General features: G+C 41.2%; 1 protein-coding gene across 3 annotated transcripts; it reads left to right on the top strand.

The window, feature by feature from the left end:
- The first annotated feature begins 23237 nt into the window (after nt 1–23237).
- Nucleotides 23238–69931, top strand: LOC127341398 (serine/threonine-protein kinase ATM). 3 transcript variants are annotated; one of them, XM_071827912.1, is made up of 78 exons: nt 23238–23419; nt 23516–23624; nt 23706–23849; nt 24367–24528; nt 24610–24808; nt 24938–25094; nt 25179–25309; nt 25383–25470; nt 25569–25672; nt 26486–26584; nt 27327–27383; nt 27518–27593; nt 28231–28314; nt 28722–28763; nt 28883–28953; nt 29788–29836; nt 30335–30406; nt 31320–31457; nt 31530–31622; nt 32430–32617; nt 32959–33562; nt 33655–33723; nt 33838–34002; nt 35223–35348; nt 35429–35556; nt 35736–35892; nt 36694–36740; nt 36826–36889; nt 37024–37098; nt 38590–38712; nt 39087–39272; nt 40471–40595; nt 40683–40752; nt 42875–43002; nt 43521–43662; nt 43741–43881; nt 44004–44102; nt 44185–44231; nt 44379–44577; nt 44671–44889; nt 45794–45865; nt 45962–46031; nt 48734–48842; nt 48920–49043; nt 49112–49243; nt 49799–49864; nt 50466–50513; nt 51732–51836; nt 51947–52033; nt 52365–52667; nt 52745–52857; nt 53582–53648; nt 53733–53807; nt 53893–54015; nt 54139–54303; nt 54390–54491; nt 61833–61984; nt 62094–62295; nt 62371–62418; nt 62508–62591; nt 62966–63049; nt 63470–63550; nt 63636–63725; nt 63807–63869; nt 65983–66123; nt 66223–66279; nt 66369–66434; nt 66704–66798; nt 66893–67001; nt 67793–67882; nt 67977–68056; nt 68153–68231; nt 68316–68362; nt 68482–68581; nt 68667–68798; nt 68932–69066; nt 69157–69222; nt 69501–69931. In XM_071827912.1, the coding sequence occupies exons 1-78, from the start codon at nt 23351–23353 to the stop codon at nt 69717–69719; spliced, it is 9027 nt and encodes a 3008-aa protein (XP_071684013.1). In that variant the 5' UTR covers nt 23238–23350; the 3' UTR covers nt 69720–69931. The 3 variants fall into 3 exon arrangements, with proteins under 3 accessions (XP_071684013.1, XP_071684014.1, XP_051223192.1); XM_071827913.1 differs by lacking the exon at nt 33655–33723; XM_051367232.1 differs by lacking the exons at nt 23238–23419; nt 23516–23624; nt 23706–23849; ... (12 more) ...; nt 29788–29836; nt 30335–30406 and adding an exon at nt 31115–31204.
- The last annotated feature ends 2158 nt before the right edge of the window (nt 69932–72089 follow it).

Below are 72089 nucleotides of genomic sequence, written 5' to 3'. Positions count from 1 at the left end.
ATTTCGTTACTAGGATTTCTGAAACCAAAAACAGTAGAAAACAGCAACTGGCACTTCGGCATCTTGTTAATAGGTTAGTTCCAGAAAATGCACGAATATGACATAAAGTGTGCATAAAACATGTAGATAACATCAATAATGTGGCATGGAACATAAGAAATTATCGATACGTCGGAGACGTATCAATTGGTATTAGACTTTCTGGTCTAATGCTGTAGCTAGTGCATTAAACACCTCTTTCCTATAATGAACTTGTTGAGTACGCTCGTACTCATCCCACTCTTAAATCCCCTGCTTAGATATGGAGGCATCGAAGGAGGATCTACAGTGCAACTCGAAGGCCGAGGAGTCAACAACTACTTCAAGAGACAGGACCCTATCAGAGGAGTCAGATACCAGTTCCAACAAGGAGAAAACCTAGTTTAGCCATAGAAGGGAACTAGCTTCCTAAACCTAGCTCCTACTTAGCTAGAATCTACTCTTAGCCTCTATAGATAGTCAAATACTCTACAAATAGAGTCCGTGATTGGATTAGACTACGAGTCGTTCTTCTGGAGTTTATTTGCTGATTTACCTCATTGTAAAGTAGGAGGCTGTGATGATCTTATGTAACAGAGTCAATGTTGTAATTCTATAGACATGCCTTGGACCCGCATATGTTTCTGCTGTACCACTCTGAGCGATATAATACTAGTGGAACGGTGTTTCATTGGTGTTATATCAGACTTGCATACTACACCATGCAGTGGTATGCCGGGTCACCACAGGATGCCCAAGGCATCCCCTTCTTCATCGACAACATTATCAGGTTCCTCTAGTGAAACTATATTTTTATTCCATCACATCTTATGTACTTTGCTTGGAGCGTCTGTTTGTTTTTGTTTTTGTTTTGTTTGAATAAAATGGATCCTAGCATTCATTGTGTGGGAGAGAGACACGCTCCGCTGTTGCATATGGACAAATATGTCCTTAAGCTTTACTCATAATATTCATGGCGAAGGTTGAATCTTCTTCGCTAAATTGTTATATGGTTGGAAACGGGAAATGCTACATGTAGTAATTGGTAAAATGTCTTGGATAATGTGATAATTGGCAATTGTTGTGCTCATGTTTAAGCTCTTGCATCATATACTTTGCACCTATTAATGAAGAAATACATACAGCTTGCAAAAATTTGGTTTGCATAATTGGTCTCTCTAAGGTCTAGATAACTTCTAGTAAGGGTCGAACAACAAGGAAGATCCATGGTGGAAGTTTCAGTTTTGGACAAATATCCTCAATCTCATATGAGAAAATTAATTGTTGTTAAATGCTTAAGCATTAAAGAGGAGTCCATTATCTGTTGTCTATGTTGTCCCGGTATGGATGTCTAAGTTGAGAATAATCAAAAGCGAGAAATCCAATGCGAGCTTTCTCCTTAGACCTTTGTACAGGCGGCATAGAGGTACCCCTTTGTGACACTTGGTTAAAACATATGTATTGCAGTGATAATCCAGGTAATCCGAGCTAATTAGGACAAGGTGCGGGCACTATTAGTATACTATGCATGAGGCTTGCAACTTGTAGGATATAATTTACCCGATGTATGTGCTTTATTACTACCGTTGACAAAATTGTTTCTTGTTTTCAAAACCAAAGCTCTAGCAAAAATATAGCAATCGATGCTTCCCTCTGCGAAGGGCCTTTCTTTTACTTTTATGTTGAGTCAGTTCACCTATTTCTCTCCATCTCAAGAAGCAAACACTTGTGTGAACTGTGCATTGATTCCTACATACTTGCATATTGCACTTGTTATATTACTTTACATTGACAATATCCATGAGATATACATGTTATAAGTTGAAAGCAACCGCTGAAACTTAATCTTCCTTTGTGTTGCTTCAATGCCTTTACTTTGAAACTATTGTTTTATGAGTTAACTCTTATGCAAGACTTATTGATGCTTGTCTTGAAAGTACTATTCATGAAAAGTTTTTGCTATATGATTCAATTGTTTACTCATTACATTTACCATTGCTTTGATCGCTGCATTCATTACATGTGCTTACAATAGTATGATCAAGATTATGATGGCATGTCACTTCAGAAATTATCTTTGTTATCGTTTACCTACTCGGGGCGAGCAGGAACTAAGCTTGGGGATGCTGATACGTCTCCAACGTATCGATAATTTCTTATGTTCCATGCTACTTTATTGATGATACCGACATGTTTTATGCATACTTTATGTCATATTTATGCACTTTCTGGCACTACCTATTAACGAGATGCCGAAGAGCCAGTTGCTGTTTTCTGCTGTTTTTGGTTTCAGAAATCCTAGTACGGAAATATTCTCGGAATTGGACGAAATCAACGCCCAGGAGCTTATTTTTCCACGAAGCTTCCAGAACACCAGAGAGGAAACGAAGTGGGGCGACGAGGCGGCGCGGCCCGCCACGATATGGAAAACCTTCCAGAGACACCGCCGCCGCCAATCCCATCTCGGGGGATTCAGGAGATCGCCTCCGGCACCCTGCCGGAGAGGGGAATCATCTCCCGGAGGACTCTTCACCGCCATGGTCGCCTCCGGAGTGATGAGTGAGTAGTTCACCCCTGGACTATGGGTCCATAGCAGTAGCTAGATGGTCGTCTTCTCCTAATTGTGCTTCATTGTTGGATCTTGTGAGCTGCCTAACATGATCAAGATCATCTATCTGTAATGCTACATGTTGTGTTTGTTGGGATCCGATGAATAGAGAATGCTATGTTATGTTGATTATCAATCTATTATCTATGTGTTATTTATGATCTTGCATGCTCTTCGTTACTAGTAGAGGCTCTGGCCAAGTTTTTGCTTGTAACTCCAAGAGGGAGTATTTATGCTCGATAGTGGGTTCATGCCTCCATTAAATCTGGGACAGTGACAGAAAGTTCTAAGGTTGTGGATGTGCTGTTGCCACTAGGGATAAAACATCGATGCTATGTCTAAGGATGTATGTGTTGATTACATTACGCACCATACTTAATGCAATTGTCTGTTGTTTGCAACTTAATACTGGAAGGGGTTCGGATGATAACCTGAAGGTGGACTTTTTAGGCATAGATGCATGCTGGATAGCGGTCTATGTACTTTGTCGTAATGCCCAATTAAATCTCACAATACTCATCATATCATGTATGTCCATGATCATGCCCTCTTTATTTGTCAATTGCCCAACTGTAATTTGTTCACCCAACATGCTTATTCTTATGGGAGAGACACCACTAGTGAACTGTGGACCCCGGTCCATTCTTTACATCGAATACAATCTACTGCACTACTTGTTCTATTATTTTCTGCAAACAATCATCATCCACACTATACATCTAATTCTTTGTTACAGCAAACCGGTGAGATTGACAACCTCACTGTTACGTTGGGACAAAGTACTTTGGTTGTGTTGTGCAGGTTCCACGTTGGTGCCGGAATCCCTGGTGTTGCGCCGCACTACACTTCGCCGCCATCAACCTTCAACGTGCTTCTTGACTCCTACTGGTTCGATAAACCTTGGTTTCTTACTGAGGGAAACTTACTGCTGTACGCATCACACCTTCCACTTGGGGTTCCCAACGGTCGCGTGCTGTACGCGTGTCAAGCTAAATTTCTGGCGTCGTTGCCGGGGAGATCAAGACACGCTGCAAGGGGAGTCTCCACCTCCAATCTCTTTACTTTGTTTTTGTCTTGCTTTGTTTTATTTACTACTTTGTTTCCTGCACTAAAACAAAACACAAAAAATTAGTTGGTAGTTTTACTTTATTTGCTATCTTCTTTGCCATATTAAAAACACAAAAAAATTAGTTACTTGCATTTACTTTATCTAGTTTGCTTTATCTACTCTTGCTAAAATGGGTACTCCTGAAAAAAATAAGTTGTGTGACTTCACAACCACAAATAATAATGATTTCTTATGCACACCTATTGCTCCACCTGCTACTACAGCAGAATTCTTTGAAATTAAACCTGCTTTACTGAATCTTGTTATGAGAGAGCAATTTTCTGGTGTTAGTTCTGATGATGCTGCTGCCCATCTTAATAATTTTGTTGAACTATATGAAATGCAAAAGTATAAGGATGTAGATGGTGACATTATAAAATTAAAATTGTTTCCTTTCTCATTAAGAGGAAGAGCTAAAGATTGGTTGCTATCTCTACCTAAGAATAGTATTGATTCATGGACTAAATGCAAGGATGCTTTTATTGGTAGATATTATCCTCCTGCTAAAATTATATCTTTGAGAAGTAGCATAATGAATTTTAAACAATTGGGTAATGAGCTTGTTGCACAAGCATGGGAAAGAATGAAATCTTTGGTTAAAAACTGCCCAACCCATGGACTGACTACTTGGATGATCATCCAAACCTTTTATGCAGGACTGAATTTTTCTTCGCGGAACCTATTGGATTCAGCTGCTGGAAGTACCTTTATGTCCATCACTCTAGGCGACGCAACAAAGCTTCTTGATAACATGATGATTAATTACTCTGAATGGCACACGGAAAGAGCTCCACAAGGTAAGAAGGTAAATTCTGTCGAAGAAACCTCCTCCTTGAGTGATAAGATTGATGCTATTATGTCTATGCTTGTGAATGGTAGGACTAATGTTGATCCTAATAATGTTCCGTTAGCTCCATTGGTTGCTCAAGAAGAACATGTTGATGTGAACTTCATTAAAAATAACAATTACAATAACTCTAGGCCATATCCTGCTAATGGTAATTCTTATGGTAGACATGTTTCACCTAATGAGGAAAAGATGTTAGAAATTGAAAGATCTACTAAGAGCTTTATGCAATCCCAATATGAGCAAAATAAATTGTTTACTAAAAATATGAATGAACAATCTACCTTGTTGAAAAATATAGGAAATCAACTTGAAAATCTGAATATGGAGATCTCTGGGTTGCAAACTAAACTTGCAAATGCTGAAAACCGAATCTCATACATGTCTGCGTCACAATCTTCCTTAATTAATAAAATGGCTGCTAACTTGAGGATATTGATAATAAAATTGTTACTACAGCAAATGCCATCCAAGTTAGAATTAATGAGAATATAAGATTGATGGCCGAATTGCGTGCTAGGTGGGAAAAAGAAGAAAATGCTAAAGAAGATAATATAGCTAAAGTTTGGACTATTACCACCACTAGTAATGCTAATGCTCCACATGTTGCTGCACCTCCTACTATCAATGGTAAAATAATTGGTGTTGGCAATGTTTCCACTTCTAATGCAAAGCGTGAAAAACTGCACAAATCGCTAAAAGCTATTTGAAATCGCACTGTGATAAAACTGCTGAATTTTTTTCCAACATTGGGGACAACGATCCCATTGCTTTAGATTATAATGGTTTGGATTTTGATGATTGCCACATCTCTGAAGTTATAAAGTTCTTACAAAAACTTGCTAAGAGTCCTAATGCTAGTGCTATAAATTTGGCTTTCACAAAACATATTACAAATGCTCTCATAAAAGCTAGAGAAGAGAAATTAAATCGCGAAGCTTCTATTCCTAGGAAGTTAGAGGATGGTTGGGAGCCCATCATTAAGATGAAGGTCAATGACTTTGATTGTAATGCTTTATGTGATCTTGGTGCAAGTATTTCTGTTATGCCTAAGAAAATCTATAATATGCTTGACTTGCCACCATTGAAAAATTGTTATTTGGATGTTAATCTTGCTGATAACACTACAAAGAAACCTTTGGGGAGAGTTGATAATGTTCGTATTACCGTTAACAATAACCTTGTCCCCGTTGATTTTGTTGTCTTGGATATTGAATGCAATGCATCTTGTCCCATTATATTGGGAAGACCTTTTCTTCGAACTGTTGGTGTTATTATTGATATGAAGGAAGGTAATATTAAATATCAATTTCCTCTCAAGAAAGGTATGGAACACTTGCCTAGAAAGAGAATGAAGTTACCTTTTGATTCTATCATTAGAACAAATTATGATGTTGATGCTTCATCTCTTGATAATACTTGATACACACTTTCTGCGCCTAGCTGAAAGGCGTTAAAGAAAAGCGCTTATGGGAGACAACCCATGATTTTACTACTGCACTTTTGTTTTATATTTGAGTCTTGGAATTTGTTACTACTGTAGCAACCTCTCCTTATCTTAGTTTTGTTGCATTGTTGTGCCAAGTAAAGTCTTTGATAGTAAGGTTCATACTAGATTTGGATTACTGCGCAGAAACAGATTTCTTTGCTGTCACGAATCTGGGCCTAATTCTCTGTAGGTAACTCAGAAAATTATGCCAATTTACGTGAGTAATCCTCAGATATGTACGCAACTTTCATTGAATTTGAGCATTTTCATTTGAGCAAGTCTGGTGCCTCTTAGAAATTCATCTTTACGAACTGTTCTGTTTTGACAGATTCTGCCTTTTATTTCGCATTGCCTGTTTTGCTATGCTTGATGGATTTTTCTATTCCATTAACTTTCAGTAGCTTTGTGCAATGTCCAGAAGTGTTAAGAATGATTATGTCACCTCTGAACATGTGAATTTTAATTGTGCACTAACCCTCTAATGAGTTGTTTTGAGTTTCGTGTGGAGGAAGTTTTCAAGGATCAAGAGAGGGAGATGATACAATATGATCAAGGAGAGTGAAAGCTCTAAGCTTGGGGATGCCCCGGTGGTTCACCCCTGCATATTTCAAGAAGACTCAAGCGTCTAAGCTTGGGGATGCCCAAGGCATCCCCTTCTTCATCGACAACATTATCAGGTTCCTCTAGTGAAACTATATTTTTATTCCATCACATCTTATGTACTTTGCTTGGAGCGTCTGTTTGTTTTTGTTTTTGTTTTGTTTGAATAAAATGGATCCTAGCATTCATTGTGTGGGAGAGAGACACGCTCCGCTGTTGCATATGGACAAATATGTCCTTAGGCTTTACTCATAATATTCATGGCGAAAGTTGAATCTTCTTCGTTAAATTGTTATATGGTTGGAAACGGGAAATGCTACATGTAGTAATTGGTAAAATGTCTTGGATAATGTGATACTTGGAAATTGTTGTGCTCATGTTTAAGCTCTTGCATCATATACTTTGCACCTATTAATGAAGAAATACATAGAGCTTGCTAAAATTTGGTTTGCATAATTGGTCTCTCTACGGTCTAGATAACTTCTAGTAAGGGTCGAACAACAAGTAAGACGGTGTAGAGTCTTATAATGTTTACAATATGTCTTTTATGTGAGTTTTGCTGCACCGGTTCATACTTGTGTTTGTTTCAAATAACCTTGCTAGCCTAAACCTTGTATCGAGAGGGAATACTTCTCGTGCATCCAAAATCCTTGAGCCAAACACTATGCCATTTGTGTCCACCATACCTACCTACTACATGGTATTTCTCCGCCATTCCAAAGTAAATTGCTTGAGTGCTACCTTTAAATTTCTATCCTCTACCTTTGCAATATATAGCTCATGGGACAAATAGCCTAAAAACTATTGTGGTATTGAATATGTACTTATGCACTTTATCTCTTATTAAGTTGCTTGTTGTGTGATAACCATGTTCCTGGGGACGCCATCAACTACTCTTTGTTGAATATCATGTGAGTTGCTATGCATGTTCGTCTTGTCTGAAGTAAGGACGATTTACCATGAGTTGAATGGTTTGAGCATGCATACTGTTAGAGAAGAACATTGGGCCGCTAACTAAAGCCATGATCCATGGTGGAAGTTTCAGTTTTGGACAAATATCCTCAATCTCATATGAGAAAATTAATTGTTGTTAAATGCTTAAGCATTAAAGAGGAGTCCATTATCTGTTGTCTATGTTGTCCCGGTATGGATGTCTAAGTTGAGAATAATCAAAAGCGAGAAATCCAATGCGAGCTTTCTCCTTAGACCTTTGTACAGGCGGCATAGAGGTACCCCTTTGTGACACTTGGTGCGGGCACTATTAGTATACTATTAGTATACTATGCATGAGGCTTGCAACTTGTAGGATATAATTTACCCGATGCATGTGCTTTATTACTACCGTTGACAAAATTGTTTCTTGTTTTCAAAACCAAAGCTCTAGCAAAAATATAGCAATCGATGCTTCCCTCTGCGAAGGGACTTTCTTTTACTTTTATGTTGAGTCAGTTCACCTATTTCTCTCCATCTCAAGAAGCAAACACTTGTGTGAACTGTGCATTGATTCCTACATACTTGCATATTGCACTTGTTATATTACTTTACATTGACAATATCCATGAGATATACATGTTATAAGTTGAAAGCAACCGCTGAAACTTAATCTTCCTTTGTGTTGCTTCAATGCCTTTACTTTGAAACTATTGCTTTATGAGTTAACTCTTATGCAAGACTTATTGATGCTTGTCTTGAAAGTACTATTCATGAAAAGTCTTTGCTATATGATTCAATTGTTTACTCATTACATTTACCATTGCTTTGATCGCTGCATTCATTACATGTGCTTACAATAGTATGATCAAGATTATGATGGCATGTCACTTCAGAAATTATCTTTGTTATCGTTTACCTACTCGGGATGAGCAGGAACTAAGCTTGGGGATGCTGATACGTCTCCAACGTATCGATAATTTCTTATGTTCCATGCTACTTTATTGATGATACCTACATGTTTTATGCATACTTTATGTCATATTTATGCATTTTCCGGCACTAACCTATTAACGAGATGCCGAAGAGCCAGTTGATGTTTTCTGCTGTTTTTGGTTTCAGAAATCCTAGTACGGAAATATTCTCGGAATTGGACGAAATCAACGCCCAGGATCTTATTTTTCCACGAAGCTTCCAGAACACCGGAGAGGAAACGAAGTGGGGCGACGAGGCGGCGACACACCAGGGCGGCGATATGGAAAACCTTCCAGAGACACCGCCGCCGCCAATCCCATCTCGGGGGATTCAGGAGATCGCCTCCGGCACCCTGCCGGAGAGGGGAATCATCTCCCGGAGGACTCTTCACCGCCATGGTCGCCTCCGGAGTGATGAGTGAGTAGTTTACCCCTGGACTATGGGTCCATAGCAGTAGCTAGATGGTCGTCTTCTCCTAATTGTGCTTCATTGTTGGATCTTGTGAGCTGCCTAACATGATCAAGATCATCTATCTGTAATGCTACATGTTGTGTTTGTTGGGATCCGATGAATAGAGAATGCTATGTTATGTTGATTATCAATCTATTATCTATGTGTTGTTTATGATCTTGCATGCTCTCCGTTACTAGTAGAGGCTCTGGCCAAGTTTTCGCTTGTAACTCCAAGAGGGAGTATTTATGCTCGATAGTGGGTTCATGGCTCCATTAAATCTGGGACAATGACAGAAAGTTCTAAGGTTGTGGATGTGCTGTTGCCACTAGGGATAAAACATCGATGCTATGTCTAAGGATGTATGTGTTGATTACATTACGCACCATACTTAATGCAATTGTCTGTTGTTTGCAACTTAATACTGGAAGGGGTTCGGATGATAACCTGAAGGTGGACTTTTTAGGCATAGATGCATGCTGGATAGCGGTCCATGTACTTTATCGTAATGCCCAATTAAATCTCACAATACTCATCATATCATGTATGTCCATGGTCATGCCCTCTTTATTTGTCAATTGCCCAACTGTAATTTGTTCACCCAACATGCTTATTCTTATGGGAGAGACACCACTAGTGAACTGTGGACCCCGGTCCATTCTTTACATTGAATACAATCTACTGCAATACTTGTTCTACTGTTTTCTGCAAATAATCATCATCCACACTATACATCTAATCCTTTGTTACAGCAAACCGGTGAGATTGACAACCTCACTGTTACGTTGGGACAAAGTACTTTGGTTGTGTTGTGCAGGTTCCACGTTGGCGCCGGAATCTCTGGTGTTGCGCCGCACTACACTTCGCCGCCATCAACCTTCAACGTGCTTCTTGACTCCTACTGGTTCGATAAACCTTGGTTTCTTACTGAGGGAAAATTACTGCTGTACGCATCACACCTTCCACTTGGGGTTTCCAACGGTCGCGTGCTGTACGCGTGTCAGCTGCTAAAAAAAATCTTCAGTATGCTCGAACTAATTGGCACTTTATAGTTTTCCGCTCGATTTGTCCTCGATCAATTTGTTCATTTGCGTGGGCATATAGAGTCAGTTCTGCACTCGATCCGTTAATTTGCTGAAATGCCATGACAGAGTTTTGTACACGATCTGTTTGCTAAAATGTCGATGGGCAATTTTTGCTTTGTACTCGACATGATTTCTGAAATGCATAATCATGTACTAGTATAGTTTTGTACTCGATGGATATACATTTCCTACTTCGCCTTAAATTAATCACCAACCATTGTATCTCATAATTAAACAGATGGACAGAACTTGGATACTGCATGGACACTTATGTTCCCCTTCATATATAAATGGTGTTCAACCCTTTATGGGGTTTATTAGAGCTCATGAAGGTCACAACCTGGACGTGTATTGCCCGCGCTGCACATGTATAAATGGTGAGAAGAGGCCTCACCATGTAGTGGAAGATCATTTACACATTTTTGGGATGGACCGCACATATGTTAGGTGGGTTTATCATGGTGAACCATATAATGATCCTTCAGCGGGAGAAGCAGATCTTTCTCACACTGTATGTGTGCTGGCATATGTAGTTACTTATTTATATTGATGCTGCCGCTGTTTCGATCAATAGTTTGCACTGTGCAAGGTTCTGTACTCAAATTTAACTTGTTGCAGATGGATGGACGGGAAGGAGAGAAAAAGCGCTTGCTTCAGGAAACGGGTTTCAGCTCTGGGACATGTGTTGTGCCAGATGAGAAGGTAAATATGTAAAACGACATTTGTTCAGGTTGCATCCCTTAGATGTTTGTCTAATCTGTTGATGTACTAATTGCAGAAGCATAGAGTTGAAGAGGTCTCTCAGTTTGATGGGAGATTTGAAGATGAATCTCAGTTTGATGCACCTGTGGATGGTACTGATGACAAGACTTTCATAGATGAAGGTCCTGCACCTGAGATTATCCAGCCTACAGAAGGAGGCCGTGGACCGAGTACACAGCTTTGCGTTGAAGTGGATGCACGCCCAGAGATCATCAGGGGCGTCCTTGTAGTCTCAAGACCACCCAGCCCTGATGCACCTGTGGATGGTACTGATGACGAGCCTTTCATAGATGAAGGTCATGCACCTGAGATTATCCAGCCTACAGAAGGAGGCCGTCGACCGAGTACAGAGCTTTGCGTTGAAGTGGATGCACGCCCGGAGATCATCAGGGGCGTCCCGGTAGTCTCAGGACCACCCAGCCCTGATGCAAAATGTTGACCTACTTTATGATTCATACTCTTATGTTCTGGTGCTGTAGTATGTACTATCTTTGTTATGATTTGTACCCCTTTGGCGCTAGAACTATAATTAAGCATTCAGTGGATGATCGCGTTGCAAAATTTGACACCCACACAATCAGTTCATCGTCTGAGTAGTAGCACAATTACTTCTACAGCCAGTCCTGCCAGCGCATTAATTGGTAGCATGAAACACTTTTAGGCACTCCCCTCTGATTCATATTAATTGACTCAATTTTGTCTAGATATGGATGTATCTAGATGCATTTGTTAACTAGACTAACAAACTTGAGTCAGTTAATATGAATCGGTGTAAACCGCCCAAGTCCTCGAGCAGCTAGTTTATTGACTCTGGAGTCCAAGCCTCTCGTGGCAAGCCATCGACGAAGCTTTGACCAGATCTTGGCCCGCTTTTTTTTGCGAATAGCAAAGCTTTGACCAGTTCCTCTCGGGATACAGCACGCCGGTGAGCTTGCATGGTTGCCATGAGCACTTTCCGGCGGAACTTCCTCTGCAGCGCCCTCAAGCCGCCGCTGCGAGACAGCATGCAGTGCCTCGAGGTGGACGGAACGGACGAACTCGGGATCTCAGGGCGGGGGGTCCACCTCATCCGGGAACGATCTCCAGCGGGTTAACGAGGACATGCATGGCGGCCAGGGGATTTGGTTTTTTTTGTTGTTATTTGAGCTTGGGATTTGGGGTTTTTTCGGATAGGGGAGGAGGAACCGAGGAAGAGGAAGGAACAGCCCGCGTGCTTGGCGCGTGGCAGTGTGCTTGAATTTCGAATTTTTGTGAAATGTTTCATTTCCCCGCTACAATTCGGGGGTTTTCTTGACGCGCCAATGCGTCCCGCGGGCAGGTTCAAGTGAATTTGGGGTGCCACACTATGGGCCCCAGTTTCAGTGAGACATGTAATGACTAGTCACATCAGTAAGTTCACTGTGTAATAAAATTTGTTACCCCTCCCCTTTATGTAGCCCCCCATATCTCTCCCGATCGAGTGCCGACAGCCGACGGATGCAAGCCGCTAGCTCGATCCCCTCCTTTCGCCTCCACCGTCCAGGCATCCAGCTTGGAGGGGCAAGCTGCATCTAGACCAAGCGGATTAGGTAGTACTAGTAATGTTCTTTCCTTTCTCGAGATCGGTTCTTTGGTCCTCACCTCGAGATAGTGCGCAGCTATTTCCTATTCGGGCGAAGGGGTGTCTTTACGGTCACCCTCGCCGGGAGTGATTGATGGGGATGGGGGCGAGGGCTACCTTTGCTTGGATTGGGGTGTTCTTCCTTTATTTGTCGACATTTGCAACCTTTGTAGTTTTTGTGATCCTCACCGTATCTTTTGTCAGCTTGTACAGAAAGGGAAGACCACGGTGGTGGTGGTGGGGGCAATGGAGCGTAAGGCCACCACGCATGTGGGCAGTTGGCTGAGCCTGAGCTGCGTCCCCAAAGACCGGAAAGCAGTACTCCGTTTGCTTATCCACTCTGTCTGTCTCGCATCCTCAATCTGTTCTCGTTCCAAAATGCTTAAAGTAGCACATGTCTTCACTGTTTGTGCGTAAAGCCTCCGTGACACCATGCTCTATATTCTCCGTATCGGGTTGGTACCTCCGGGTTCCGTCGAGGCTATGGGGAACGATAGCGCCCACCTGCCGCAAGAGCATGGCCGGATGTGCAACACAAGAAGCGAAATGCCATCGCCGAGTCAAGGTGGACCGCCCAGGTAATTTTTTTAACCAACTTACCATGATGTAGTCTCGAATCGATACTCCTCGGATCCAAATTAATTGACTCAACTATCTGTAGATACGGATGTATCTAGACGTGTTTTAGCTCTAGATACTACTACCTCCATCCCAAAGCTTAGGGCTTATATTATTTTTAGAAAGTCAAACTATACCATATTTGACTAAGCTTTTTCCAAAAATCATTAACATGCAAAATACAAAATTAATATCATTAAATAGGTTGTGAAATATATTTTCCTACGGTATCTACACAATATTATATTTGTTGATAGAATGTTCTAAAATTTTGGTCAAACTTTACTTGTTTTGATTTCTCAAAAATAAATAAGCCTTAAGCTTTGGGATGGAGGTATCTAGACAAAGCTGAGTCAACTAGTTTTTTTTGTCTGTCCATAGCTAGTGTTCATGGTGCAAAAAGCTAAGAGCATCCACTATATGCATCAGTCTATCTCATACAGTAATTCAATATCACTGCTGAGGTCTGCCGTTTGTTTTGATATTCATATGCAGACTCAAACTTTAGGGCCTTTACTCAAAAGGAAGATCAAAACTGCGGCTGATCAGGCTGCCAATATGTTGATGCCGCCCCCATCTTCTAAATGCCTCTACAAGCACAAGGCCACGCGTCCGCTGGGTGGTAATCTTTTAATGAATATGGTATATTTTCTTAATCCACAAAACATGCCTTGATTTTTATCTGTTTATTTCGGTTTTTTCTAATGCTTGCCAAAAGTTTACAACAACAACAACAACCAAGCCTTTCAGTCCCAAACAAGCTGAGGTAGGCTAGAGTTGAAGGCCATAAGATCTCGAAGCCAAAAGTTTAGAAACACCAAATTCGTTTGCTTACAATCATCATACAGTAATGTTCATCTACTCTCCAGTTCCCCTAACCCAACAAAAAATGATGTTAATTACGATTTTTAGATTAAAAGAGCACCTTTAGGCTCTGTTAATTACGACTTTGAGATTAAAATGTCATTTGCAATTTCTAATTACAATTTTGAGACAAATGATTAGTTTAACCTCGATCTGTTCTGCTCTCCATTTTTCCCAACCGAAAAAATGTAACCATTCCATTCCTCTGAAATGGAACCATTCCATTCCATTCCACGCTGTTTCAGAACCGAACAAACCCTTGCATTGTTGTGAACTGTTGTCCATACACAGCCATACCCTTCCACTTACATCCAGCACTATATGCATCAGTCTGTCTCAGAGTCATTCAATATCATCGCTGAGATCTGTTCCCATTCTTATGCAGGCTGAAATCGCTGCGCCTTTACTCAAGTGGATGCAAAATGAGGCTGATGAGGCTGCTGTGAGGACGATGGTGCCGGCACCATCATCCGAAAACCTCTACAAGCACGAGGCCATGGGCCAGCTGGGTGGTGACCTTTTAATGAATCTGGTATATTTTCTTAATCCACATACATGATTTTATTATTATCTGTTTAATTACTGTTGGCTTTGCCTAATGCTTAGCAAAGGTTCAGAAACACTGCGTTTGCTTACAATCATCATACACTAATTTTTCACTTTTCAGTCTGTCTTATCCAGTATATAAACTGTTGAGTTTCGTTGGCTTCTTTTGTAATCATTTGCATTGTTGTCAACTTTTGTCTATGCACAACCCTATTCTTCCACTTACATCCCGCACTACTTGCACCAGTCTATCTCATAGATTTATTAAATATCAATGATGAGTTCTGTTGCTATTCATATGCAGGATGAAGCTTCTGTGCCTCTACTCAAATGGAAAAAAATGATCCTGATGAGACTGCTGTGAAGACGATGGTGCCGCCACCATCTTTTGAAAACCTCCTCAAGCACAAGGCCACGGGCCAGCTGGGTGGTATCCTTTTCAGTAAGCAGGTATATTTTCTTAATCCTCATACATGATTTGATTTGTCTGTTTATTGCCAGCTTTGTCTAATGCTTACCAATAGTTCAGAAATACACACATCCCTATTCTTCCACTTACATCCAACACTATATGCATCAGTGTATCATAGATTCATTTTATATATCACTGCTGATGTCTGTTGCTCTTCAATTTTCATATGCAGACTGAAACTGCTAAGTCTTCATTGGTCAAAAGGATTGCAATTGCTGCTGATGAGGCATCTGCAGAGGCTGCCACCAAGTTACTGTTAGCCCCACCTTCTGGATGCTTATATAAGCTCAAGTCCAAGGACCAGCCAGGCCGTAACCATCCAAGGGTTCGGGTATATTTTCTTAAGCCACATATACATGCCATGATTTATGTCTGATATTATCACTGGCTCTGTCTAATGCTTTTTGGAATTCGGAAACGCCAAATTAGCATGCTTATATTCATCATACACTAAATTTTGACTGTTCAGTTTGTAACATAGTGTTATGCACTCGCTTGTCAACATTTGCATTGCTCTGAACTATGCATTTTACACAACCTAATTCTTCCACTTACATTCAGCGCTACGCAACAGTAGTACCTCCCATGTTTCCTTCACCATCCCGATGCCGAGCTTGCGGGAATATGGCGGGGCCATGTACATACCCCGCATATAACACCTCCTATGGCTCTATCTACCTTTCTAATAACTCCTTCACAGAGTTACAGGTATGTATTCTCAGTGGTTTAGCATGAATTGGCATATAGTAAAGTCTTGTTTTTAGTCTTCCTGCTTCTTACATTAGTATCAATTTTCACCTGCAGACTGTACCTTGTGAAATTCGTCCAATGATTAACTAGATGTGTCCGCATGAAGGGTCTTTCACTATGCATGGCAATGGCAAATTGATGAACACCTACACGGTCTATGAGGTGTATGTCTACAAGACACAGGCCATCACATATTTGTATGGACATGATTGGAGAAAGTTTGCTTTTGACTACGGTCTGAAGAAGGGCGACGAGCTGAGGATCAGAAACTCAAACGGGCAGATATACGTAACTGCTTACAGAGTTGGAGACACTTCCAAATATATAATATGTAACTTTTTTGTACTCATATCTTTTGATTACTGCATTCTGAGTAGTTGTTCTAAAGCATTCCCTCTGTTCTAGCTTGCTGGGTTTAACATGATCAAAGCTGCAGATCCCCTGATGGAACAAGAGCGGATGTCACAAAGGGCACCCACACCAGCACCGGCACCGGCTTCCCACTCTCCTGCATCAGCACCGGTTCCTGTACCAGCTCCGTTCGCATCTACCCAAGAGGCCCCTACATCGCATTGGTTCTGTCGAGGCCCCATATACTACACTCTTGCCCAGCAGGCTCCTGCATCGCATCGGTTCCTCTAGCTGCACCGTTTATCGCACCTGCCCAACAGCCTCTGCATCAGCACCGGTTCCTCTAGAGGCACCGTTTATTGCACTCGCCCAAATAGCTCCCCGCATCGACACCAGCTCGTGTACCAGCCCTTGCTCCCCGCACTGCCCCACCGGATCACCGAGGTCTCAGCTCATTGCTGTGGCCACCCGTGTGGTGACCAGGACGCATCTGAAGGCTATGTTCGTGAGTATATGACAGCATAACTGCTCTTATCTTGATGTCTTCTCTGCTCAAAGTCTCACATGGTTCAGTCTTTAGTGCATTGGTGCCATTGACTAATTTTTGGTGGTATCTCTTGCTTTGAATCAGAAATTGCCTAAAAGTATCTCCAAGGATCTCAATGTTGGCCGAAGGGGCAAGATTTCCCTCGTCATGGAGAGTGAAGGTCTCACCGTGGAGGGACGGTACTCCGTCAGTCCCACAGATGGCCGCTTGGCTGTTACTTCCAGGTGGAAAAAGTTCATTGGCGGTGCCAAATTTCGCATTGGATCAAAGTTGAAGGTCAAGATCTTTCGATGCCACTGTGACATGCTGGTCATAAAGTTTGCGGTTGTCTAGTTCTGTTGTCCCATGAGCCCTTAGCAAATGCATTTGTAGTTATACTTATATAAGGTTATCTTATTTGAACTGCTAATTAATTGTATGGGTGGTAAAACTCTGGCAAGCTTTTGCTCTTAGCAAGTATGTATGTATGATCAGCTATTATGATAACTAATGTTTGTGTTCATCTTAATTTGCATTTTCGTTTTAGAAAAAAACTTAATTTCTATTTTGGCTGACCTGTTAGAGAACTATCAGATTGAATCCACAACATGATTCAAATAGATTCATTACACCGAGCCACATGTCTTGACCTTGCTATACACTAGTTCCATTAATCAGTGCAAGAAGGCTTACCTGAGCTGCCTGAACCACGATAGATTCGAATCCACCTTAGCTATCTAGCTAGAAATACAACCTTTGCAGAAAGAGGATTTGCAGTACGGGGAGGCTGACATTGGGGACCCATGAGCCAACAACGTCGTCAACGTTTTAAAGGCGGCATGAGATCGAAACAAAAAAAAATAAGCCAAAAATCAGTTGGTAAACAAAATCCAAGAAATGAAACATTTACCTTTCTGAGAGGATGACATGCGGGACCCATGGGGCAGCAGCATCCTCAACTACTCCAAGGCGGCAGGGGATCAAAATAAAAAAAGGAAATAGCCAGAAATTAATTAGGGTCAAAAATAAATCTATCAAAGGAAACCTTTATTGTTCATAGAGGATGACATGTGGGACCGACCTGCCAGCTGCGTCATCATCGTTTCAAAGGGGGCAGGGGATCAAAAGAAAAAGGCAAATAGCCAGAAATTAGGGGTAAAAAATAAATCCAACAAAGGAAACTTTTATTGTTCATAGAGGATGACATGCGGGACCCATGAGCCAGCAGTTTCCTCAACATTTCAAACTCGGCATGGGATTGAAAGAAAAAGGCAAGTGACCAAATATCAGGAGCAAAAAATAATCCAAGAAAAGAAATTTTATTGTACATAGAGGATGACATGCGGGTCCTATTTTGCAGCAGCGGTCTCAATGTTTCCAAGGCGGTGCATGACCAAAAGAAAAATGAAGTAGCCAGAAATCAGGGGGTGAAAAAAATCCAAGAAAAGAAAGATTTCAATTGGGCTGCATCTGGACATCTAGGCCTTCGAACTATCCTGCTGGGCCTTTTGACTCGTACAATTTCAGCCCACTCCAAAACATGAAAGTTCAGATTTATCTAAAAAAAACAGGAAAGTCCTATGCTTCGCAAAAACACAAAACAAGGAGATTCAACATATAAGTTTGTTTATGTAAAAATAAATATTTAATTTATCCGTTTGCTATAGCTCAAAGCGAAATACAATGTTTATTGTATGCAAAATAATCAAGATATCACATGTTTCTTGTACGGGGAGGCTGACATCGGGGACCCATGAGCCAGCAGCGTCGTCAACGTTTTAAAGGCGGCAGAGGATGAAAAAAAAACCAAAAATCAGTTGGTAAAAAAATCGAAGAAAAGAAAACATTTATCGTTCTGAGAGGATGGCATGCGGGACCCATGAGGCAGCATCCTCACCGTTTATTGTTTATAGAGGCTGACATGTGGGACCCGTGAGCCAGCAGCCTCTCGACAACGTTTTAAAGGCGGCAGGAGATCGAAAGGAAAAATAAGACAAAAATCAGTTGGTAAAAAAAATCCAAGTAAAGAAATATTTACCGTTCTGAGAGGATGACATGCGGGACCCATGAGGCAGCAGCATCCTCAACGATTCCAAGGCGGCAGGGGATCAAAAGAAAAAAAAAGAAAATATCCAGAAATTAATTAGGGGTCAAAAATAAATCCACCAAAGAAAACTTTTATTGTTCATAGAGGATGACATGTGGGACCGACCTGCCAACAACGTCCTCATCGTTTCAAAGGGGCAGGGGATCAAAAGAAAAAGGCAAATAGCCAGAAATTAGGGGTCAAAAAATAACTCCAATAAAGGAAACTTTTATTGTTCGTAGAGGATGACATGCGGGACCCATGAGCCAGCAGCTTAGTCAATGTTTCAAAGGCGGCATGAGATCGAAAGAAAAATGCACGTGACAAAATATCAGAAGTCAAAGATAATCCAAGAAAAGAAACTTTATTGTACATAGAGAATGACATGCGGGTCCCATTTTGCAGCAGCGGTCCCAACGTTTCAAATGCGGCTTGAGATCAAAAGAAAAAAGAAAGTAGCCAGAAATTAGGGGGTAAAAAAAACTCCAAGAAAGGAAAGTTTTATCGTTCATACAGGCTGACATGTGGGACCTATGAGCCAGCAGAGTCCTCAATGTTTCAAAGGCGGCAGGGGATCAAAAGAAAAAGGAAATAGCCAAAAATCAGAGGGTGAAAAAAAAACCAAGAAAATGAACTTTTATAGTACATAGAGGATGACATGCGGGTCCCATGAGCCTGCAGGTTCCTAAATGTTTCAAACATGGCATGAGATCGAAAGAAAAAGGCAAGTGACCAAATATCAGGATCCAAAAAAAATTCAAGAAAAGAAACTTGATTGTACATAGAGGATGACATGCGGGTCCCATTTAGCAGCAGCGGTATCACCGTTTGAGAGGCTGCACGGGATCGAAAGAAAAAGGCAAGTGACCAAATATCAGGATCCAAAAATAATTCAAGAAAAGAAAGTTTTATAGTACAAAGAGGATGACATGCGGGTCCCATTTAGCAGCAGCGGTCTCACCGTTTAAGAGGCGGCAGGGGATCGAAAGAAAAAGGTAAGTGACCAAATATGAGGTGCCAAAAAAATCCAAGAAAAGAAAGTTTTATAGTACATAGAGGATAACATGCGGGTCCCATTTAGCAGCAGCGGTATCACCGTTTGAGAGGCGGCAGGGGATCGAAAGAAAAAGGTAAGTGACCAAATATGAGGTGCCAAAAAAAATCCAAGAAAAGAAAGTTTTATAGTACATAGAGGATGACATGCGGGTCCCATTTAGCAGCAGCGGTCTCAACGTTTCCAAGGCGGCAAGGGATCAAAAGAAAAAGGAAGTAGCCAGAAATCAGGGGGTCAAAAAGATCCAAGAATAGAAAGAATTTTGGTTCATAGAGGATGACATGCGGGACCCATGATCATGCATCGTAAACGGCTCGATCGGAGAGCGTTGAACGAGATGGCGCGATCGAGAAAAAAAACAATGCCAGAGAGGCTTCCATCTGGGCCCTACATCTCTCGGCGGTGCGGATTTGCGTTGACTCGGCCGGCGAACCCGAGAATTCGAGATGCACCACGTCCCGGGCCACCATACGCAACGTTTTGGCCGTTTTCGTCGGGCTAGGTGGCCTCAAAAACGAGAAAAAAACGTTTTGACATGCACAACAGAGAGACCCAAAATCGTCGGCCATGGTACACCAGCAACCACGACGCGACTTCAACTTCGTCGGCCATGGCAACTTTTCTTGTAGTGAATGTCAATGAGATTCTACATTGTTGCTAAGTTGCAATTTCATTATATTGAGTTGAGTATTGCACTTTCAGGTTATCCCCGAGTGGGCTGAGCCGCATGCCGACGCATGGGAGGAGGTGGCTAGGACGAGGTGGCTCAGGAATGACGCTGACTTTGCAGCCGTGGCGAGGCGGAACACAGAGAACCGAGGCGACAGTGGCACACACTGCGCGGGAAACCGCAACTATGAGCTCTACAAGTGGAAGAATGTACGTATACATTTATTTTCCGTCATGTTCATACTTGATACGCATAACATTTCTTTTCGCGATGAAGGTGGCCGAGGTAAACCCGAGGAGGAGATTCTTGACGTCCATGTATATAACAAGATGCGGATGAAGAAGCCCGATCTCTCGAAGCCTCAGCCCTCACTCCCCGAGTACTTTGGCACCTACGCCGAGGACATCGAGAACTACTGTAGGATGATGAAGCATCGTAACCCAGAGGTGGAGGACCCCATGAGCGAGGAGATCGACGAGGAGTTGTTGGTCCTGTTGTCCGGAGGGTTGCCGCATGGCCGTCTCAAGTTTCTTAACACAAAGGTCAAGCATACCCTTACCACGACCTTCATGCGTCTCAAGGCAGGCGTCACCAAAGATAGCCCCCTCTACCTCCACGTCGCTAGCCTTACCGACCCACATACAATGTAAGTTTTCCTCATTTTCATTCTCTTCCCTACTTTTGTTCATGCATTGGTAAGTGCTGACGAGATTCATTGTTTGTTAAATTGTAGCCTTACTTCGAGGCGGCTTTCGATGCCGTTTATGAAGAATATCAGGTGTCCTTTCAGCAATACCAATCGGCTTTCTAGGAGTACATGGCGTATGTAAATGTAAGTCTAAACCTTTCTTTCTGCAAATGATGACAAGTCCTACTTTTTCCTAGTTTTGCTTTATTTCTGCAAAGTCTGACATGCAAACTATCTTGCAGGCGATGATGATGGTCGTTCAAACTAGACAGAGAGTGGAGTTAGGGCCGCAACCTCCTTTGCCGGGGCTGGCGCCATTGATGCCGTCGAGGGAAAATTTCGCTAGGACACACTACCAAACGACACCCGTAAGTTCTTCTCCAAACCATCAGTTACGGCTTTCCTTTGCCTCGTAAGTTGCTAACATCTAGGGAACATGTATGTAGGGAACGAGATGTTCCGGGAACCAGGGTTTTGGTCATGCCTCGGAGGGTGGGTGTGGGATCACACCGGTTCATCATGGTGGTCCTTCTCCTGGCCATTCTTATGGTGATTCTCCCGGCATTTCTCCTGGTGTTTCTTCTACTGCTTCTACTGGAGCGCAACATTGCCGGTGACCGCCTCAGTTCAACAGTGATGAGTTTGGTACCGGCCTGCTTTTCCCAGGAGATCATTAGGGCTTTTGGCCTTAAGCTAGACATGTAGTTCATGCTATGACACTACTATGTACATTTTGGATGATGTTACGACACTACGATGTCTATTTGCTATTTGCACTTCATGTTATGTGTATTTTGCTTGTGTGCAATTCCTAGTTCATGTGAATTTATATGTAAATTTCTGTGATTTTACCTGTTGCCAAACAAGCAAAACAACAAAAAAAAAGGCCGAGGGCCTTGCCGTCAGCGTAGCTGCGGCATAGGACCAATTCGTCAACCCTATGCCGAGGGCCTTGCCGTCAGCGTAGCTGTGACGTAGGAACAGATCGGTGCGATGGGGTGGCGCCGCGTGGGACGCTATGCCGAGTGGCAGGCCATCGGCGCAGTGTCGTCCAAGACGCGACGGGGTCGCGCCATGTGGCGCGCTATGCCGAGGGGCAGGCCATCGATGTAGCCCTGACGTCCGTCAGACAGACGACGACGGTAGGCGTGCTACGCCGATGGCCCGTACACCGATGGGCGGGGCTAGCCGTAGGCCTATCTCAGCTACGCCGATGTCCGTCGCTACGCCAAGGGCCACGTGGGCTCTGCCGAGGCGGAGCTTGCCTGAGGGGCTACGCCGACGGCAACCCTCGGCGTAGCGTACACCGACAGCCTCTCCAGGCACCGAGGGCGTGCGGCCGTTGGCACATGCTGCCATTCCTATAGTGCAACTATAGCAGTTGAAGGTTCATTTGTCTGGATAATACATCCTTGTCAAACATCTACCCACTCCCTCCCATGAAAGTTGTCTGAAAATTGTCTAAATTTGTTTGTATCTAGCCACTAAATAGCATCTAGATACATTCAAATTTTGACAATTCTCAGTCAAGTTTCATGGGACGGAAGGAGTACTATTGAAGAGCTGAACAGGTAACTTGAATGTCGTAAACGCAGGAAACAACACATACATAAAATGGTCACAAAGTACATTTTAGAAAAGAAGGCTTGTACAACAGGTTTATGGCCACACCATTATGTCATGTCCAACGCTAGTTATAAACTTTTCTGAACCTAACCAGTTCATGGATGAAGTTTTTTTTTATTGTTGTTGTTGTTGATATTCATAGATTGCGATACACAATTAAACCACGAATGAGGAAAGTTTATGTTCTCCAGATCAATTTTATATTTGTTGCTTATTTTGTCTAACAGTGTAAGTACGTATTTGTGGGTGTCCATGTCTGTACTGTGTTTGTAAAATAATAATTTCGGTTCACCAATTTACCGAATGAATCAAACCGAAATAATTCCCTGAATTTATCAAAATTAATTTCAGTTAACATTTGATAAAAACATTTTTCTGTGAGAACCGAGTGAACCGAACCGGTGAATAAACCAGCAATTACACCGGATAAACCGAATACCCGCACAGTGCTTGACTCGCGAAGTGCAGGTCGCGTTTCCTTCCCCTTTCCATTCCATTTTCTGCCCGTCTAAACCTCCGCAAACCCCCTCCTCCTTCCCCATCTCCGCCCATGTCCTCCGCCTCCGCTGCCCCACCCAAACCCTAGGCCCCCTCCCCTCTTCGCCGGCGGAGGTCCCGGCGGCAGCGATGGCGACCTCGCGCGACGTGGAGGAGGTCATCCAGAAGCTCTCCTCCGACCGGGCCAGGCCCCGCGATGTGAGTACACGCTACCCTGACTGAAATCAATCCATCAACTCCTCCTCCGATCCTGCGCTCAACCATCCCGCATCCGCCCGCCCGTCTCTCGTGCAGGAAGGGGTGAAGCTGCTCGGGACGTGGCTGCAGGGCGACCGCGCGCCCACCTTCTGCCGCCTCCTCGCCCGCAACACCGCCAGGGCCAAGCCCGGCCAGCTCTCCTCCTGTCAGCCCGGCCTCCTCTGTTTCACTTACCATTCCGCCCGATTCCTCCTGTGATTGACTGTAACGGATTGCTGTTTTGCAGCCGCCACGTGGCCCTTCCTCACCATGGCGCTCGCCAAGTGCGTCCTCACGGACATTGCCGCTAAGAAGCGCGGCCCCATCAAGAGCGCCGCCGCCGGGATGCTCCGAGTTGCTATCCGATGCGCCGAGGACGTCAGGCTCTCAGGTAAGCTAAATGTTCAGAGCCCTTCGTACTGCTACCTCTATGCTCATGTATCATCATGGAAGAAGAAGCAATTTGTCTGTGGGTTACTTGTTGCTCATAGATATTTTTGCATCCAACCTGTTCTGTGAAATGTGAAACAGTCTGCAACTTGAAAAAGCATACTACTGACTAGCTGATATGTGATACCCAATTTGGGATAATATTTTGAGAACAAGTGGCCTGGAATTCTCACCCGAATGCTCTCGATAGTGCCTATTGTTGGCCATAGCTTAGTATCGGAGTAATGCTAAACGTGATCCATTTGTTCTCACTCATACATTTTGTGTTCGAGATGTAGTAACTGTAAGCTAGACAACTGGTGTTACATGTTATGTTTGTGGTCTCAGCATTCCGATATCTGGCGAGTCGATGTATTACGTGGGTTTCCACTTTCTTTTGCTAATTGTTTTCGTATATGGAATGTCATGCTGCTTGCTGCACGGTGCATGTCATTAAAGAAGGTTCGCTGTCGTTGCAGGGCATTCCTTACCTTTGATTTCGGTTGCTAAGCAACTTTTTAGTCATATACTGGAGGTCATAAAAGATGCTCCCAACTTTCAGCTAGAATACAGCCCAATTCTTCGCCAGCTTCTAACTGTTAAGGAATACCGGTATCAGATGAAACCTCGAACATATAGCAGTGAGTTGCCATATCAACGGCCTTTGTTTTTCATATAACAGCACCCCTTTGTTCAATTCTTAGATTTCATATCTTCGCCAGGTCTTGTAGTGCTCTATATGAAGAAGGTTGCAACTGCTTTTGATGCAAACTTCAGCAATCAAGCTGGCTCAAAGGAGGAATCCTTCCGCTGTACATGGACACTTCACGTTCTACTTGAAAACCCACCTGGTGATTATCCTGACACCATGAGGGAGGAGGTTCTTAATGGATTTTGTACAATATTCTCACATATTAGGAGGCAAGTAGTCTGTGATAAAGTCCTTTCGACTCTCCTGTTGAACCCCTTTAACTCCTAAGAAGAGAAGTCTGTTCATATCATCTCTTGTTACTCACACTTGGAAATTGTATATAAACTTTGTGGAATCAGGGAGGATGGAAAGCTGACTAGCAAGCTTATGGAATGCGTCAACACCTTTTTACTGATGGATGGACCAAACCTTGGAGACAAATCTGTGGAGATCCATAATGCTGTTCAAGATTTTATATTGCATTCGTGGCTGACGACTCGTGATCCCCAACTGAAGGTTCTTGTGGCCTGTCCTGGCACTGTTTTAACTTCATAGCATATTTTCTTGTTTGATTCATTGGGAAGTTATATTTCGTTTCAGAGTTTGTTCATCACATATGCAAAAATTCAGTTGAAGCTTGCTAAGGCTATTTCAGAGGTTTTGGAAAAACTTTATGACGTCATCATTAAGGAGCTCGATCAATATGGTAGCACGGGAGCAGGTTTACTATGGTAAAGGCTACTGCTCTGCTATTCACAGTTCATTGTTATTTTGAGTTCTTTGTTGACGATTCAATAAATGCAGGTGCGAGGCATCTCGAGATGCGAAAGCTGTGTCATTGAGATGCTTCCAGGAAGAATTGATGGATCTTTCTGCTACTGTTTTTTATCTGGTATTAGATGTGCACGCATGGCTTCAACTTACGCTTCTGAATCTTGTAGAAAATCAGTATTTCGTGTATAATAAAACTGACCTGTTATAAACATGTAGGTACATAAATGCACGCCAAAGAGACTAAGCAGGGAGAAAAGGTTAAAGACAGAGCATGTTACTACCGTCATCATGGATGGCCTATTGAAAGGATCTCCATGCTGGTAAACTATATAGGAGACCTTCTTTTTACCCCTTTAAAGAAACCATCGTTTATTTTTTTATATAGAAAATCTCAAATGCCTTTCCTGAATATGGCACCTTCCACGCTTGAACCCTCTTACAAATGCAGTTACTGGTCAAGATTCAGCAACTTCTTCTATTTGACATTCTTCATTTTGTGTATTTTTCCGTGCCCTTGGTTGTTGCTCTGTAAATTTGAGTAACTTCTGACAAAGAAAAAGATTGAGTTCACTTCGATATCAGGACATAAATATAGAAGTTTGTTGAATTTCTTATTTCTTATTTTGTAGTATGACAATACTGATCAGAGTTAATGTTACCATCTATCATATTGTGAACAATCAATAGCTGGTTTGGTCTGTCAAACTACATTTTGTTTGTGGAGTGACAGTAGCTTATTCCAATGCCAAAGAGTTGAAAAGTCGAGTGGAGTTGCTGGGGACCGACTCACACCGGTAGACTAGGTGACTACTTGAGCTACTCTTAATCATTGACTAGGTGACTAGTTGATATTTCTATGACACCGATAGTTCTGTTACCCCATGTGACCCCATGTACCTCCTGAGTCCTGAATGTTATCAGGATTCATGGGTTAGCTTTCTCTTTTATGGACTAGACATTTAGTATTTTGGGGGGTGGTAGGGAAGTGTTATGTTGGTGCAGTGTACTTGTCACAAATGTTCTATATGGTGGGATGCAGATGGTACACAGTATTCTTTGCTACAGGCACACGGACTATTGGATCCTTCATTAGTTAGTGTTTGATGTTGTGCACTTGTTTTTTTTCTGCACAGGAGTGGTACCATGTGTTTTCTTGTTCACAAGTATGGATACCGAGTGGACAAGTCTTCGTTGATCAGTTGGTTTGTAGCAAGCTGTAAATCTTTGAAAAGGTAAAGATACTGCCAATTGGCCATACCTGGTTATTGTATCGCAACTCGCAAGCATCTCAGTTATGTAGCATACGACTCTGCTTTAGTTGCTACTGTCTCGTGCCTGCTGTCCGATAAGCATGAATGAATGCTGTTATGTTCTTGTGTTGTCCAGACGTATAATACTCAGATTCAAGATATGCAGTAGTCGTATAATCAACATGCATGGAAGATAATATGAAATTATGCCCGTAAATAAAATTTTCAACTTTGATATAAACAATATACATTGGTCTGAACATTATCAGTATAGCTGCGCATGCTACTGATATGCATGGCGAACAAGTTGGTTGGGGCTTGGTTGTTCTCAATATTAGAATGGTATAAGACAACTTATATCAACACACAAAAGTAGGATTATGGATTCCATATAGGTGTGGGGATACTTTTTCTTTGCTATTAAATCTGTAGGCAACAACATTACGCCTGCATAGTTAAATTATTCAGGTAAAATATTCATGGAGGTGGGCGCTATCAAATCTGGTGTCTTGAACTTATAGATTTTTTTGTATTATCAAACAATAATTAACATTTGATTCTGCTGTTCTTGAAATAATTACATATTTTTGTATTTGCTAGTGCTCCATTAAATAGCCACTCATGTTCTCTAGTTTACTTCTTGGTAGAAAAATGTTTGTCATTTTTGTTACGAGTATTCCTTTGCTGTGACGCATGATTTGTTGACTTGGTTATGCTTGTCCAGCGTTTTGAGCAATGCAAACGCCATTCGTTTTCAGGATTCACTGCTTTGGCTTATCAGGTTTGTTTTGTGGTACTGAATTTTTTCTGGAGTTTTTTGATGTCTGCTACCAGATATATGGAATATAAGTAAAAGCACTGTCTTGTATGGCTTGTTAATTAGTAGAAGTGCCTCCTTATCAATGATCTTAACAGGACACTCAAGGAGTTCTCTGCGATGCTCATAGTGAATGCTAGGGAGGACTCACATTGTTTATTGACAACAAGCGAGGTTGTTTTTCAAATCCATATGATCTTTCTGTTTATGCCATTTTTATTTCAGTAGTTTTTGGTACTTATATTTGTTTCTTTGTGAAGTAATTGCTGGTTAATTGGACTGTGACTAACGAGGATCCAACCCTATCTCATGTCATTCCCATATCACTATACTCATGCTCTAGAATAATTTGGCCTCAGTTTTTTTTCCAGCAACCTTTCAAAATTAAAAACATTAAAAAAGTTGTAGTAGTAGGTGAATGTTTTATGAGGGATAATATGTTAACAAGACAGCAAGTAATTCCAGATGAAATTGCAAGTATTGGTATCGTTCATTGCTTGGAGCTGCTCTTTTTGTAAATGAAATGCACCGAATTTCTAGTATGTGCAACTGGCTCATTTCAAATTTGAACAACTATTAAGTATCAGCTTTGGTTTAACAGGCCCACCTCTACACTTTTTTTTTCCACTCTCACATAGATTATTATTTTGCTCTTGGTTATCAGATTGTCAAAATTTGAAACACGGCATCAGTTTATTTTTTGAATGCTTTACCAATTTTGCTAACCAAGTTTTGCCACTTCCGTGCAAGTAAACTTATGATGTTGATAGTGCTACTCAATATGTGCGTGAGATTATCTCTTTATGTGCAGATGTCAACTGTTGAAGGTTATTGGCAAGATATCTGGAATTTGCTTATTCATGCACTTCCTTTATTTAGCACTACGGCTCTAGTGGTGAGTACCAGTAAATTTTATCACTGATAACTTTGATCCTTGTACCACACATTTTTGTATATTTGCATTTGCTGTTAGCTGCAAAGATTTGAGGTTATAGTGACACTCAACATATTTGAGTGCGTAGTGGCCATAAAGATTTAAATGTGTAGTCACGCTCCCCAAGATATGAGTACTATTCATAAAAAGGGCAGCCCGGTGCATGAGTACTATTCATGGCATAAGTAGAACTCTACATACAAAACTCCGCGCCTCGTGTACAGTAGCAGTATTTTGCTTTGTTGATCTTGTGAGCAGTGGGATGTGGTACTTGCCTTTGCAAATATAAGCTTGTACTTGTTAGTTGTTACATTACACTATATCTATCTACTTTACAATCTGATAGTGTGTACTGTGTACTTTTGTAGTCTGATTCAGCTCTGAGTTTGTTGGGTGAAATGATCATGCGGGTGAGCTTCTAAACCTTAGCTATTCTGTACGAACAGGTTCCATCATATTCTGTGTATGGCCTATAGCTGGCATTAGTTGTTTTTAAAATTCTACCATGTTCCTGTTTTCCTTCTTTCAGGACCAAGTTCATACTTCATTTGTATCAGAAGATACATGGGACCTGCAAACTTTTAAACAATCACCATCATCGTATGCCTTCTTTTCTAGATCTGCCGGCCAATTCAAATTCTGCCCCTGTTTCTTCAATAGCAATATTTTAGCTTGTTATTTCCTTAGTCCAAATTCCCATGCTTAATCAGCCATTCTAGATATCGTTCCTACTTGTACCTGTATGGAGATCAGCTATGTGCTGTATATGTAGATGCATGTTTTTATTTCATATTTAGCTGTCATTAATAAGTTTCTTTGAACTAATCTAGTACATTGCAATTTGAGTAAAATTCAATATACGTCACTTCTTTCTGCATGCTAGTTCATGTCTGGTAATGCCTTGTTATTTCATAACATGTAATCCCTGCCTTGCTTTCTTCTCATTAGTAACTAGTAAGACATCAATATAAACAGGGAGCCTGCGCCTTGTTTTTAGAGATGATGGATAAACACAAACGGTGACAGATTATTTTTCTAGGATACTAACAGCTTCTGCGTTGGAACCTTTAAATTTACTAGTTCCAGTTTCTTGCATTTGATTGGTACAATGTCTCACCAGTAATTAGCATCATCTGGACCTAATTAACCGTTTCCTGTTTCAGGAAAGCAATTGATACTTTGCTGCAAATAGATCCAAAACCTACTGTTGTATTGTGTTCACCATCACATAATTGATTATCTTTATTCTGTTTTGTCCTTGGCATTGCTGCCTAGCCTTGAATATCCCTTGCATTGAATTTTGTCTTCTAGTTATTTCTTAGTTCTGTCATTCTTGCTAATTGTGACATGTGAGTCAAATTCTTAGAAAAGTCTTCTGGTTATTATGGGACTTATGCAGTTATGCTTATATTCTACTACCGATTCTCGCTCTAGGTCTGCTTTGTACTTCATCACTTGTTACTTCTCAAGGATAGGGTTGCAGGTATGTTCTCTATCATGTAGTACTAGCTTTTACTGTGTAGTACTAGTACTTGACCTCATATATTTTTAAAACAAAAACAGCTTTAGGTTTTATATTAAACCGTACCCTCAACTTTTGTTTTATAAGGATCATTAAACCGTAACACCAAATTAAGGTATACTCAGCAGAACTGGATTAAAAAAGGACATTATGAGATCATTTTCTCAGTTCACTGTTTGGTGTCTAAATTCAACTTGTTCTAGTAGATTTGGTTCTTTTCCGCCCACATGGAGTTCTAGTTGTGTAAGCAATATTGTATGACATATTACTGATCATTCTGAAAGATAATATGCGCATAGTTGTTTCAACCAGCACAAAAGTAAACCAGCTTAGGTTTGATATTCTAGTCCTAATCAATACTACCTACTTTGTTAAACAGCCATTTAGATAAAGCAGCTGGCGTCTTATTTTTATATATATTTCAGAGGACCTTTTGTTCATTGACCTCATGCTCTGCAGGGTGATTTATCCAATTCTATATTTGTCCGAAAGAATCTGCTAAGATCAATTTTGGAGTTATTTCACTCAAAGGTGGTCCTATATCTAAACATTTTTCTTTTGTTTGTATCCATTTTAAACTTTTGTTCAGATTCTGTTACTTCTAAATCCACAAATACATTCCTGAACTTTGCCTTCATTTTTATTAACTCCTGGTGTACTGCACTCTTATTCTAGGATGTGAATGCATGGCTCATGGTTGTGAATGGTGAATTGTTATAGCTAACGAACTCCATACAACAGGGTAGTAACATATAGTTAGCATCAAAAGAACTTGTTGCGGGATTTATATGGCCTGTATTCCTTCAGTTTATATCTTACATATATATAGAGATGCAATTCATAATTCATTGTAACTGGCTTATGCATTGAAGTGTGCAATGTTCTTACCGAAGCATGCAAGGAAAGTTTCCCAATGTTTATACTTTTATGGTTATATTTTTTTTATATTTTCATCAGCTTTTCTCCATTGAGTATGTCGTAAATGCTTTTCGGCATCTGGAAGGGTGTATAATTTGTATGTGATTTACTGCACATCTAAAATGAATGTGAGTTTCGCTAAAATTAGTTCCTGGATGGTGTTTCTTGTGATTATTAAAGTATCTAAGATGTTTTGATCTAGTTTACGCTTCACACCTTTTCTTTCCTTCTGTTATTGTGCTGTATTTACTGGGATGTTTATTTGTTCACTATATACCAATGATTATTATAGTACTTATGTTACTGTCATTATACTTTGCTGTTTTAGTGAACACCATGTTGAGCAAGAGAGCAAAATGGATATTGGTTCATTTCTACCATTTTGTCGTGATATACTGTCCATTTGCTTATGTATAATTTGCTCCACTATATCCATTTTTTTAACTTCCTGTCTGGGGATGAGGCACCAGTTTTCAATAGCCATTGAGATATTCAAGCTCAATTACTGATATGCTTTCTGTGGCAGCGATTCTCTCTTTTAAATGAGCAAAATGTCGTGATGATTCCCGAAGCCATTTTTTCTGTCTGTGCTGGTTTTTCATCATCAGTCATCAACTCAGCAGACACCTCACAACTGTTTGGTGAATGCAAGAACTTTACCAAGGTATGTTATATGTTTTTACGGGGACTTTTCTGAATGTTTCTATCTGGTGCACTTCTAATTTTATTGTTTTAGTTGTTGCTCGAGGATGAAAACTGGGTTATCAAAGACGAGCTAGGTTACTGTGTGGAAGCTTTATCAGAAATCAGTACTGAAAGTTATACCAAGGTGATTCACTCGTTCTTGATTGCTCCCGCTTTTTTCCAATAGTTTTAGGCCTGCTAGCAGTATATGGCTATGCACTGAACTTATAAAGGCATGTCTTCTAAACATGAATTCTTTATTATGAACTCATCTGATTTCATGGGTGAGGAAGTCATTTTTGACTTAACAGGCACTGCAAACCTATATATACTAATAATAAGTATTAAGTGTTTCTCTTCTCATCGTGAAACAACAAAATTAGGAGAAATGGTATGTGAAATTACTGAAACTTATGGCAGGCTTTGATTATCGCTCTAACATTTTTGCAACAGTTGCATGTTAGACCACAAAAGATATTTGGCATATTCCATTACTGCATATTTTTGTCTACGTTTTGATAATGGGGTTACTGGGACTAAAGAATCTATGTGCTAATATGTAACATGTGCATTGGGGTTTCGAACTCCCGAATAGTGAGAGATGAATTTAGCACTTAGCATGTCCTTTGCTGAATCTGGTATTGGCTACATAACTTACAATGGAAGCTGCATTGCTTTTAAAATTTCTCAGCATTACAACTGGTGACATCTTTTGAGTTAGCTACATTCCGGGGCATTCAATCTGGCATGTCATGCTCGCTACTGTTGAAAGAATATTGGAATTTTGAGGACAGAAATATCGAAAGCTGCAAAATCACTTACATTATTTGGTGTTACCAAATTTGATGCAATAACTAGCTCTGTAGGTTTGATTTTTTTCTTGATATGTTTCATGTTTATTTCACTGCTTCTATATATGGTACTTACAGAAGGTTACTCATTTGTTGAACAGGTTATGGCTGATAAATGCAACCGAACACACCTTCCTCGGCATATCCAACAACCGTTGCTTCTTGAGCTTATGGAGTTCATCAAAGGATTAATGGCCTCAAGTGAACAGTTTGAGAAAGTGGACTTATGTACACTTGCATATCTTTGTTCTCTTTTCTGCAATCTAATTTATTGCGCACTCTTGTCAAGGTATTTGCTTTCTATTCATTTATATCTGCTGTAATCGACTAAATATGGGATATCTAAATCGTGATATTTAGTTGTCTTGAGCTGGTGGTAAGGTGCTAGTTAGTTACATAGTAATCTTTATCAGATCCAGTAAAATAGTTGCTATATTTAAAAAAAGTATAATTCCAATTAGTTTAAATGACTACCCATGTTCTCGGAAGAAAATGACTAGCCTATGCCAACTGAATTCTCGGAAGTATTTGGATCTGTTGCATGTTTACTAAAACATATATTTTTCCACAGTACCAATCAGTCTTATATTAACAATTTATGCTTAATATAATTATGTTATTCTGTTTCAGGGCCATAGAAGAAAAATCTTCATTTCTCCAAGAAGTATTTGATTACGTTACTAACATTATAAAACATATGATATCAGCGATTATGAAAAAGCACGATGAACTATCTCATGGTCTTACTAGTGTGGGCTCTACATTTGAGACAACTGGCTCTGTTTTATCCTCATTTCAGACCTTCCTCTCTGCTCCAATTTTTAGACTGCAGAGTGTTAGTAACAAAATCAGTTCTGTGCTTATCAAAGATGTCATTGAAATGCTTGATGAACTATTGGTGGCATTCTCTCAGCTGTTTTCTTGTCTTTGTAGTCCTGTGAACACTTCTGATAGTGAGCACACTAGTAAAATGTTGCCAATATCTTCTGTCAACTTGTCAGAAGATTTAAACCCTCTTGACCACAAAAGTGTTGTTGATATGGATTTTGATGTGACGGACTCTGGTGAAGTTGATTCTATCACAGCTAGTGTGAGTGGGAGTATTGGTATCTCGTCACGACCTTTGGAGTGGAAGCTAGAACTGGTTTGTGTTATTTCAGCCTTTTTCTCCGTCTCACCGCCCCATACATGGGAAGTCTTGTACAACTTATTGGAGAAAGAGAGTGATGTGAAGGTACAAATTTGCAATAAAATCTGCCCAACATTCATTTATTGTTGTTCTTTTACTTGTATAGTATCAGTTTACATTTTTTTGTTCCTTTGTAGGTTTGCCAGGATATCCTGCTTAATCTTTGCCAAAACATATCTGCTTCATCTAAAAGCTTATCTTCTGTGGTACTGTCTGACACCTATTTGAATTATACTCCGATTTGTAGTTAAGTGTGCCCTTATGAGTTTTATCCAGTTGAGCTTACATGCAATTTTACCCTTTTGGGTTTGTTGATGCAGGTCCATTTGATATTCGATACGAGGGAAAAATATGCATGCTCACTACTTGGTTCTGCTGACTGTTTAACACATTTACATGCCTTGTTAAGATCTATGATAGCTATACATGATATTGGACAAAATGCTGATGGAAAGTCACAAGCATGTAATGTGGTTTCAAAAGAGGTTGGTGCTTGACACATAGTTAAATCTGTCATGTCTTATTAGCTTTCTGCCAAAAATTGCTCTTAATTACTTCTTTTTTTTCGAGAAAAAAACTGTTACTTTTAATTAAAATGCATGCTGATTTAAGACTTTGGGGTCAACCTTTGTATTTATTTAAGGTGATCAATTATGTATTTGTGTAAGGTGGAATTTACACTAAACATGTATTTTTTCTTCCCTTATTTTATTTTACTGAGAATGTTAAGAGGGGTCGTGGTAGACCAAACTTGTCATGGGAGGAGTCCGTTAAGAGAGACCTGAAGGTTTGGAATATCGACAAAGATTTAGCCATGGACAGGGGTGCGTGGAAGTTAGCTATCCACGTTCCGGAACCATGACTTGGCTTCGAGATCTTATGGGTTTCAACTCTAGCGTACCCTAACTTGTTTGGGACTGAAAGTCTTGGTTGTTGTTGTTGTTGTTGCTGTTGTTGTTCCTTATTTTACTGGTGATATTCTTATTAGAGGACATGTTTTTTTTTTCCTGATGATCTGTAAACTTGATCAGTGTCATTCACAGTCAACCTGTTACTGAATAAACTGTTCTTCTTTTAATTAAATTGCATGCTGATTTAAGACATTGGGATCAACCTTGTATTTATGTAAGGTGGTCAATTATGTATTTGTGTAAGGTGGATATTACACTAAACATGTATTTTTTTCCCTTACTAATTTTACTGGTGATTTTCTTATCAGAGAACATGGATTTTTTTCTGGTGCTCTGTAAATTTGATCAATGTTTTGTGGATATGTATATGCCAACTTTACTTAGCGGTGGCGCTTGATTTCAGTTATCTCCTTTTTAATGCTCTACACTTCCTTATAGTCATTTTCCATGATTATTTCTCTAGTGGTTCAAACTACTGAATATACTCGATTGGGCAGAGTAAGGATTTAGAGAACTTTGTTCAAACTAAAAAATGGTCCTCTTTGGTTTCTTCGAAATCCCATAAATCGATGGGTAAGAGTTGGGCGGAGTCGCTCATAAATTCTGGTAACACAAAATTAATCGCAGTTAATATGCTGGCCCTAGCATGTTTCCCTAGGAACCAGCCATTTGCATAATGGTTTTATAATCCTTATTGGCCCATTGATCCAAATAACCTGTTGCTTGGTCTACATCTCTTTTCTACTGCTGGATCTTGGAAGTAACCCCTCTACATATGTTCTCATTATCTGCAGAACCAGGACATTCTATTAGACTTGGTGATTAAAGGTACTGAGATCAGTATCACAGATTGGTTTTTCCGCATCAAGCTCATCGATTGCATCTCCCACTTTATTTACTTGTTCCCTGACATTGCCCAGGTGATTATCTTTCTCTGTTCTGTTATTGCGTATTATCATTTCTAGTTACATGTATCATTAATCTATTATTTTCATTGCAGGATATGACAGGACATTTGCTCAACATGCTGCATGATACTGATTATCGTGTCAGGTTGTATCTTGCTAGGAAAATTGTTGTGCTATTCCAAACATGGGAAGGACATAATGAATTGTTTAATGATGTTTGGTAAGTGTTTTACTATGCTGTAATTTTTGTTGGGTTCACCAGCTAGTTATCCCCTACTTCCCTGTAGATTCATTTACTTGTGTTCCCATTCTCTGGCTTAGTTCATAAATCATGATTGCCATTTAGATTGCTAACCTCTAACTGTGAGAATTAGCTTACCAGTGTTCTGTTAATGTCAGCTCAAATATTGGTGTCCAGATGGTGCAGTTCTCCAACAAGATCCCAGTCAAATCAAAAGAAGTCTTAGCTGTTGGTCCACAATCTGTTCCTGTTATTGAAACTGTCCTCATCACACTAGCTCATTTGTCTGTGCATAGCGAGGAGGTTGAAGTTGAGGTATGTTTATTCTCGTTGTCACCACTGCTGTTGTGAAGCAAGACTATGTACTTTTTTTTTTCGAGAAAACGCAAAGGACTCTTTGCGTTTCATTTCATTGAAAAGATAGGGGGAAACAAGTTTACAAGCCTCCTATGTACTTATTTTCTATCTACAGTAATTGAGTACTAAAGATTATTCTTTGATAACAGTTGTTTCCCTCCTTTATGATCTTTGAAGCTTAGACTATACGTTTTTTTTCCGCTAATGCTGTTCCATTATTAAATGTATCATATTGTTTATCGTGCTGGGTTTATGGCTTGTTAATGGGTGCCTGTTTTACGGGGATTGGTGGACCTCATATATAAGGGTTAAGAACCTCATACAGTACTAAGTGAGCCCTATAAAATTCTGATAGTTAGCTCTACATAATATATTATTCACATGTTTTACTTGTACCTTGATTGTGTGCTGCGAAAGCATGCCTATATTGTATGTACGGAACATGCTGGCCTTACTACCCCTCTTTGTGGCCCCTTTCTCCGTGGTCCCTCAGTTTGTGTAACTCTGAGGCACTGAACCCACTTATCCATGTGGTGTTCAGTTGCTCTTCCACCGCACTGGCTGAAGCTGACCTTAACTTCTGCAGCACTCGGTCTGTGGATTGTTTAGTTTTTTAGCTCCAAGTACTTGGACATGTATCACCGTTATGTGTTTGCAGTTTTGCCTACTGATGTCTCATTGAGGTTTGAGAAAAATATTTGTCTGACTCTGCACTGTTATTATTCTTGTTCATCATAAATTTATCCTCTGATGTTGCAGTGCGCATTCATGATTTCTGCTGTTGCTGCTATAGAGCCTTCTCAGCGGTACTTTCACAACAAATGAACTATTTGTTAGTTTATGGAAATAATACTGTGCTTACTCTTTCTTTTCATGCTACTTCATTGTCAGAGAATTAGCTTATGCTTTATTTGATTCTATCTCAAGAAAGCTCAGCTACGCTTCACGAAGTAAGGTGAGTGGACTTCTCAGAGTTTGGTGAATATGTTAATTTAAATCCGAACAACTATGTTTATCCAGTTTATGTTGTAAAAGAGAATGACTTGCTTGTGGAAATTAAATTTACATACTGTTCTTCCCCATATCCAGTATTTGGACCAACTGATTGGTCCAATTCTCTTCCGGTGGGTTGCTTGTGAAGTCAGCCTAGTTTCACTTCTTGAGGTAATCATCTGTTCTTCTGCCTTTCATATTTTGATAAATGATTCTGAATTTGATTGAATGTTTGCAAAAGTGCCACAAAAATGACGCCGTTGACAGGTTAAGCAAACTTAACTTAGTTACGGGAAAAAAGCAAACTTAACTTAGGTTAAATTGATTAATTAGATAAGTAAGTCATGACCTCCAGCTGACGTTGGTTCTTAGCTCATTGCGATTCTGAGACCTGAGCCATTGGTCTTCATAAAGCCACCATCCAGTTCCGAAAGGGTATTGCTCTCATAAGAGAAGGCGATTTAGAATAGCCATGTCCTTGAAGTATACATCTAGGGTTCAGAATTCCAGTGGGAATCTGGTCTTCTGGCTTGGGGAAATAAGCTGTATTACCTTGGAGTAGGTCCAAGCCAGCGAATTTCGGGCCCCTCTGCCAAACTCCAAAATGGGGCCCTATCTCACTAGAAAATTAAACTTTAAACTAATGATAATTATAATGTATATGCCAGAATATCTTACATAGAAAGTGCTAATTTGCTTGCCAATTAGATGGACCACAGAATCCGCATCGTCTCTTGCATGGGGGATCGAGGAGGCGAGGACGATCCTTGCTGGCAGGCGGCTGCCAAAGTTGATTGGAAATTCGGGATTGGAGTATTGGCATTTTGTGGTTTTGGCGATCGCTGAAAAGACGAACTGACGCAGGACTCGATGGTTAGGGGTGGAACTAGGATTCAGGCATGGAGGGGTGACCAAGACGATGGTCTCACAATTATTTTACAGAAGACTATTTTATCTTCTATAGCTCTACTACATTAGTATTAGTGATCAATTAACGGATCTACAAATTTATCATCGATCTTTAAACATCTGAGCAATTATAATCAATTTAAAAACATCTGATGGGTGCATAAATTATAATCGATCTGAAAAAAACTAACTAGTTAATAGCAACTAATAACTTGTGCAAACTTAATTGTTCAAAGTATATGAAATACCTTGAGACCTCGATCTAATAGTAAATGCCAAACGGGGGACCGAAGAGCCTGATCAGCACCCGATGCCATGGCGCATCTTGAAGGCTGGCAAACTGTGGTGGCGATCAGCAATCGGGAGATTCAAAAGGAGCCGAACCTTTCTCCCTTTGCGGCGCCACACATCCATCGATCTTATCTCATAGCAGATTTAGCAGATGTCCATCGATCAGGTGCTGGATTTCTCGTTGGGTGGGCAATCTCATGTGTGGGCATATGGACTTGTTGGACGTTGGTTTTTCCCCTTGTGCACACGTACAATACAGTTGTTTTTTGGTATAATGGCTGGACAGTAGTTTAGGCCGACATACTCATGTAGTTTGAAAAAATAATGAAAGATGGATAGGCCATTAGGCTGGACACCAAAGATTGATCTGCAGTTCTGTACCACCTTTTCCTAGATGCACTTATTTTAGCAGTTATCATATTACTGAATTACTCATTCATGAGCTAATGCAATCTTTTACAGGTGCAAGAGATGTTTGGTTTTAATTCGGCCAAGCCAAAGAACTTCATTGAACATATCTGCTCATGGCTTCTCCCGTTCCTTATTCTCAGGGGTGATGCTGCTGATCTTAATTGGATCTCCAAGGTGATTGTTCGTTAAAAGTTAATACTCCCTCCGTTTGGTCAAAACTTGTCCTAATGTAACCTGATGCACGCTACATACGGGAATGAATGGAGCAGTAGCTTTACTGTTTCTTACTTTTCTGTTTGCTGCTATATTGTTTCATTCCACATATAAAAAACTTATACACAACAAAATTTACAAAGAAAATTCAAAATTTACCTTGCAATTAAGAATTAACTTTCCCTCATATAAAACCATATGCAGTATTTTTTGTCCCAGTTCTTTTGCTATTTGATTGTACTGTGTACAAATGCAGTGTGTAAGGCAATCTCTCTAGTCAACATTCCCCAGTACTTAGATGCACCTAATAGTTATTTTCTTTATGCACTTATCAGGTTTTGTTGCAACCTTTATCTGCTGTTATCAAGGGATATTTCGTTCCGATATTTGGACTGTCTATTGCTGCCAGATGTGGCACTGGGCCAGAGAAGGACTTGGCAGAAACTGTGTTATATGAATCAGTTTTGCAATTTGGTGAAATTTCTGAACTTGAGCGTGATGATCTCATTAGAAAACATATGGTATGCTTTCCCAGGAAACATCTCCCCTTGAATTTGTATGCAACGTTTGCTGTTCCTTTGTGTCTTGTAATTTTTTTGTTTGCCATCCAGTACATTTACATATACACATCAAAGTGTTCTTGTTTGGGCTCCTGTTTATGGTTGACTATTTGCGGTGTTCTATTTTGCTAGTTGTGTGGCAGTTATGGTCTTATAGGCTCGACCTGAGCATTTCCTGGTCCAGGTTAGCTATCAGGCCTGGATGAGCTAGTTTTGTCATATTTTGACATTTGAAGTATGGGTACACTGCCGATCTTTATCTAATAGTTTAAGGTTTTTGTTGAACTGGTCGGTCTATGCAGTTCAACATGTTAAAGAGACCAGAGGACTTCACAGGTACATATTTGGAACATTTTAAAGAAACTACAGAGAAAATTGCTAGGAAAGTATAAAATTGCCATGTTCTTTAAACAAATTATTGTCCGAGTCAACTTGTTATGGTGAAGTGGTAAGTGGTGTGCCTCAAGTGTTACACCATCTCGACTCTCCGTGCTAGCTAGGCATAGCTGAACCTAGCTGCTATGGAGTGTCGTATTATTAAGAATCTCCCAACAGATTAAGCAGATCAGCTGGTTGAGTATATCAAGCTAAATAGTCGTTAGGGAATGAATCACATGACAATATGCAATCACATTTATGGTTTGGTAACTGCCCGCGAGAAATGTGATCAACAATCCAATAAATGTCATATCCAACAATATCTACGTTGTATTCATATCAGACCCCAACTCCGAGAAAAACCATAGCATAGGATATGGCCATACGGGAGGCTCGACCTTGTTTGATCCAATCAGAATGCTTAGCCTTACTGTTTGTTGTTTTAGGTGTTTCATGGAAAAATGAAGTACATCACCTCTGGACTTGCACTTTCAGACACAGGAACAAATAAAATATGCTGGCTATTTCTGCATTGCTACATATCATTTGCAGTGCTAAACTGCTACTCCCTCCGGACCAAAATTCTTGTTGTTGTTTTAGTTCCACGTCAAGAATTATGGAACAGAGGGAGTAGTAGATTCCTATTTCTTATTCCAAATTCTGAGATTTTGCTTTTCTATTCTGTCAGAATTGCCTAGAGCAGTTTACTTCAGAATGTAGATGCTCTAAAGCTGTTCTGAATTTTTGTTCATTATTACACTCATTCTTCTCCTATTTTTAGGTTTCCATTGTTGGCTTTTTGCTCTCAGTTTCATCCAGTGCTTGCCAGCCCGAATTCCCGTACTTTCCCAGGGAGATTATAGCATTCTCACTGAAAACAGTTGTTGATGGTTTCGTGGATACAACGTATGTCCTTAGTTTTCCTATATATACACAATTCTGATGACTAAGGGCTGATGCAACAAAATCATTGATGCACTTCTTACATTTTAGGGATGACGATTTGGCTGATACAGTTGTTATTGACAAAATCAATATATTCCGCGCTGACAGAGTTTTTAAGGTATTTTGTTTTGTCACATGTTTGATGTTTTATGTAGTTTCTGAATTTGTAAACTGCCAACTAGAATGTCTTACTGGCAATTATCAACTGCAATTCTCTCCGATCTGATGGATGAATTAATCAAGATGTTATTGTTAGAAAAAAAGTACATATTGTATTTCCTAGAGGTCAAAGGCCAGTATATATACACGTACAAGTGGTAAATTTGCAGGAAATCCCTTATTTTTTTTTGAACAAAGAAGTGGATCATATACTAGCGTAGCACGTGGCAGGTACAATTTCCATACAGGCCCTTTACATCACTCATCCTAAAGAACCGAGACTTTGAAGATAAGGCCTGTACTTTTACAAGAAACACCCTAGCAAAAACACTGGAAAAGCAATCAAGACCCTGGGTATCTCTGCCACCAGCGGCGTCCTCAAGGCGTTGCCGCCGAGGAGCAGGGCGAGAGTACTCGAGCGCCCCTTTCCAGCAAGAGACCGTCGTCGCTGGCTACCTTGAGGCTTCCGGGGACGAACCACTTGGCAGCATCTAGGCGTCGAGCTCCAGCAGACATGACGGAGAGTAGCCTCCGAATTGGAGGTTGTAGTTTGGCCTCCATGGCCAAGGATAGCCGTGGCAAGATTGCCACCGGCTTGGAAGCACTTGTCGAGGAAGATCCACCGTCGAATATGCGGAGTCGAAGAGCAACTATACCATCCACCTTGAACAGCACAGGGATCCTCAGCTCCTCCTAGTAGATGCTGATGTGCAGCATACTGCGTCTTGCAGAGGCACCCTTTCTTCTCCTCCCGCCGCCACGGCCGACCAGAGAAGATCCAGGTGCCTGCTCCAGCAGGCTGAGCTCAGCAAGAGCGGCTTTATTGACGGAGACTGTGGTTACCGTCGATTGATTCACCTCCGGCCACCGGAGCTGAAGAAATCGAGCAGAACACCCTAGGCAACCACCGATCTGGCCGAACAGATCGGAGATTCTGCTCCAGACTACGGGCATACAGCCCAGAACCAGCCTAAATACGAACCTATACAGGGGCCGGTCTCCATCCCTCCAACCCCACCGGCCGGCGAGGCCACCGGAGAAGGTGGAGGAAGGAGCCGGGGGCGACTTGGAGACTCTAAAGAGAAGGAGAGGAGGAGAGCGGTGCGGGGCACGCGTTTCAACTGAATTGGAAATCCCTTATAGAACGGAGGAAATACACAGAAAGTATATACAACTACACATATCTGCCAACCAAACTGTTCCCTTAATATTTTTGTATGTCATATATATATGGATGTTTAGGATTCTTCTACTTGGAGTTCAAAATCATGTTCTCTGCGAGAAGGATCACTTCGCCCCTTGCAGCTTATTTTGGGAGTTGGTTTTGCCACTGCGGCCAGCAGGTCTCCCACTTTTTTGCCACTGTGCCCACTGCATTATGCATTCTACATGCAGCTCCACTCTCCTGCCTCTAGCTCACTCTTCACTCCCACTTCATGGATTACACCTAAGCTGATGGGTTAGGTCCAAGCTCGCCTGTCTCCAAGGCTCAGAAACGACTGCAGGCACGAGCTGTCATGGCTTGAACCTGAGGCTAGAGAGAGAAAAACTCAGATGCAAGTAGATAGGGTGGTTGGAGGGAGAGGGATGGATGGAGGGAGCGAGTGATGCTAGGTAGGAGGGAGAGGAGTGCGGTGTGCTGGAAGTAGAATAAGGTGACAAACCTGGGTCACATGGTGCGGTGGCAAAACCACTGTCGAGACTGACCCCAGGGGGTAGAGTGAGCAGGTATTATGAGCTCCGGGGGTCAAATGAACCAAATGATCACCTTCCCACAAACATGTGGATTACGAATTATGATGTTCAACCAAAACAGAATATCTTAAGTCTACTATCATGAAAAGTGTATTCCTTGAGGGCTTGATTTGATGAGTGGGGATCAGTCCCTACCTATCCAATTAAGCCTTTTCAAATGGTCAAGTGTTTTATGGAAGTCTGCAGGTGTTCATGGACAATATATAGGGATAAATTAACATTTTTCTTGGATAAATTAACATTTCTCTGGTCTCTATATATATTAGTTCTCTCTTAGTATGTGTTTTTTGACCAAGTTCCATGGAATTATTCTTATTTGGTCGCAGTTCCTGTTGGCAATACATCAACAAGTTACAGATGCAGGCCATCCGAGGCACATGAGTCATCGGCTTTGTGCCATCGAGGTTTTAATAGATGTACTTGGGCATAGAGTGGTACATTATAGCACTTGTTTGTGAGTGTTTTTTCCTTTTCACTTTCTTGCTTGTCATTGTTGTACCACATAATTCTTAGATGTCTGTCTGTTTGGAATGGATTTTGTTGCTGTCATGTAGCCCCCTCAAATATTTTAACGACCCAACTTTAGACATCTTGGAGAGAAAAATGTACTACTCAAGGCATCTGCTTGCTTCATGCCTGCAGTAATCTTTTGTAGGAGTTCAATTCCTATTTTCAGTTTGATGTGTGGTGCCTTTGTGTCAATTCCATTGTTTGATCTTTAGTTCAAGCATCAATTATTATGTATTTCTTACAAATAGCGATCATAATCTAGTTTTTTTTTTCATGATCCTGGATTTGTTCTATGGGTAGGCCTCCATTTAAGTGCATGCGCAATTCTAAATTACTAAAATTTCGCTTCATGCTGCATGCTAGTAATTTATAGTGTACCATTTCTTGGAGAAAATTTGTGGTTTTACTAATATCTTGTCTTGTATCAATCTAAATTGTATTGGATGCATGCCTCAACTGCAGCTATATTATTTGTATAGTGGGGAACTATATCTGGAGGCAACCATTGCAAGGCCAGTGCTGCAACATTTTGTCTAAACTGTTGGCTGCTTTCAATGCAAATTCCTCTAAGGAAACTGTTGCTGTGCTCGGCATGCAGCTCCAGGTTAATTTCACAAATAGTGTCCTACACTTTACTTCTTGTACTTCTGTCAACTTACTCTTCTGAAATGGACTGGTACAGCTTTTAGTTCCTAAATTGGTCACCTGTTGCCTACCTAATGATAAAGAAGGAGGACACGCTAATGGAGATTCATCGAAAGTTCTATCTTTGCTTCGTCAATTAACAGTTGATGCTGATCCCTTGCTTTATGATTACATAAGAGTACGCTTCGTCTACGCTGATCCACTATCTAATCTCATTCCGCCAGGCTGCAGACTGTTTTCTTTTTGATTATCATTGTGATATGTTTTCTACATTGTATTTTGTTCTTAATGGTCTTACAGGATTTGGAACCACTCCCTGATCTTGATTGCTTGAAAGATATACATGTTTTCCATGCCTCACTTTCTGACTCCTATGCTTCAAGAGACCAGTTTCTGAAGGTTGCTATTTTAATTTTATTTTTTCTATAACTATAATTGTATATTTGTTATGAACTAATGTATTACTTTTGACTTCCTTTAGTTTGTTAACAGGGCTCCTCATTTGCCTCCAGAATTGTTTTTGCTAAGGTATGCCCTTATTTGTATTTGAAATGCCTCCAAGTTAACTATTCACATAGTATAACCATTGTGATATTGTATCATGTCTTTTGTTTGAAGTCATCATGTTTTCATTGTTCTAAAATCACTTTGTTTATTTTCCTCTTGTACGTTAAGTCTTCGTACGCATCACAAGAAGTTATTATTGGGAGAAATCATCTGTAGAGGCGATGTATCTGTGGGTAATGCAGACACAGTTAGTTGCTGGCGCAGCGACCCTGATGTCGTTTCGGCTGTATGGACGCTTGTTGACCTTTGCAGCTCATCATCTGTTGCAAATGAAGCTTCTTCAGTGCTTGCAGATTTTATCTCTAGGGTTTGCTTTCTGTCTCTGTACTTTGCCATAATCTACTATGTTTTCATTATGGAATGTTCTTATTATTACATATTTTCTTAACAAAAAATGCAGGCTGGCATATCGGATGCACATCAAGTAATATTCCATGTTCCAAATCTTACTCAGAAGCACCCCTTACAACTTCAAAGTGGTTGTACTTCCAAGGAAGATAAATTGTGCTCAGACTATAGTATTTCTGATGATATCTTGGTTGGTCTTCTGAAACTATTGAAGACTTATTTATCAGACAAGTCTGTTGAAATAATAGATGTTACTTCACGAACATTGAGGGTAAGTTATTTGTAACTGTTTTCTGTGTGTGAAGAATTTGTATCTGTTCTTATGTGGTGTTAGTTACCTTGCACATTATCCATGGTGTAATAAGGACTTGTTTGGTTGGTAAATTTGTCTACTTTGGTATCATAATTCCATAATATTGTGACACTTCAAGCATGGATGTTTTTCTTGCACATAAGTTGTATCTCATTGCGTCTGTAATATTGTTGAGTTTCTCCACTAAAACTTCTACAAATGGAGGCATATCTGAAATTGAATTCACAGAATATTGCTACATTTAAGCCATATAAAGCTGTAAACACTTCTGATCAGCCTGCATCATGATTTTGTTTGTAATTTCAAGCTTCTTTGCTGTCCTTCTGATGTTTGATCCTGCTTCAGTGTCCTTAGCAACTTGAAGTGATTAAATAAAAATTGGTGTATGTATACATTGTGTTGTGAGAAATGACAACTTAATATATGCCATAACTTTTAAGCCACGAGCATTCTCTTTCATTGGTTCCTGCAATATTGTTTTGTTTATTGCGTTGCTTTGTATTGTATCTTGCATAAGTTTTCTGGTGTTTGGCTGCTCTCAGTTGACTGATTGCTGTGTATAAATTATCATCTTTTGATCTTATTACTGAAGCTTTCTCTTAGCTTGAGAAAATGATATTGGATTACTCTAAAAATTTGCCGATTTTGGAAACAACACGTTTCGAGTGTGGGCATGGCACATGGTCACATTTGCGAACTATTCGTGATAGCTCTGTTTCAATGTCCTTATGCGGATGTAACACAATTGTAGTTTTAGAAGTAATCATAGTGTGAAGTTGCAAGTGTCTTGAGTGTTCTAGATTGCAGCTATATTATTAATGGCAGTACAATTCGTTTATATTTGTTTTTTTTTAATAAACAGGGGATTCTGTCAACATCAAAGGGCCTCAATTCTCTGCAGTGTCTTGATTCTCTTGATAGGTCTTTACTGATGGTATTTAGTGCTATGTTATCTCGTGTTTTATGTTCTTTCTTGTTCATTGTTCATGCCTTTCTGCTTATTTTGTCACCTGGTCAATGTTTTCCATAGGTTCATTCGAGGGGAATAAACATTCAGTTAGTTGAGCAGACACTTTTGGGCATGGATAAGTATTCTACTGGTGAGTCATAGGTTGTAATTTTCATAAATTGGTGATTGGTGATTTCTGTGTTTTCCTTCTTAATTGTGCAAATTCTAATTCCACATCTGTAAATTTGTATTTGTATGTTCAGAAGTAACTTTATTCTTTGTTTTGCTCTATTTACATGTTGGAATTGTTTTAAATGGTCAGCTCTGCTGTTTCGGCAGTCGACAAAGCACTATTCTGAAAGGGATCAGAGCCATATGCCACATCCATAAAGATAAATAATTCAATTCGATCATATAATGTGAATTGGAAGATCACATGAATAATAAGTCTCTCTATTTATTTAAGTTGGTACGAAATACAACCTGACCTATAAAAACACAACCAGCTATTCCCTGAACTCGCCCAACCAGGCCCGTGGGAGCCTTGTTCCACTGGGCCATGTTGTGAGTCACATTGTGCATCCCGTTTGGTTGCCCGCAGTGCATCAGCTGGTCATTTCATACCCAGTGTTTGGTTGCGTACATGCTATCTTTGTGGTCACCTCTTCTCACTAGTGGTGACCTTACCAACAAACTCAGTACCACACATAGATAACATGATGGCAATCTACCAGCAAATAAATGTCACAGCAAAACAGAGGTAAATCATTAATCCTAGCTACTAAAAAAAATTACATTTCATCATTACAGTCCTATGAAACAATGGGGGAAGTTCATCATCTTCTTCAGATCATCGTCATCTTGTTAAGATCCTTATGGTACCTCTATCTGCCCACATTGCCTGAGACCACTCCGTCCTTTGCTCTTCGAAGAAGCATCATCATGTGCTTTACACACCATGGCCTTCGTCAATGTCGTTAGCTGTCATATCCCCCTCTTACAGCACATGCTCATCAAGACTAAACCCTAATATCCAGTTGTGAAGAATGCAACATGATAGAACAAACTTAACTTGGGCAGTGAAAGGGTGAAATGGCTTGTGATAAAGGATCTTAAATCTATTTTTCAATGTAGCAAATGCCCTCTCAACCGTAGTTCTAAGGCTAGAGTGGCTGAGCTTGAATAGTTCGATGGCAGTCTTAGGATAGTTCCTTCAGAACTCATTAATAGGGTATCTGGTTTCTCCCAAAGGGTGAAAGAAACCCAAGCCGACATGTATATCCAGACCAATGCTGTATGCAAGAATGCTTGCATCATGGGATGGTCCTTCTCGACCAGCCAAGACATGTCGACTTCAGATCGAAATCAAGAACAAGCATGTTCTGGCTGGTGTAGTGCTTCCTACCCTTGAATACTGTAGACACTCTAGCACTCACATGTGTACCATTAATTTCGCCAATACAGTCCTGTGAGGACATAAACAACATGATGACATGAACAACAGTTATGTTTCACAACAATACAATTCTATGATGACATGAACAAGCAATTAGTACTGCTCACCTTGAAATATGGATACCATCTTGGGCTCCCTTGTATCTTGGTGTTAGAGCAGTTGGTGCCTTGATCATCTTTCCTCTGAGCTCTCGAGTTGCAAACAAGACTTGTATTGGTGCCTTGAAATATTTGATGTTGTCTCTGTGGATCTGCTGAAGGGCGGGCCTGGTGCAGCGGTAGAGCCTCACCGCCTGTGACCGAGAGGTCCCAGGTTCGAGTCGCGGTCTCCTCACATTGCACTTCGTGAGGGTAAGGCTTGCCACTAACACCTTTCCCAGACCCCGCACAGTGCGGGAGCTCTCAGCACTGGGTACGTCCTTTTTTTCCTTTCTGTGGATCTGCTGAATGCATTGTGAATCCCTCTAAACCTCTGGTTATGACCTGATTTGAAGGGGCTCCGCTCTTCTCATCCAAAGCATGTTGACTGCCTCTACATCGTTGCGGTTGTAGATGTGGTTCAGATTTGCTTGCCTCTCAGGATCTCTTTTCCATCGTTGGACCATGTTTGATCAAAGGAACAACATGTTGAATAGATCTTTTGCGGACTAATAGAAGATAGGTCTAAATCACAGCTACTGTATGATAAGCTCCATCTTTCTGTCCGCTCCACCACCGTTGCCGCAGGAAGAGATGGAATTTTTCCTGTGTCTGAGGGGACCGACTAGAGAGGAAGGAGAGAGTAGCTTTGGCGCCAAACTGTGCCTGCCGTTCCCCTCCTTGCACCCACGTGGGCCTGTGTTAGAGACAATCCAACCTTGAGTCGTAGTGTCTGAGAGCTGAGAGGCAAACATAGTTTCCATATGTGTTGCTGTTTTTTAATCCGGTTAGGGCTTGTTTTGTTTGTTTGTTCGAGTGCAATCACCAAGTCTTGCTGTGGGTCATACATTAGCAGTCCTAGTCCTAAATCGCATGCATTGTAAGTTAAAGGTAGTTGTCGTGTGTGCTAGTTGAGTTTAGTTGATTTTGCATCAGACTAGAGTACTAGTCTGAGTACTAGTCCCTGCAGAGCATGATGCACCACTCTAAATGTAGCCTATTCGATGCCATCTTTCATAGTTAAACTCTTTCATGCTGCAGAGCACCAAAAAAACAAGCATTATATAATATCGTGCATTTCTTGTTTTGTGGCCCCACGCTGTACTTGACGAATTGGATCATGCGATTTTTAATGTGCATAGCATAGTGCCTGAATATTTTGATATTTGCATAGTGCAGCATGTAAAATTTTGAAGTGTCTGTATACACTGTTAATTGCAGATTAAATTAATCATTTTTTGGTTAAACTTGGTTTGGCAGTTTCACTTGAAGAATCAGAAATCTGGCAGACTAATGGCCGGCCTTATGAGCAATGGTTATGCACCCTAGTGAGCTCACTCATTTGTCATTGTGATGATATCATCTTAAGGTATAATTTTCAACAGAAAATATAGCAGTAACATTAGTCATTGTGCTTAGAGCTTGACAATGATATTCTTCTTATAGACTTTGTAGAAGTCTTGTCTTCCTCAAAGTTGAGGCTGCTGAGCTTTTGCTTGCAAGTGCTCTGGTGAACATTGCTGGCAATATGGACTCTAATAACAGCATTTGCGGATTAATTTCATCAAAGGTTTGTTGTGCATCAAGTTATTTGATTGCTTGAAGATTGTGAATTGATGTTCTTTGATATGCTTGTAGGTCGAGAAAATGATTTTTAGTGACTCCAATCATTTGATGAAATCAGTTAAGCTGTTTTTGGATGCACTGAATGTTATCAGATCTTTTTATGTCACTGAAAAAGCCAGAGATCCCCCTTCTAATATTCTTAAGGTATGTTCTCTATTGCAGTCTGTTAGAGTGTTAGTTTCTAATTAAGTGCATCATGACCAGGGTGGCATGCTCCGTTTTCTCATACAATAGTTATTACATGATAAATGATTGAGGTTTTCTGCTCTTATCAGTTGTATGTCTCCCAAGATATCACCTAGCGCTTGGTTTTTCATTGGAAGTGCTTAAGTTATTGACATATTTATGCTAAAAAGCACTTGATGTGGTTGGTTACTCTTGCATGGAGCTCAAATCAGATTAGAAACATTCTCTTGTATTTTTACTGAAAAATTCTCTTGGTTACCTGATGCTTCACAATGTAATATTGAGTTTTGCTGACCATGTAGTCAACATATCCCCCTTTTCTTGAGATTGAGAGTTCCATTAGATAACATTCTGTGTTTTGAACACCTCATGAGTCAAAAGCTCAGTACCCAGATATTATTTGTAATATTGTGTCACGAACTTAATTACTGTTTTTCTTCAATAATAATGTTGTGCACTTTATTCTTATTTATATTTATTTTTACTTTTGAACTGCCTGTGTAACTTCCATAGGATGGTAGATCGGCTAGATCCAAAAGTAGGTCACCAGCAGCAACACCCTCATCTTCATGGAAGAAGGTTCTGTATTCTATCCCTCTTTTAATTTTTTTTCTATTTTTCTATTTTTGTACATATTCCTCTCAACTGTGGTAGACAAGAGGAATGAGAGCGTGATGTGACTGCAGAAAGAAACAGCTTAGGTGTACCAAGATACTACTAACAACCAAACACTTGTTGGAGAGATCCTTCTTACTAAAAACTCATTTTGTTGGCTCAAGCCCATCACATCAGTCTATAGCTTTTGGGTCTTAGTACAAATCTTGGCAATGATCGATTGGAGTGATTGTTTTCATCGATGTGTATTATGTCTCCTCTTAGTAATGAACTATGTAATGAATTATTGGAGACACTATTAGACTCCACCTTAAATTATTAGTCCCGCAGGAGCATGTCTTTCGAAACCATAAGTTTCAAAGATTGGAAGCTAGCAGTTGCATTTTCAAAGATTTGAAATTCCTTTGTAGTGGCCCTCTTTTCTTCCATGCTTCTATGTTCTTGTGTAGTTGGCATATGTGAACTTCTCACATCGGTATATTGCAGATGTTTTAGTACATTGCTTATAGCTAGGGAGAATGTCTACAACTGCTATCCCTTTCCTAACGTGTCATTAATTCTCCAGGTGTACTGGCTTTCAGTTGATTATCTTGTAGCTGCCAGAGCTGCTAAGGTAAGTGTAGTAACTTTCCAGAAATTACAATATATTTTATGCACATGAGTCATTATATCCTTTGTTTCATTATTCATTTGCCAGTCTTGATATTATAGTTCTCTAGATGTCTAGTTACCTTCCATTCAAAATATGTTTATCTAGAATCCCTATTCTTGTTCTGGTTTCAACCCATGGCTTGATATGGCAAAAAGGAACGTGGATCAAGGATTCGAGTCGAGGAGTCAAGCCAAGTCGTAGTCGTGACTAGTCTGGACTACTGCTCGACTAGTCGACATGTACTTCAGCAGTAGCTAGTACAAAATACTATCGTATATAGCAACCAGATATGAGATTTAGTAACTAAATAGACATAAGTTGAATACAAGGTACATAACATAATAATGCTAGGACCTAGAAGTTCATGGCATAGGCCTCAAATTATCTTGTCTAAATAATGAAACAGTGTCTTTGAACTTCAGCTTCATCCTCCACATCTAAATATTGCTACATAGCTCTAAACTTCCTTGTATTTAAGAAGTTGTGGATTTCATTCTTAATTTCCACCGATGCCTGTAGACAGTAATCCATCCCAAATTGAGTCGATCGACTCGAATACCACGACTAGTCTAGACTAGTACATGACTAGTCGCTTAACCGCTCGACTCTACAGGCTAGTTGAGTCGAACAAGCAGTCGACAGTCAAGTTAGGACTCATAGACTAGTCGCACGACTAGTCTAGTCGTTAGATTAATAATCCATGGCGTGGATGGAGTAGTAGGGTCAATCTGCTGTTTTGCATGGATTCTGGGGTCATTTCAAGATTACCAGGGTGCACATTTTTTACCCTGTAGTGGCATTTGTTAGAGATTTATATTAGTTTCCTGTATAGGATGTCCTATTCTTCAGGGTTTTTGTGTATATTTCCTATTTCCACCTTTACTTTGTATATTTATGATGGCCCTTGGCTTCCAGGAAATACAAGGTGCATATTTCCTTACAGTACTGTCTGCAATCTTGTTCCCATTATGTACTGTCACTCGTAGTGCTATCTAACAAAATAAGTAACTTGGTCCAGCAACCATGAATATTTCTTGGCCATGGACACTCTTCCTGCTCCAAATGTTTCTTCTGCATGCAATTTTTTCACCTTGCACCTTTTGTGATTAATTGATTTGGTGCCTCAAGACCGCCTTTTTCCTTTGATGGTAACGATTGTGCTTTCTATTGGATATGTAGCGTTGCTCATGTGACTTTGCTACGCTTATGTATGTTGAACTTTGGTGTGAGGAACAATTCAATCAGCTGGCACTTGGACCTCCAGATTTTTCACAGCAAGAGTCGGTCAGTCCACATTGCGTTTTCTTAGTGGTTGCTTTACATCTCGTGTGTGCCTTTTTAGCTCTGTTGTTATGTCTTCAGTTGTGCCAACTTATGTCTCTTTTACTTTCCAGTTGCCACCGCATATTGGTCTATTGGTTGCTGCATTTACTCACATAAATGAGCCGGACAGCATTTATGGAATTACACTGGCCAACGAGGTTATTGACACAAATTTTATTTGTATTTATTATTTATTATTTTGGGCATGTTCTTATTGTATCTATGAACTTCGGCTGTTCTTCAAATGTCATTTTACTGTCGCCTCTCTGCGTGAACTTGATACATGGCGTAAAATAGTAATGGGAATAATCTCTATCCATCACCATGTGGGATATAATCTGTTATAGGTGTAACTTCCAAGTTAATTAAACAATCATTGTTGCAAAATTTTGCATCAGATTTATTATTTTAGATGTGACAGATTCGCTGTTAAGGGCTGGAATGTTCTGCATCTTAGATTGCTTCTTGTTTTTGCTGTATCTTGAGCAGATAACTTCGCAAATTATCAGATATGAGCATGAGGGTGACTGGAGCAGTGCTCTTGAGTATTATGATTTACTTGTAAGATCAACACAAAAGGAGAACCTTGGCGATTTTGCTGGGACAGTGCTGCCTAAGTCATCTGCTGTGTCTTCTAAAGCAGATGATAAGATACTGAACTGGAAAACGCACAAAGGTCTGATGAGGTCCTTGCAGAAAACTGGATGTAGTCATGTGCTTGATTTCTACAGCCAAGGGTTAACCAACCAAAATGCGTGCCTTCAACAGGATTCAGAGTTTATTGACATACAAGTTTGTATTGCATATTCCAGATAATCACAGTTATTGCTAGATTTTTGTGTACTTTTGTTTGACTATCTATTTTGCAGTACGAAGCTGCTTGGAGGGCAGGAAACTGGGATTTTTCCTTTTTTGTTCCATATTCTTCACAGGCTTCAAGCCGCTCCCGCAATTACTGTCTTTTCAATGAAAGTTTGCACAGGTCAATATTCTCCATTTATTCTTACTTGCATATCAATATGTATTACACGTTCCTAGATTTTTCAACTAGTGGCATGATTAGTAATTGAGTAAATTGCACTTTAGACCACTTAATGATCAGCTAGGTTAAATCATGCCTTTTCTTCTCAGGGAATTGAATTTTAGGTATAAACTTCCACAGACTTCCAGAAAGTGTGCCAGGTCTGGGTATCATTTACTCCCTCTGTTTCATGAAACTTGTCTGAGATTTGTCAAAATTCGAATGTATCTAGATACTATTTAGTGGCTAGATACATCCAAATTTAAACAAATCTCCGATATGTTTCATGGGGCGGAGGGAGTACCATTTTTGTTGGACAGATACAATAATTCTAATTTAAGGGTTACCCATGGCCCCTTAATTTCCATGTCCACTTAGGTTTGTCCTCCTACTCTCAAAATGCACATCTGCCCCTGAGCTTGCTATAGGGGCACAGTAAAGGTCCAAAACTGCTTATTGTGGCGCCGAATGTTTAGGTGGCCTGTTGACCATGCCTGTGTGGCATGGTAGAAGCATACTGGGTTGTGAAAATACATTACACATGTAATTTCAGTACAAAATGGACTTCTGTTGAAACAGCTCTAAGTTAATTAATTGTTTCCAATTCTCCATTTTGCCCTTACCTTTTGGAAACTTGTCTCCGTACTTCTGATATATTGTTAACCTTTTTTTTTCCATGCTTCAGTTGCCTAAGAGCCCTGGAGAATGGTGATTTTGAGCAGTTCCATGGGAAACTTTCTCGTTCCAAGATGGTAGTGTTCACATTGATATCTACGGGCCACTTCTCTCAATTGGGTTTACTGAGACTGGAACTAATTTACTATGTCATCTTTTAGGATCTTGTGTTGGCGCTCTCAAATGCTAGCAAGGAGAGCACGAAACACATCCACTCTACCGTTCTTAAATTACAAGTACTCCTTCTGATCTTATGATGATCTTCATGTTTTTGGTTATTCTAAGGCACGCTATTCTTCACTTTTTTTTTTGTATATTTAGATGCTAGATCACCTTTCGGTGGTTTGGGAGCTGCGCTGGAAACTTGGTCTCAATCGAACTCCAAAATCTTATGCTGGAACCGAGGAGTTCTCTCTAGTGCCTGCTGTTCCTGCGAGCAATCAGGTTCTGACACTTTCCTCATCATGTATATTCAACTTCATACAACAAGTTTGGAACCATCTGTGTATTATATCTATTTATGTATTTTCCTGGTTGACTAATCATTTCTTTCCCTTTTTTTGGCAGCTGGAGTTGTTGAATAAAGAGTGGAACTTCATCATGTGTCAAACAGAGCGTAACCTTGATCTGTTTGAACCCTTTTTAGCATTCAGACGTGCCCTCCTTAAGATTTTAGGTTGCGGAGAACATCTCGTAGAACATCTATTTCAGTCAGCTTCTGCACTTCGGAAGGTCGTCTCACTTTTTTTTTTACTTTTAACTGTGGCCACATTTTGTGTTCGTCTTCTGAATATATTCTGATACTTTTTTGGATTCAGGGTTCAAGGTTTTCTTTGGCTGCGGCTTCTTTATATGAACTCAAAGAACTTTGCTGTCACAGAGATCAGCAAACGATGCCAAATAATTATTTCCTGTCAAAGGTACATATTTTACATTTCAGTTATCCTACTGCTGATTCCATATCGCTATTACTTGAGCTGTCCCAACTCCCATGTCATGAACACAATATTATGTTCTTTCAGCATCATTAAAGAGGAAATTCAGCAGTTTAGCTTATTTGTTATGCGAATTTTAATCCATGAGCATTTAGCAGGATTCTACCCCGGATCATTTGTGAGAGGTGCTATTGAATTATCAATTTCCAATTTCTAATTTTAGAAAACCAAAGTAGATCATGATATTATTTCTAAGTCCTATGAGTCTTTGAGTAGGACTAAAATATATATCATGTCAGGGAAAATAAACCCATGAGAAAAATACACTACTAGTTGTTGTGTACCTTTTGCGGTGGTGCAACATTGTAACTCTAAACGACCTATTGTACATGAAAGATGCAGCCTTTGCAGTACTTGTGTTGGCCCTTGTTGACCTTGGGAAAGGCAGGGAAGCAGTTGTTGTGGCAATACAATGTTTGTTTCCAAGAAACGGAAATTTATTATGTCCTGATAATTGCAGAACATAGGATGATTTCGAAGTTCTCAGTACTGCAGCCGTTGTTTAGCTGAACCGTCAAAGCTGCTGTTAGCCTTGTTAGTTAACAGGTAGTGTGTAGGAAGTAATCTAGTTGTGGCTGCCAAAAGCTACCACGGCTTGTATTGCATAGTGCTATTTATAGAAGACAATCTAGGTACAACAGCTAAATTTCTACAGCTTTCTACTGCTAACCAGAGTTTGCTACTGCCTAAGGCTTACATATGAATAGTATTACTAGAACATGCTAGAACATACTAGCACCTACTAGTACTAGCTTAACTCCTAAGCAAGGATAACTCTCACAATTCTCTCCCTAAGCCTTGCCCTTCATCCTTGACTTGATCTGGACAATTCTAGCACGTAGCTCCTGAAACTTTACTCGCCCAAGTGATTATATCAAAATGTCAGCAGGCTGATCTGAAGTGTTGGTGAAGCTGGATGCTTCCATCTGCCAAGCAGCCCCGATATGTTTGCTGCGCTCATGGAAGACGGGGTTTTTAGCTAATGCCATTGCCAGGGCAGACTTGCTGTCCACCATTAGCTCAAATGTCTCAGTTTTTCTTGAAGTTCTCCAAGCACTAAATTCCTTGAGTTGCTGCAATTGAGGCTGCAACATACGCTGCCTCATGGAAGACTGAGCAACCACCCTCTGCTTGAGAGATTGCCAACTCACCAAGTAGTTGCCGAGAAAAAATAGAGTGCCGCTCGTGCTCTTCCTCGTGTCAAGGTCGTCGGCTAGCTGTGCCTCCTTTGTCTTTGGCCGGTAGTGAAGACCATAGTGAGTCATGCCTGCAAGGCTGCAACGTAGCGAAGAATTCTCTTCACATCCATCATGTGCTCCTCTGTGGGTCGTTCCATTTTGAAATGTGGGTCGTTCCATTTTGAAACCACTTGTTGTTTCTTGCTCCTCCATGACCTAAGTTTCCTCCGACAAAAACACAATACCCTGAAGTTGATCTTCGATCATCTAGGCAACTTGTCCAATCGGCATCACAGTAGCCATCAACATCAAGATGTATGTTGCCCTTGAACCACAAGCCCTTCCCTGGAGTTCCTTTCAAGTATCGCAAGATTGTAGACTGCTTCAGGATGTTCGCTTCTAGGTTCATGCATATACCTGCTCACTACACTCACTGCAAAGGCAATGTCTGGTCGTGTATGACATAAATACAACATGGTCGTGTATGACATAAATACAACAGTCTCCCAACTAGTCTCTGATATTTTCCTTTATCCACATGATCACCTGATTGCATTGTCAATTGATCGATTGGGGTTGAAGCTACTTGGCAGCCTAGCATACCAATATCATTGAGAAGGTCCAAAGTATACTTTCTTTGGGACAGAGCTATTCCTTTTGCTGACCTGGCCACTTCTATACCAAGAAAGTACTTTAGTTGACCAAGGTCTTTTACTTCAAAGGCCTTACTCAAACACTTCTTTAGTCTTGCTATCTCTCCTTCGTCATCACCAGTAATAATGATATCATCCACATACACCGCAAGAATGGTAATCTTTCCCTTAGTGTCTATAAAACACTGTATGGTCACCATTGCACTGTCTGTACCCCATGTCACAAACTGCACGCCTAAATTTGTCAAACCAGGCTCTCGGAGACTGTTTTAGTCCATAAAGGGATTTCTTCAGTCTACATACCTTGCCTGTGGTTTCAGGCAAAGAGAAGCCATGTGGAATTTCCATGTAAACTTCTTCATGTAGATCTCCATGTAGGAAAGCGTTCTTAACATCAAGTTGGTGTAACGGCCACCCAAAGTTTGTTGCACACGATATCAAAATCCTTACTGTGTTCATCTTCGCCACTGGCGCAAAGGTCTCATCATAATCGATGCCATAGGTCTGGGTGTACCCTCTTGCCACAAGTCTTGCCTTGTACCTTTCAATCTTTCCTTGTTCATTTTGTTTTACAGTGTAAATCCACTTACAACTGACAGCCTTTTTTTGGTCTCATCATAATCGATGCCATAGGTCTGGGTGTACCCTCTTGCCACAAGTCTTGCCTTGTACCTTTCAATCTTTCCTTGTTCATTTTGTTTTACAGTGTAAATCCACTTACAACTGACAGCCTTTTTTCCTTTTGGAAGAGATACTAACTCCGAAGTTTTGTTTTTTTTCAATGCTTTTAGTTCTTCCAACATGGCCGCTCGCCATTTTGGGTCCTCCTTTGCTACCTTCCAGTCAGTTGGGATAGATATTGACTGTAGGGAAGCAACAAATGCTTTGTAAGAAGGAAACAAGGCTTTGTATGACACAAAGTTGCCTATATCACACTCATCATGCCTTTTCTGTAGTCTCTCAACACAAGCCCGAGTTCCTTTCCTCAAAGCAATTGGTAGATCCATTTGTCATCCTCCCATTGTTGTCGAGTCTCCATCAACTTGGCTTTCACTGGGGGAGATGGTAGATGGTCTCAGAATTGTCCTGATGTTCAACTTGTAACTCTTGTTGCCCCCGTGGATATGTTATGCACCCACTTGCCTCCTACCATAAACTTGAAGATTTTGTTCCTCATTCATCCTTCTCCATATCTGCGGCAAATTTTGGTCATCTCCATCTTGCCACTATTGGTTGAGGTTGTGGTTGTGGTTCTGAGATTGTCCCCCTGCATCTGTTCACTCTCCCCCTCTTGACCAGTTCCATGAGCCGAAAAATGGTCAAGATCTTCAAATAATATGCTCAGATCAGTCTTATCTCCATAAAATGGTTCAGATTCCCGAAAAGTGACATCCATGCTCACAAATGTCCTTCGTTCGGAAGGACTTCAGCACTTGTAACCTCTTTGTGCGGACGAATACCCAAGAAAAATATATTTCAGAGCTCGAGGATCTAGTTTGCTCACTGATGGCCTGTGATCTCTAACAAAGCAAGTGCATCCAAAAAAATTTGGAGGAACAACAAAAGTACTCCCTCCGTCCCGTTTTAATCAACGCGGGAGGAGAAAAACGGTTCACTAATCTCATTTTACAGTCCAGTCCTTAACAAAAACAGTAACCTCCATCCAGCACTGGATCGATCGAGCTGGATCGATGAGGATGCCACCCGCCTCCGCCCGCTCCTACTGGGGCACGCCACGCACGGAGCACCTCCGCCACCCGCCTCCGCCCGCTCCTGCTGGGGCACGCCGGAGTCCCAAACGGAGCACCAGCTCTCCTGCTCGACGGAGCACGCCACGCTCTGCCACCCACCTCCGCAGAAGGGGACGGGGATGGGCTGCGGCAGCGACGATTGGGGAGAAGGCGGCGACGAGGAGGAGAAGGTGGCGACGAGGAGAAGGGGACGGGGAGCTGCGGTGGCGGCGACAGGGAGGTGGTGGGTAGAACTATTGAGGGAGAGGACTGGGAGGGAGGGGACGGGGGTAGGGGAAGGGGACGACGGGGTCGTGGGGCTGGTTTCCAGTTGACTTGGCAACCAACGGTGTACGCTCAAAAAACAAGAGAAGGTGGGGGGTTTTCGCAAAAAAGACAGCCAAGTTAATTAAAATGGGACGGAGGGAGTATTATTCTTTAGAATTAACTCACATGGTGACTTCATACCTGTCACCCTCAATGGCGTACGGTTGATCAAATAGGTTGCAGTCAGGACAGCTTCGCTCTATAGGAATTTAGGCACATTCATGGTGAACATTAAGGCCCGAGCAACCTCCAATATATAACGGTTTGTCCTTTCAGCCACACCATTCCATTCTGTTGAGGCGTATCTGGACATGATGTAATCATGATGCAATTCCTTGCTCAGACATGAAAGCACCAAATATTTTGTTAACATATTCCGTACCATTGTCAGTGCGAATAGCTTGTATTTGTACATTGAACTGATTCTTCACAAGAGCATGAAATTTTTTGAAACACTGGAATACTTCATCCTTGTGTTGCATGAGATAGATCCAAGTCATCCGTGAGTAACAATTAATAAAGGTTACAAAATACTTTGCACCACTTATGGATACCACTGGACATGTCCATACATCAGAATGAACCAACACAAAAGGAGTTATACTTCTGATCCCCTTACTCACATAGGAGGTTCTAGTGTGTTTGGCATACTCTTGAGCTTGCTTCTGTCAACACCACTCATTACATCAGGAAATATTTGATACATTTTATCAAAAGATACATGTCCCATTCGACAGTGATGAATAGAGCTCTAGTTTCCTTGTCTTCAGTGACAGCCACTAGTCCTTGATTCCCATCCTGGCTAGGCACGCTGCGGTCCATGTACCACAATCCTCTATGCCTGGTTGAAGCAGCACAAGGTTGTGGAGGAACAGCTCCACCGTGTTGCTACAATGTGGACAGCACAAGTGTTGAAGGAACCGCTTCAACGTGCTGCGCTAGATATCGCTCTAGGGGCGTAACCTAGATATCGCTCTAGGGGCGGGGCTGTCAAGAGTTTAGTTCAAACTCTCAACACACAAGATCTAATCCAAGATCTAAAACAAGAACACAAAGTTCTCTTTATTATTGATAGGTTGGTAGTACATAGTCTGGTTTCATAGGTAGAGGTTGGACCTCTATTTATAGGCTGCATGAGCCTTCACTACTTAGCTCTACTCACAACTAGAGTGTTCTAGAGAACACTACATAAGCTAGGGAAAGAACTACAAATATCCTAGTTACAACTTCTACTAGAATACTCTGGAAACCACTACAACACACATAACTAGAGGACCATATTACCTAGAATATAGTAGAAGTGTGTAGAAGCTAGTACTGGATCTTACTTATGTTTTATTTTTATTTTATTTTATATACCATCCCTCATCACTGGTCCCAGTCCCAAGCTTCCTGCTCGTCACCCTATCCTGGATCGAGCACATATATTTGTTAATGGTAACTTCACAGTCAATTTGATCAACCAGTGCACTGAGAGACACTAAATTCATAGGAAAGGCAGGCACATTCAATACTGATGATAGTTCAATAACAGGATTACATTTAACTGTCCCAACTCCTCTAATAGGTTGCGTTGTGCCATCTGCTGTATGTATAGTCTGCTTGAGGCTGACAAGCTGGGTGCGCCATCGTTGCTTGATGCGAAGCGGTGCGAAGCCGTCACAAGATGAAGTGCATGATCCGTGTGATTTGGATTAGGGGATATAGTTGATATGACAAGATTACGGAGGAGATTGTTAGGAGTAATCTTGTCAATATAGTTCGCTAGTAGAAGGAACTGGCTAAGTCGTGAAGTATACAGGGTATGTAGAGAGAAATCTAGAGCTTATAGAGTATTCTAGAAGTATGGAGTAGGGTTTGGATTGTGCCACATGACAACAATCTAAAGGGTCATGTACAAGTCTCCCACCTCCTATGTAAGCAAGCTTGTACCACTGAGATATCTAATAAAGCTTTCTACTAGTAGAACCCCTGTGTACATGTGTGTGTGAAGCACCTCAAAACAGAGAGCTGTGAGTGTGAAGCTCATATTATATGAGAGAGAGCCCGGGGGAGAGCTAGTAGATGCATAGCTCTAACGCACCTCTCTTGTTGTACTTTCATGGCTCAGCTTGAGCCGCTCCTCCATTGGGGTCTGTGCTGGATTGCATCCTTCCGTTCCTCCCAGCTGAAGGATGTATGCTTGACATAGGCTGATGCCATTGTCAAGCTGCTGGACTTGAATTCCAAGATAGAACGACAACAATCCAAGGTCACTCATTTGGAATTTTGTCTTCATCTCGTCCTTGAAGCTCTCAATTGCTCCCTTAGACAAACCTGTGATGATTAGATCATCCACATATACTCCAATGAGCAAGATTGCATTGCTGGTGATGCGTCGGTAGATTGCGTGCTCGTGCTTGCTCTGCTTGAAAGTTGAAACCCATTTCTTTGAGTGTGTAGTTGAGCTTCACGTTCCATGCTCGCCTATAGGCCATAGAGGGCCTTGCGTAGCCGTAGAACCTTTCTTTCTTCTCCAGTGATGGCGAAACCGTGTGGCTGCTTCACATAGACCTCCTTCAGTTCTCTAATGAGAAAGGCTGATTTTATGTCCATGTGGTGGACAGACCACCCCTCCTAGGCTGCAAGAGCAAGCAACCCTGAGCATGAACTTCATCAAAATCTATGCCAGCTTGTTGAACGAAGCCGCGAGCGACCAACCGTGCTTTGTATTTGATCACTTTGGCGGCTTCGTTTTTCTTCAACTTATAGACCCATTTGAGGCCTATTGATCGATGCCCTTGTGGCAGATCAACGAGTTCCCATGTGTTGTTTCTCTCCACTGCTTCAATTTCCTCACGCATGGCTGCCTTCCATGCCTTGTCGCGCTCAGCTGCTGCGAATGAGCACGGCTCCCCCGTGCTGGACAAGTGTAGCTCGGAGTCGACGTTCTGTGGTGCGAGCCCAGACACTGGTTCTTCTCCAATGAGGTTTTTGATGTTGCGATAGTACCACCATGGCAGCAGCTGGAACATCCCTTTGCTGCAGTGTCACGGCTGGGGCAAGGAGCGTTGCTTTGCTGCACCATCTTGGTTGGGGTAGAAGTGGGGCAGACCTGCACTTACTATGAGGCGTGCAGGCTCCTCATCATCTTCCTCTGCTTGGGCCAAGTATGCCCTGTTTCTCTGGGGCTGCCTGCAGTTTTTGGCCCAATGGCCGTGAAGGCCGCTGTTGCGCCATGTGTTATCTCACAGCTTCTACTATGCTTCTACTTTGCCTTTAACCTTTTGTGCTACTTGCTATGTTTTCTGATGTTCTTTTGCATTAACATGACAGCATGTTAGTTTTTATGTGCTCAATTGAAGATCATATTCTAATAATCCTACATTCACTCTCCAGCTTGAAGAGGCTAAACTGCTGAGAGCTCAGGGGCAGCATGATATGGCTATTGGTCTTGGTAAATACATACTGCAGAACCACACTGATAAGAAAGACATATCAGATGTCTACCGATTGGTTGGCAAGTGGTTAGCTGAAACAAGATCAAGCAAGTAATCTTTTATATCCGATGCTTCACATCTTATTTCTATTGCAAATTGATAACTCTTTCTACTTTCTATATTTATTAACATGGACATTCTTAATAATTATATTTTGTAGCTCAAGAACTATCATTGAAGACTACTTAAGACACTCTGTAGATCTTACTGAATTTCACAAGAACTCAGACAAAAAGTACATGTCCAGGCAGTGTCGTACATATTTCCATTTAGCACATTACACAGATAACTTGTTTAAAAGCTATGAGGAAAGACTTTCATCCAATGAATGGCAAGCAGCTCTGCGATTAAGGAAATACAAGGTAACAAAGTTGACAGTGCCATGGATGTCTGACTTTGAGCTGTGTTTATCTTAATCCAATTGCTATTTAATGCAGACTAGGGAGTTGGAGACACTGATGAAAAGACTCAAAAGTTCATCCAAGGCATGTAGATAACTGCAAACTTTTGAGGGTTACTGGGTATGCATTGTCTTCTAATCTTGCCAACTCATACCAAGTCTTCAAATTTTCAGGGTGAGAAGACTGATTACACTGCAAAAATCCAAGAGTTGCAGAAGCAACTTACACTTGACACTGAAGAAGCACAAAAGATTCAGGTGTGCATATACTATTTATCCAAGAGAACCCAATTTTTTTTGCAAATATTAAAGAAAGTACATTGTTTACCAGAGCTAAGCTCATAAATTAGTGGAAATGACCCCATAAACCGGAACTGGCTCCTATGGTATCTGTTTCTCTCTTCGCCCCTGTCTACATGCATGAAATTTCTTGAGAGAACCAGCGTGTCATGTGATTTTCATAAATGGACACCAAATACACTCCCTTATTCATTAGTGTTAAATAGGAGCCCACATCATATTTTTTTTTACCTTACAGTTAGTTGGGCCTGTTGATTGTTATGCAATGCATTCCATACAAAATTACTTCTCTCTGTTTGAATGAGCATATGCAAACTTACCTTTTTTACCAGGATGACCGAGACAGGTTCTTGAGTCTGGCACTTCAGGGGTACCAACGTTCCCTAGTTGTTGGTGGCAAATATGACCTACAAGTGGTATGCAATATCCGTTTGAAGATCCCAGTTTTTTTGTTTTGCAGTTGTCATCTTTGTCTAATGGCTGAAATGTACTCCGTCTGGCCATGAAAGAATGCCAGCCATTTCTGGTTATATCAGTATAGAGTACTAACTCATAATATCATGTTGCTGTTTCTTTTTGTCGGTTATATATATGCCATTGTTAGGAATATTCTTGTCGTTGCACATAATATGGTTGCCACTATAAACTGTTTTCCTTAAGTGTGAAGCCTCCATTTGCTAATCGCTGCCTGTGTTACCACAATTGTATCTTACTATGAATGCACTTGTTGTTTAGGTGACAATATATCTTGTGTTGTAAATGGTTTATCTTCAATTCTGCGTTCTGTTCTTAAGGATACTGTTTGCTTATGTCAGTGGTCAACATCTTATATTCAGGTTTTCCGGTTGGTATCACTGTGGTTTAGTCTTTTTTCAAGGGAACAAGTTGTGAAATCAATGATTAAAACAACCAAAGAGGTCATCTTTTAGTTCCATTTCATGATTCCCTTTGGGTACTATTTGTCCGTTTCATGATAAAAGAATTTTCTTTTTGGCTGGATAGGTCCAAACCTACAAGTTCATACCATTGGTCTATCAGATTGCTTCTAGACTTGGGAGCTCAAAAGATGCTCAGGGGTCAACAAACTTCCAGGTATGCACATCATTGAGAACTTGTATGATGGGTAAACATGAATATGAATCTGTCAAGTAAGAGCATTGTTTTCCCTTGCAGAATGCATTGGCTTCTCTCTTGAAGAAAATGGCCAGTGATCATCCATATCATACAATATTTCAGGTATTAAAGTTGCAATATTTTATGTATTGGATGAATTATGATCGAATTCTATTTTCATGATATATTGATTGGTGAACTAATATCTTGTCAGCTGAATGCTGAATGCATGTAAACCTATGTATAACATGGTCAGTACTGTATCAACTAATACGAATACCAAACATGATCTCCCAAATGGGGTCTTCGAACATTTCCAAACATTTTTGGATCACCAAACTCTCAAGCAAACCTATTACTTGATGTTCGTTAGTATTTATGGAACTGTAGTGATCATATAAAAGTACTAAGAGCATCTCCACCGGCGGCCCCCAAATAGGAGCCGGCAGGAGCGCCAGCACTGCCGTATGGGGGGCGCCGGCCGAGCATCCTCTATTTGGGGATGTTGCTCCCACACCGGCGCCCCCCATATGACAGCCCCGATAGAAATTCAAACTTATTAAGACATTTTGAAAACGATATTCATACAAAATTCATACGAAATTTATACAAAGGTAACTCGATTTTAAACTAAAAACAAAACAAAAATCTAGCGGCGGCGTGCGTCGAAGGCGCTGAAGTCGAGGTTGTTGTCGTCGCCGCTGTCGTCGCTGGATGGCCCGAGTCGTCGTCGTCGTTCTTCTCCTTTGGCGCCAGCAGCTCGGAAGGTCCGGCAAGGTCGACGAAGTTGGCGCCGTGGTCCCTGGCGGACCACACCGCCGCCTGCGGCGGGTCCATCGTGATCTTCCGATAGTCCTTGTTGACGGAGCGGCCGACGATGAAGTTCTGGCCGGGGAACTCCTCCGGGTCGTCGCCGCCACGGAGGGCCGCCTCCGCCTCCATCTCCCACCATTGCTTCTTCGCCGGTGGAAGTTGTGGTGAGGCCACAACGTCCTCCTTGAGGCGGCGGCGGTGGCCCGACCCCGTCGTCCGATGGGCCGCAGCAGAGGACGCGCGCCTTGCCCTCGGAAGGAGGCGCGGGCGCGACCGAGTATGTGCGGTCACAGGCTGCTAACGATCCGGTGCGCGAGCTCCCGGACGCCGTAGTCCTTTCCGGCGCCCTCTGCAGAGTCTCCGCGGGCGCGTTGGCGGAAGCCATACTGCCGCAGCGTGTCGTCGACGTGGCGGCCGTGCCTCCACGGCGCGCTCATCTTTGAATCGCCGCGGCCACGCCGGGCTGTCGAGCGCGTTGGCCAGCAGGTTCCTCTCCACCGGCGTCAGCAGGTTCCGCCGTTCCGTGGCGAGGGCTCGCGTCTGTGGTCCTGTCGGTGGCGACGGTGGCATGGCGAACCAGGCGTTGGAGACGGCGAAGAAAGCCTCGTCGTTGCTAAGCTGCAATGATCGGAGTACGCCGGCCTCGTCGTTGTGCGCCATCGTCGGTGGGTGCGTGGAAGAGGTGGTTGTTTGCGCGGCGTCTGCGACAATGGCGGCTAGGGTTGGAAGACGGGGAAGAAGAGAAGTGCGCGCCGGTGGGGTTTTAAGGGAGGCATCGGACGCGCATTGAAGGCGCGTGGGGAAGGTGGGTGGATGCCGCGTGGCCAGTCGCCGCCCTCGTTGCCGCTTGGGTTTCCGCACGGGAGGCCATTAATGCCGACGACCAACCTTCCCGCGTCATTTTCGATACGAACCGCCGCGTCCTCTCGCTGACAAGGCGCCCCCACTCGCGAAAACCGTCGTCTCACGAGGCGCCGGCGCGCCCGATTCGCTCCCTTCGTGAAGGGGCCGGCACGGGGTTGCTGGCGCTTCTATTGGGCTCGAAAAAGCGCTGGCGCTATTTGGGGCGCGCCGGTGCGTGCCCATTTTTGATGCCGGCCCCCAAAATGCTATCGGGGCCGCCGGTGGAGATGCTCTAAGGAGAACAAGGTCAATCCATAAGGCATGGTTCAATTGGTTTCATATGACTAGGAGACGGTCTCTTAAGTATGTCCAGACTGTCATGAAAGTACCAAAACATACAGCCCAGTACACTCACTTGGATCCAACTTGACATTTTTTTGGAGAATCCCAGCACTACTTTCACCACTAGGTCTAGTCGATGTATGGAGCGACTCTGGCACATTTTAGTTAATCTCAGATTCTTTCAGGCTAGTGGAACAGTATGTTGCTTTTTAAAGTTTGTGATATTCTTTGGCCTCAGCTTTTTGCTCTAGCAAATGGTGACCGTGTCAAAGACAAGCAAAGGAGCAGAAGCTCTTTTGTTGTAGATATGGATAAGAAGCTTGCTGCTGAGAATTTATTAAAGGAGCTATCTTCTATTCATGGAGCTTTAATTCGTCAGGTTTGCCATTCTTACAATCATACTCTTATTGTGATGTTCTTACCCCTGAAGGAGGTCATGGAATATAACCTTCGTGATGTTTATCCCCACATCTTATAGATGAAACAGATGGTTGAGATCTACATTAAGTTAGCTGAACTAGAGACTAAGAAGGAGGTTAGTTGCCTATACATATAGCGACTTGTAAGATTTGTATACATACATTTTACATGTTAACATATTCTTTTTATCCATCTTATTATCAGGACACCAACAAAAAAATCTCACTACCCAGGGAGTTCCGCAGCATTTGCCAGCTTGAACTTGAAAAGGTACTTATGAAATTTACTTTTACAAATTCCTTTCGCTGTTTCCAGCTAAAAAAATAACCAAAGGATTAAGTACTAAGCAGCTTTTTGCTTGGTGGTAGTGCTTGATAGACCTTCTGATTTTTCTTGATTCATAACCTTGGTTGGCGGACATTCTTTCATGCATTTGCAATGTGACTACATAAAAAGTAGATAGCCAACCATGAGTGTTTTAAATGATTTATGGAAATTTCACTGCTCAGTTTTTTGGTTTCTTTGTTTGGCGTCATCAGGTTCCCGTTGTGACTGCTACTATTCCAGTTGACCCTAATTGCCGGTATGAAGAAGGCACCTTTCCACATTTCAGTGGGCTAGTGGATTCGATTACGTAAGTTGGGTTTTAGTTTATTACATTGTTTGTTACTGAGCATTTACTATTTCTTTTATTTTTATTGACTGTTGGAAGTCTTCCTCTATGACAGTGTGATGAACGGAATAAATGCTCCCAAAGTTATTGTATGTATTGGCTCGGACGGTAATAAATACCGCCAACTTGCAAAATCTGGAAATGATGACCTGCGACAAGATGCTGTATGTTCTTTTTCATTTTAATGAGAAATTCAATAACTTTTTTGGTATAGGTTTGAGACTAGATGAGTACTTGACTCCTGAGAAAGCTATTGCTGCCTGTGAATTGTCTATTTGTCATTCATCATGGTGTACATCAACATTACACATATCATTATATGCTGAGGTCCGTCTAGTTTGTGTACCACTAGGGTCATTGATTATGTTGACTTCAGTAGCAGGAAGATGTCTTACGACCATAAAAGGGGTCTTGGATACCATGCTAGAAACTTAACTTGTGTATTCCCATGAAGCTCTATTAAAGAAAGGTCTAAACAGCTGTACAATACAAATCTAACAACATTAAATCATTGGCTACAGTTGGTTATCCCTGTTATGTAATGTGATGTCTGGTAATGTTCAGTAGAAATATTACTGTCTGATGACCCCAGCAGAGTTGAATTGGGGAAAATATCAACTGTACATTGCTATTATACAACAATCTATTTTCTGCAAGATGGGACAAACGAGACATGGCTTGTGGTTGTTGTATTGTTCATATTTGTAAAGATTTAAAGTCTATTGTCTTGGGTAAATAAACTGAAAATCAGATAAAACCTTTTATCCAGTGATTATCCTCTCACATTGCTTTCATATGTTTTAGGATACAATCAAACATGCATTTGCAATGTGATTACAGAAAAAGTAGATAGCCTAACACCCCTATATCCAAAAGTGTTCAACCATACGAGAATATCATAATACACCTCAATGCTACCTGGAGCCTGAGAAAAGCTGTCTTGTGTAACTTTCAGGTAATGGAGCAATTTTTCAGTTTGGTAAACATGTTCTTGCAAAATCACAGAGATACTTCTGAAAGGAGATTGAGAATACGCACATATAAGGTAGCAGTGAATGCCATAAATTTGCATTTCAGTTCTTTTTCTCCATGCCAAGTTTTGCAACTTATTGCTAATCTAACAACTTTCTCAAATTTAGGTTGTTCCTTTCACCCCAAGTGCTGGTGTTGTTGAATGGGTAAATGGGACTGTTCCACTTGGTGACTATCTCTTAGGGAGGTAATTCCATACATGATTCTGGTAATTATATATATAATAAGTTCCAAATTGAGAATGCTTTATATTAATGAAATGTGTCTTCATTGGTTTGGACAGCACTAGAACTGGTGGAGCGCATGGACGATATGGAACTGGAGACTGGACATTTTTTCAATGCAGAGAGCACCTGGCAACTGTATGTTCACATAAGGAGCTTTCACTTTTCTATACTCTAATATATGGTGATTGCCGTCCTTTCTGAAGCATTAATGTTTTGTAGGAGAAAGACAAAAGGAAGGCGTTTCTCAGAATCTGCAACAACTCAAGGTTTTTTGTTCTCGCTTATTTTCAGTTAATAATAGACCAATATGTAGACAGATTGGAACATGCAGAAGGTGTAAAGTTGCTTGTTTTGCTAACATTTGTCCTTGTCCTGCAATGACCAGGCCTGTGATGCACCACTTCTTTCTTGAGAGATTCTTGCAGCCTGCAGACTGGTTCCAAAGCAGACTTGCATACACAAGAAGTGTGGCAGCAAGCTCAATGGTAATAATGACATATTACTGAAGTCATTTGTCTTGGTCTATATCCACTACTGGGGAAAGCTATGTTATTAACTTTGTTGGTTCAGGTAGGATATATTGTTGGCCTTGGAGATCGTCATTCCATGAATGTTCTCCTTGATCAAGACACAGCCGAGGTTGTGCATATTGATCTTGGTGTTGCATTTGAACAAGGTCTCATGCTTAAAACACCTGAACGGGTATGTATTCTAACCATCCTTGTATTCTCTTAGTGAGCATTTTTTCGCTACTATTTTCCTTCACGAGGCCTACTATATTCGTAAAACCAACTATAAATGCCTATCTAAACTAAGTTTCTATTTGTACTTAAAGGTTCCGTTTCGGCTGACAAGGGACATCATAGACGGCATGGGTGTTACTGGCGTTGAAGGCGTATTTAGAAGATGCTGTGAGAAAACTCTTTCTGTTATGAGGGAAAATAAAGAGGCATTGCTCACTATTATTGAAGTATGTCTGTTGCCAAAAGTTTTTTTTTTCATAAATTCATCAGGTAGGTTGACATTACAGTTTATCCTGATAATTGATCTAATATGCCAGGTCTTCATCCACGATCCACTTTATAAATGGGCCCTTTCGCCACTGAAAGCTTTACAGCGTCAAAAGGTAACCAAAAGTTTACTTTTGACTCGTAAACTTATATGACGTACCTATTTTTTGGGTTACATGAGTGTTTCTAGAAGGCCTTTCCATTATCAAAGATATGTGGAATAAATATTCTATGTTCAACTGCTGCTTGCAGCACTGGTACTGTTGCATATATCAGTGCTAAAGCCACTATATCATCCATATGTCTGATCTTTGTTTTTCTCTTAGTTTCCCTTTGAAAGATTCAGAATTCCCAAGTCATGGCGCAAACCATTGAAGTAATATTTGATTTTCAGGAAACTGATTACACCGACTCGTGCCTGGATGACTCCCAAGAGGCATACGAGGGGAACAAAGATGCTGCTCGTGCTATACTCCGTGTCAAACAGAAGTTGGATGGTTACGAGGATGGCGAAATGAGAAGTGTAGAGGGACAGGTCAGACAGCTCATACAGGATGCGGTAGACCTTGACCGGCTGTGCCAAATGTTTCCAGGGTGGGGACCTTGGTTGTAAAATACGCAAGGAAAATTGATGGAAATTTGTGAACCCAAGGTAAAAGCAATTTTGTGACTGCTACTGAAGCTTTTACTTTGAGAACCTTGCGCTTGTTTTTGTGTGCAAAAGTTACATCAAACATGTGTTTGTACTTTGTAGTTTTAGGTGTTCATGTGATCATTGTACATTTGTATCCTTGATTGTATATAAAAGGACCTTTACGCTGGGTTTGTGTGGGCCTCTTGTGGATCTGGGAAGGTTGCAGTGGGAGGGATGGCATTTTGTACCACGCTGATTTTTTTTTGCTTTGAGTTTCATGGATATATTTGAAATCAACTTTGCACTTTCATAACCTATAATGTGTATTTTACTTTGTTGGTTTGCTGACTTTACTTCCACTTAGGCACTTACGCAGGTAAAAACAACTCTGAAATTGCAGGCCAGCACATAACAATTGCAATTCTATATCGAACTCATATGTCCATCCTCCACGGATAGATATACTTGGGGCCTGCCTAGGTAATGCGCATTATATATCGATTGCAAGCACGTGACTAATGAGTTAGCCACAACTGAATGATTTGTTACAATAGGAGTAAAGAGTACTTGCTAGTAACGAGATTGAACTATGTATGGTGATACTGACGATCGAATCTCGGGCAAGTAAATATTGCGAGACAAAGAGAATGGGATATGAGATTGTTTGAATCTTTGACATCGTGGTTCAACCAATACAGATCTCTACTGGATGTGTGGGAATCACTATGTGCATCCATGTCCTGCTATTGATTACTGATCGGAGAGGTGTCTCGATCATATTCATTTACTCTTGAACCGTAGGGTCACACACTTAACGTTGAACATCGGTAGGCTAGTAATGGGATATTCATGATGTTGATACCAAAGGTTTATTTAGAGTTTCGAATGAGATCCAAAACATCATGAGGAGTTTCGGAATGGTCTGGAAAATAGATTCATATATGGGAAAGTATTTTTTGAGTTCCGAAAAAGTTCGGGATTTTTCCTCTATCGTATCGGAGATGTTTTAGAAGGTTCCAGAGGGGCCATTAGTGGGGCCCACACCTCTCGTTCCACATGGACCAAGTGGTGGTGCCCATGCCTACATGGGCCTAGGGCACCAGCCCAAACGGCCCATTCGGCTGGCCCAAGAGGAAACCCTAAAAAAGGGGGGGGGGGGGGGGTTAACTTGGGAGACAAGTTTTCTCCCTCCTCCCTTTGGTGTCCGACCCTGGGGCTTTGAGGAGGGAAAGGCACCTCCCCTACCTCTTTATAAGTGGAGGAGGTGCAGGGGTAGGGGCAGGGGCATGGGCATTTGAACCCTAGTCGACCATACCCCTGCTGCCTCTCTCTTCCCCCTCCTCACATGCGCGTAGGCGAAGCCCTGCTCGTGAAGCTCTCCACCATAGGAACCACCGCCGTCACCGCTGATTTTAGATCCCATCTACCTCATAGGATTTTTTTTGTTTTATATGCTTCGAATCCCATCACTAATATCGGATTGGATCACAAATTATATAGTGAGTTAGATACACGTTTTATTCATGAGTTAGCTAGATCCATTACTTATTTAGTGCAGATGTACTAATGTGTTGCTTACATGTACATTATTGTGTCTTGTTTTTTGACCTTAGACTATGAGGCAAAAGCCCCAGAATAAAATTTTGTACAAAAAACAAAGCAAAGAAAAGGCCAAAAAGAACATGGCTAGCTACACCTATATACACCAGAAACTAATTCAAGGCAAGGAATCAATCCGTGCAAATAACTTGTCACGATGTTTTGCTTTGATACGATACTTGGGACGTTGACACGCGTACAGCACGCGACCGTTGGGAACCCCAAGTGGAAGGTGTGATGCGTACAGCAGTAAGTTTCCCTCAGTTAGAAACCAAGGTTTATCGAACCAGTAGGAGTCAAGAAGCACGTTGAAGGTTGATGGCGGCGAGATGTAGTGCGGCGCAACACCAGGGATTCCGGCGCCAACGTGGAACCTGCACAACACAACCAAAGTACTTTGCCCCAACGAAACAGTGAGGTTGTCAATCTCACCGGCTTGATGTAAAAAAGGATTAGATATATAGTGTGGATGATGATTGTTTGCAGAAAACAGTAGAACAAGTATTGCAGTAGATTGTATTCGATGTAAAGGAATGGACCGGGGTCCACAGTTCACTAGAGGTGTCTCTCCCATAAGATAAATAGCATGTTGGGTGAACAAATTACAGTTGGGCAATTGACAAATAAAGAGGGCATGACCATGCACATACATGATATGATGAGTATTGTGAGATTTAATTGGGCATTACGACAAAGTACATAGACCGCTATCCAGCATGCATCTATGCCTAAAAAGTCCACCTTCAGGTT

This window comes from Lolium perenne, chromosome 3 (genome assembly GCF_019359855.2).
Source record: "Lolium perenne isolate Kyuss_39 chromosome 3, Kyuss_2.0, whole genome shotgun sequence".
Taxonomy (NCBI): Eukaryota; Viridiplantae; Streptophyta; class Magnoliopsida; order Poales; family Poaceae; genus Lolium; species Lolium perenne.
Note: the sequence above shows the minus strand (reverse complement) of the source record. Positions and strands in the feature narration are given on the sequence as shown.

Coding starts and splice junctions, on each gene's coding strand:
- LOC127341398 (XM_071827912.1), top strand. CDS start 23,351: ATGGCGACCTCGCGCGACGTGGAGGAGGTCATCCAGAAGCTCTCCTCC. Junction 44,103..44,184: donor CAAGAGACCAGTTTCTGAAG/GTTGCTATTTTA, acceptor GACTTCCTTTAG/TTTGTTAACAGGGCTCCTCA. Junction 67,002..67,792: donor ATGACCTGCGACAAGATGCT/GTATGTTCTTTT, acceptor TGTAACTTTCAG/GTAATGGAGCAATTTTTCAG.